Source organism: Abramis brama, assembly GCF_963993115.1.
Source record: "Abramis brama genome assembly, chromosome: 14".
NCBI lineage: Eukaryota > Metazoa > Chordata > Actinopteri > Cypriniformes > Leuciscidae > Abramis > Abramis brama.
The window spans coordinates 18255351-18317056 of record NC_139976.1 but is presented as its reverse complement, the minus strand read 5'-3'; the positions used below and the strand labels follow the sequence as shown (position 1 = coordinate 18317056).

General features: G+C 38.3%; 1 protein-coding gene across 1 annotated transcript; it reads left to right on the top strand.

Annotated features, from left to right (window-relative positions):
• The first annotated feature begins 1026 nt into the window (after positions 1-1026).
• Positions 1027-31355, top strand: shisa9a (shisa family member 9a). The gene is made up of 4 exons (XM_084134847.1): positions 1027-1669; positions 2911-3017; positions 25597-25722; positions 29844-31355. Exons 1-4 carry the CDS (start codon positions 1158-1160, stop codon positions 30245-30247), a joined length of 1149 nt encoding a protein of 382 aa, XP_083990973.1. The 5' UTR covers positions 1027-1157; the 3' UTR covers positions 30248-31355.
• Positions 31356-61706: the final 30351 nt, after the last annotated feature.

The window sequence follows — 61706 nt, the reverse complement described above, 5'->3', positions numbered from 1 at the left end:
GTGAGTGCTGAATATAAAGGGTGAGACTGATGAGGGAGTGCAGGTGATGCTGATGATTGATGATGATGAGAGAGTGAGTGCAGGTGTGCGCCACGGAGGATTCTGGGGAGTGTAGTGAACACACACAGGTGAAGGCAGATGAACGTGACAGTTGCATTATACATGTTGTCACTTCTTCTTGAGTCTCTCCATCATTGTCCGACTCCAGTTTAAACATAAAAGGCAGAAGAGTTTCTGACACAGGAGCTCTTGAAGCTCCGCCCTCTTAGCCGGGAGCAGCAGCTCATTTGCATTTAAAGGGATACAGCGTTTTTACTGACCCTCAAAAAGGGACAACTTTAACATGCTGTAAAAAAATTATCTGTGGGGTATTTTGAGTTAACACTTTTACATACACACTCTGGGGACAACAGAGACTTATTTTACATATTGTAAAAAGGGGCGTTATACCACCCCTTTAAATTAGATGTTAAAGGCACTGACGCATCTCTCAAAGGGTTGCGCAGACCCATGCATTGCGCAAAGAAACCACAAACCTTTAGCATTTAAATTGTCTTTTTTCATATGCATAGTCTAGTAACTTGCATGTAATGGAATTGATTTACGAGCTGCATAGGCTACTTAGCCTATGTTGCGATTTTATTATTATTATTTTTAGGCTGGAGCCTTCAGAAGTTATTTTACGCACCTGATAAGAACGTAGCTATAATATTTTACAAGTTGCATATAGAAACTCAAGTCAGACGGCAACTTTTCATTGTGATTCTTTACTACAAGAACACTTTTTCGTGTCCAATCCCTCCCATGTCTCCTCCTTCCCTTTACGCACTGTCTCTCCCACTCTCAGCGCGCGCGCTCCACAGTTCTGCCTCAGCTCTCCTGTCATCATCACAAACAAAGACAGCCTTCAGGGTAGTTGGCGCAGTGCTTTCAGGGGGCTAAAAGTACTTGAGAATCAGAAGAACAATTGGGATAGCGATCAGCAGCTGTCAGAGTGGACTTTAGAAGAAAAAAAACTGCAGTTTAAATTTACCTTTTTGAAAATGCAAACCTCTCCGAATGGCTTTGTTCACTCATGTGGATTTATGCCCTGCTGTCAGTGAGTCGTTTCTCTGTCTCAATTTGTCCTTCCAAGGAAGCCCCCAGGAGACTACAGGATGAAATGGACAGTCTTGCTGTTAGAATACTTCTTTGTGAAAGTTCTGGTGCTGCTGTGCAGCGCGGACGGGGAAGCGCAGCAGCTCGAGGGCTTTATAATGCTCTCAGGATCCAATGGGTCCCGGGATGAGGAGAGCGTTTCTGAACCTCCACATACTGAAGACAAATGTCGGGGTTACTATGATGTCATGGGACAGTGGGATCCGCCGTTCGTTTGTCAAACAGGCAATTATTTATTTTGTTGCGGCACTTGTGGCTTCCGATTTTGCTGCGCTTTTAAACACTCTCGATTGGATCAGAGCACATGTAAAAATTACGATACACCAGTATGGTTAACAGGACAGACACCGTATAAGAAAACCATAGACCCTAGACACGATCCAACCAAGGATAAAACAAACTTGATTGTATATATAATATGTGGAGTAGTGGCAATCATGGCACTTGTCGGGATATTTACCAAACTTGGACTAGAAAAGGCTCACAGACCTCACAGAGAGAGCATGTCTCGGTAGGTAACTGATAGTCATGTTGGCTTGACTAAGTAAATTATTATTCATATTAGTGTATGGTAAAAGCTGTGTGTGTCCCAGTTGTGCCAGTCTGCACTGCTTTTAATGTGTTCCCTCCCCATGTAAACAGAGCTAGACCGATGTCTTTGACTTTCCATCGTATCTCGCTGCTTTTTCAGAGTGTGGTGACATTCGCGTTACATTTTTGTCTAGTTAAGAGATGTTCTCTTTTAAAATTGCGCATCTCTCTGTTTTTGAACAAACGATCCATTGTGAGTGACTGCTAGGGGCCATTCACACATGGTGCATTCAAAAACAACTATAAACTGAATGAAGCAAATCGCAGGTGACCTTTTTTTTTTGGCCATAATTTATATTTATTTTGTTATACATAATTTAGATGGGATAAGTTACAAAAAAGAAAACCGGGAGAAAGAGGGAAAGCGCTCATAGAGTGAGACAGTAAAAAATGTCGGTCTGATGCATGTGTACATTGACCAAAAATTAGGCTAAAAGCTAATAAAAAAAAACGCACTCTGTGTGAATGGCATCTATAGGCTGAAAATTGTTTACTCCATCCAAGAATGGGTAAAAAAAAAAAAATCTCCAGGCAAGTAATTTCCTCACTAACTCAATATTTTGCAGCTTTTGTGCCAAAAATGTTGGTTGCCATAGCTCTGCATTTACTGTTGTGCCTATCCTGCCCATGCATATTCATGCCTAATTAGAGCAAAAACAATCCTGTGAATGTTCATTATGGTTTCTAAATTCATGGATTTGTGTTATGCAAGCTCTCTTTTAAAAGGCTTTCTTGAATCACAGATCTCAAGAGATTCACATGAAAGCATGGTTAGCTTGCACATGTAAACCAAGAGAACTGAACAAACCGTTTTAGATATTACATCATATTGCATAACGTTTGGTTGTCAGTTTTTACCATTTAGTTACTCAGCTTGGATGGTGGAGGTGTAAATCTCTTGTTCCTACTGATATAGTGGGTCAAAACCTCTGATGAGAGCTGCACAGCCCACAGTGTGCAGGTTGCTGAAAGAGCGGCTCACAGAAAAACCTGTACTCTTTGAATCAGCACTCTGGACATCGGCACCAATAGCACTCAGTCTACCGACATTATATCACTGAATGCCGTTCAGCTGTGCTCTGATATCGAAATACAGAATGATTACACAATGCAAGGCAATTCAATGCATACTAAGCTAACAAATTGCTTGTTCTTCAACAGAGCTGTTGCAAGCGTCATGCAAGGCGCCCGTCAGGGTCAGCATGAGGAGGCCATCGGAATGCACACACAGCATTATGACACTGTGCAAGCGAGAGCAAACAACATGCGTAAGTTGATTGTAACCTACTTCCTCTCTTTCCCCACGAGCTCAGCATAAACTATGCGCTACATTTATGCTCCTGAAACAGTCTAAAAGCATGGTTTCTCCTGGCTCGAGTGCTCAGTATACCTCTACGCAATATAATGCACTTGTGTACTGAATTACATATAAATGATACATATATAACACATATTAAGTATTCAAAGTTTTGCTTGTGGTGCAAAACTTTGTTGGTTCTGCACCACTTTCTTATTCTATACTAAGCATATATAAAGATATATTTATATATATGTGTGTGTGTGTGTGTATAAGAGAAAAGGAGATGCTTAGAGCACTATGCTTTTGTGAAATAAGCCTATTTACTTCAACTATAACGTGGGCTGCCGCTGCAGTTGTGTGCATGGCTTTGTTTAATGCCGGGATCGAAAGAATGGCTCCATTATAAATGTTTAAACTCTCATTTGTTCTGTTCCTGGAGTGATTACATCACCCACTCTGTGGTTATCTACTCCCTAAATATATCTGTGTTGAAATAATACAAAATACAGTGAGAGTATTAAAGCCCCCTTAAGAGGGATCCATTTTGGTTGACACCGGAAGTGAGTCAGTAGCTGGAAATCTAATTGTAAAGATAATGTCAATCTTTCTTCACTGCCATGCTTATTTTCATGCTTCGATATCTGCATAAGAAAGTTTTGAAAGCTTAAATGTCTTTATGCTTTTTTTTTTTCTTTTTTTTTCTTTTCTTTTTTTTTTTTTTACAAAAACAAAGACTAAGAGCAATAATATATAGACTATGTTAGAAAAAATGGTTCTAAGAGCACTCGATTTGTGGGATTTTGGGGTTTTTTAACAGTAGCACAACCTTTTTTGGTGCTAAATAAACTTTTTTATGGGTGCATAAAGAATCATCCTTTGTATGTGATATACAGAACCCCAATGGTGCTGTGAAAGAGCCTTTTCATACGAGTCTGAATGGTTTTTCTTGCTTTATTTTTTATTTATCCACCTGCTCTGCACCTGTATAGACTCTTACATTTTTTAAATAAGAAAAGAAAATAGTAACCCAATACATTTTTAGCAGTATGTGGATGATGTTTCTTATTCACATGCAGACAACCATTACATATGGAAAGTCCCACCAAATAACGAACAAGCTTTACTCACAGATTTGACCTTGAAATCAATGTTAGTTCTGTCATCAATAGACAAAAAAGTCATTAAAAGAGTTGTTTTTACTCACCTCTTATTCACAGATCATGATCATTATTCTTGCAGTACTGGCTTGTAATCCATAAACCTGAGTGTAATTATCTGGACTGCTTTTAACCTCTGAACCGAGCGATTTAAAACACCGTCCCCCGGGTTACTCCGTATGAGTTAATGATTTGAACCGAAATCAGAAGAACAGACACCGCATAAGCAAGTAATTCCAGCGACCTAAATATGAGAGATTTCTGAATTCTCTGGATGACCCCTTAAGATCTTGTAATTAAAACATAGAGATGTGTTTTAAAGCTTAAAGATTCTTTAAAGATGTGGTTGTTTTAATTAATTATCAAAGAGTGTAGATAAGAATAAAGGCTAAGATTCCTGATAAAAGTTTTTGATGCTGAATGCCAACAGCCCCTTAACAGATTTTGTTACCAGTCTTGCACAATAGAAGTTCATACACTCTTAAATGGCAGATATGAGACTGTTTCTTTCAACATGAGTCAACAGAAAGGCTCTGTGAGTGCTGGACGTTAATTGCTGTTATTATTTTAAATATGTAAAGCTAGTTAGATTAAAGACGGGATCCCCCCCCCCCCCCCCCCCCCCCAATTTATTTTCTTGTGGTAATCAGATTTGCTCATGCACGTATGGACATATGGACTGAAATTATTTTTTCACATAAACCGATCCAGTATTCTTCATATTCCTCCTCTGAGAAGCTCACAACCCAGATGCTCACCCATCGTGTGCTGAATGATTAAGTCTAGTTACCTCGGTGAAAGTGCAAAATTACTAGACCTTTTTCCCGAAATGATGGAGGATTCTGGAGGATATAGTACTGTGCTCCATTACCATCACAGCTTGGCATTACGAGAGTAACCGTGGTTTTAGGAAGAAAGAGAAAGAAAGAAGTCTTGAATACAGAATGCTTTATTTTTTGGTCATTGCATGAAAATAATCAAGACTTAAGCCCAGTGTGATTTCAATCATAGTACAGTATAGAATGTTAAATTCTGCATGTCAGTGACCTGAATTGAGGAACAAAAGCATTTCCTCCCACCGTGTACTGAGCAACTGAACCTTGCAGATGAAGTGGAGCTTTTTCCAGAGCCACAGCTCAAACTAATTACCTTAATGGGATTTCCCAAAAGAAACAGCAGAAATCTATTACGCTGTATTTATTTCGAGCTGTGCGCTAATGCAAACACCTGAACAAAGATCTGCTTACAATAATGCAGGTGCAGATGACACATCTGTATGTTCTGTATGGACTTAAAGGATAAGTGAGAAATAAAACCTGTCTGTTTTCCTTACCAAACTCGCTATGATTTAATACAAAAACTAAATGGAGAGAATAGAATGGATTTCTCACCTATTACATTCTTCATCCATGTGATTATTCTTCCCGTTGGCACTACTTGCAATCTATATCTGCAATAGACTTCAGCAGATGATTTTGAAAAACTAACACAATACAAGACGAAGGCGTCGGCAAACACAATAGAATATGTAAAAACATTAAAAAGTACCATTGTAAAAAGCTGTAATATTAAAATAAAAACACCTGTGAAAGGTTATCCCATTTGTGACCCTGAACCACAAAACCAGTCACATGCTGAATAACTGAATAATCATCTGAAAACTGAATACATAAGCTTTCCACTGATGTATGGTTTGTTAGGATAGGACAATATTTGGCCGAGATACAACTATCTGAAAATCTGGAATCTCAGGGTGCAAAAAATCGAAACATTGAGAAAATCGCCTTTTGTTGTTAAATTTATATTCGCGATTGAGCTGCATCCACTCACAAAAATATGATTATATATTTACGGTAGGAAATTTACAAAATATCTTTATGGAACATGATCTTTACTTAATATCCTAATGATTTTTGGCATAAAAGAAAAATCGATAATTTTGACCCATATAATGTATTGTTGGCTATTGCCACCAATATAACCGTGCGACTTGTGACTGGTTTTGTGATCCAGGGTCACATTTCTTTGGGAATTGAAATCTCGTTAGTTTCACAACTACAAGCTGTGCAATGTTGTGGCATCATTGATTCCTACTGTGAGTGACGACACGCTGACCGTTCCAAGATGGCGGGCGTGCCTACGTGTCTGGAGTGGTCGAATGAGGAATCTACTAATAGGATCATACGTCGACATGGTCGACATATGCGTTTTAGAAAGTTAAAATGACATTGTATCCTTTTAAGTAAAGTTGTGGCTATCTCATAACATCTTGACACAAGTGCTTGTCAATGCGGCTGTGTTGTTTTTGCAGTCTCCGGTATTTTGTTGTTTTTGTTCCGTCTCTAATATTTTTTTTATCAGTTTAAATGTTAAATATTAGTCACTCAAACCCATTTGTCTAAACTTCGGTCACACACATCTGCCAAATTTGTGTTTGTAGTACTAAACCAAATCCTCCTCCAAAGCGCAATGGGTTGTGGGCAATATTAGCCGTTAGAGTGTGCATGGATCCACACTTCGAAAATCTACCGAAAGAGTAGGCCATCCAGGGATGTTTGGCATACTCTTTTCAAAATACTACACTTTGGCTAATCAGATTGGAATTATCTAATTATTAAGATTGATAGTTTGCACATTGGTAAGCAGGGATACTTTAAGCTTAAGTGAAAGTGACATGACGTGTAGCCATATGGTGTCCCATGCTCGGATGGGTGAAATGCAGAGCACACATTCTTAGCACACGACTACTGAACAAACACCCACTGTGAACACACACCCGGAGCAGTGGGCAGCCATTTTTGCTGTGGCGCCTGGGGAGCGATTGGGGGTTAGGTACCTTACTCAAGGGCACCTCAGTTGTGGTTATTAGAGTGGAAGAGAGCGCTTTTCACTCACTTTCCCCACCTACATTTCCTGCCAGTACTGAGACTCGAACCCGTGACCTTCGGGTTATAAGTCAGATTCTCTAACAGGCCACAACTGCCCCCGTAAGTCATTGACTCACTCAGTCAAGTGATTCGTACAAAGTCCCTAATTCATTCAGTAATGAAACAACTGAATGCCTTTATGAGTGAATCACTGAATTCGTTCAAAAACACTGGCTGTATCCGAAAGCTTAAAAATGCTGCTTTCGTAGGATGCATTGCAAAGTAGGATGGCATCAAAGCACGTCTGAATCCAATGCTAGCTTCACTTCCTGTCTCCTGAGATACCTTCATCTGATCGATTTTTGAAGGCAGCATAGATGTATCCTTTGCTGCCTTTGATATCCCACAATCCTGTGCTTTCCATTCTGTGACAGTTGAGCTAAGAAATAAAGATGGCATCTGAAAGTTGCGGTTGGTGGTCAGTTTGTGTGTAAATGTAAGTCTTTGACCAACGTCTTCCACTTCTGATATCATTTCTAGCAAGAAATTACTATTGCAGTAATTAAATATTTGCTTAGTTTTCACCAAAGCTCGCTCTATTTTGTTATTGATCATTAAACCATTACACTGCTTTAGAAGTCTGTCTGAAATCAGTTTCTGGACACAGCCAGTCATTCATTCGGGAATGGATCACCACTAAAATGTTGTTCGGAGACAGTTTTATTTTAGATTTCAAGACAAGATGATGAATTGTGATCTGCATGCAAAAATATCCGTTTTGTAAGCTAGTCCTGTTTTATAACCATAAGATGCGAGACAAATCACAAAGAGAGATTCTAACTGTGTTAAGATCTTAATCTCTGGCATTTCTGGAGTGCTCATGTAGTGCTTTCTGCAGTTTTTTTCCAGCGGCAATACAATAAATTCATTGATAATATAATTAATAATATAAATTACAATTACAGCGCAAGCCATTTTCCCTGGACGTTGGCTATGTGTAAGAGGAGAGCGTGTGTACTCGTTGTGTACCCTCCCCACACACACACACACAACCCCCCCACCACCACCACCACCTGAGGCACCATCCCATCCCATTTACTGGGCCACGGCTCACAGTCCTTGAGGCAAGCAGCATATTTCTGTTGGCTCAGCGACCGTAGCCACCATTGCTGCCATGTTACAATGGCAGAAGCCCCCCACCGGGATTGCATTCAGGTCAGCATGGTCTCCCCACACTCAGAGAACTCCACCGAGGAGAACTGGCTCTGATTTCACACCCAGAGGACAGGCTGGCAGCCTATTTCTTCCAGCACATTGGGGGAAGAGGGACATGTGGCCATCTGATGTGCGTCACTGAAATGGGGCTCGCACAGGTCTGTTACTTGATGCCAGCGCTAATTTTACTTCGCATGCAGAACCCCGGTGCCCATTGTCACAAGGAAATTCAATCTTTGATGCTCCAATCCTAGTAAAATGACAAAAAAAAGAATAAATGTGAGGTTTGATTCTTTTTTTGCAAGAGAAATTGCAAAAGGAAAATTAATTCTCCTGATATGGCAGAACTCCTAAATGGTTTTATTATTAAAATGGAAGACGGTTACTAAATCTTTGCCAGACACACCACTGCCAGTCTGTAGAGTAAGGTCACATTAGTGAAATGTTGTGGGCAGAAAAGGCCCATTGTCAATAGTGAAGTGATATACAAAGCACAGCTTACACATAAGTCACTTTCAAATCATGCAGTTTTCTTTTGGTCAACACGGTGAATGCGTGGCAAACTTGAACTCATTGCAAAATCTGTGCAGGGAAATCTTTCCGTTTCACGCAAAATTTCCTATTGTGTGGGTGTCTACTGAAATGACTGGATTTTGCAGCAAAAATGCATTGAACTATGGTGAATGTGACCGTACATTATTGTTGTTGCCGATGTCAGTTCCAGTCATAACACATTTCACACTACTGGACTTGGATCGCAGACCTGCCAAATATCTCTCGGCATCAGCGCTTCCCTCAGACCGTGACTTTGATAACTCAAACATAGCAATCATGCACTATTTTGCCTCGGATTTGGGGTTTTTGTCAGCAATCTTCATCAACTGTCAGAGAGTGGAAAAACAGAGCTAAAATTGTGTAGTATGTGGTTGGCATAAGGTCTAAATGGAAAGCATTGCTCACAATACTGCATTTAGGAATGATTATAAATGTTACAGTAAATGTAGATTGCTTCTTTTGAGCTTTATACTGTCTCGTACATAAATGGGTCAATGATGTAATGTTCATCTCTTATCCTATTTAAACTTTTTAAATACATTACAAATGCATCTCACACAAACAGTGATTTAAATACACCTCTTCTATGATCAGCATATATATTTAAGTTTTGGTGGTAGTGGGGGTGGTTCACTGCTTATTACTATTTAAAACTTTTGACTAAAATTATGTGGTGCTACCAACATGTAAAAACATGAAGGTTGTAAAAATGTCATGTGTTGTGACTCCCCAAAAAAGCTACACGACTTTTAAAATCTGAACAGATTTTAAAACACTAGACATCATATACTTGGCAACTTTGTAAATGGTTACAGAGAAAACTGGGTATCAACACTAAATGACTAAGGTTCACAGACTACCAGACTTTCAAGTCGTTCTGAACACAACAAGCTAGGAGATGCGTGAACAATGAAAACAATTCTTCCTTCTTTTTCAAAGATTTTACCTTTTCTTTTCCTGCCGTGGGCATTCTAATTTGTTATTGACCTAAGTGTTCAGTATTGCAATAGATCTTAAAACTCAATAAACAAGTATTGTGTATCACACCAAGAGCCTTACAGTTACTTATCAGTTACTTAGTGGCTTATGAGCACCTCAAGAATTTGATTTGCTGATCCTGAATGCTTTTGTGCAGGGATGATTTAAAGAAGCAAAGACGGATGGACGGGAAGAAAAGCTGTCTGAATGCTATTGATCTACTCGCTAGTCAAGCAAAGCAGGGAAGCTGAAGAAAACATCTTTTCTTTTTCACTTTACTGCACCATACCCATTGTCGAGATGTCCATCTGCCTAGAAAAAAAATACAGTCCTGTTTCAAACTGATAGCTGCCACCATCCAAGACAGATAACACACACATGGAAGATGTTGAAATGACACCAAAGAGAATCGAATTCCGCTGTTACGGAACATTTTTAATCAAAATCCAACATTGGCTGACAGCACAATGAGAACAAGCACCATTGGAAGGGGTTTTCCCCTGTTAGCACCTACTGAATCACATCAATCCCAGACTGCCTTTGTTACCTATAGATGTCATTCATGTATGCATTGATTTGAATTATTCCTTGTGGCTCTCCTCTCCCTACGCGACTGAGTGTGTCTGTTGTCATGGTGGACACGCTCATGCTTGCACAAAAACACACAGCTCCCAATCCTTAGATCAACACACCACTGCCCGAAAACAATGCATAATTCATTTCATGTAGCATGCAGAAGTGAGGGAAAATGACAGATTAATGTATTTTCTGCAGAACACTTAGCACCTCCAGACTGTTTATCATTTGACATGACAGAAACAGGAATCATTTCCGTCCTCTGTCTGTTCAACTTCAACTTTAAGTGGACAGCCAGCTTTCTTTATCATGGTTGAGGCCCTAATGAATAATAATGAGCTCCCCAAGAGGGCGAAAGGATATCCAAATGCAGTTTTACAGACAAGATTAAGTTAGATTCAATTGAATGTGCTGTTTAATGCAGTGATTGTGGATGAGTGCCACTCCATCAAACACCACAGTGAAAATGAGAATGTGTTTATGATTAAATTCTCCTTCATTAAGTGAAATCCCAGACAGCAGGGGCAGGACTCAGGTTAGAATGTATAATGAGCAACAGAGACAGACTTACAATGTTATTCTGATTTTATAGTGATGGCAAATTTCCCCCCAAAGCAATGACTGGCATTAATTGTAAAACAGGTGTGACGGTGGATGGATCTGATGATCGGCGGTTTGAATCAGTGCTGTTAATAGGTTCCTGTGTGTGTGTGTGAGAGTGAGTGAGTGAGAGAGAGAGAGAGAGAGAGACATTGACTTTTAAAGGTCTTTTTTTAACAAAAAAATTTTTAAAAACATGAACTTTTCACATTAACAATGTTTCCAGGAGAAAGAGAAAAAAAAAAAAAAAAAATTTAAAAAAACTTAAATATACATTTCCAAGCAGCCATCATCAACATCACAAATGCATTGATTTATTCCCATTTATATTTAAACATTTCAATATCTTTGACCAGTTTATAAAAAGTAGATTCAATTTTAATGTGAGATTTTAAGAAACCTTTTAACCACATCAGTTGATCCATCACCACTCAAAAGCTTTTTCCGTGACAACCATATGGCCAGTTTTGCCTGCCCAAATTAAAAATTAATTAAAACATGAACTTCCCTTCTATTATGACTATATTTTGGTCCATAAATGAAAAGGTGTAAAAACTTCCCTCTGAGTATTACACCACTCTTCAATCTATAAAAAAGTGGTTGAAGCCTTTCTCATTCTAAAAACAAATGAAAAATGGTTTCCTGCTCTCCACATAAAGGACAACCCCTCCCTGCCTGTGGGTTAAAATGTGCTCTGTATCTGTTCGTAGCTATAATCCCGTGTACAATTCTCCACTGAAGATCTCCAGATCTCTTCTCAAGAGGTGGTTTGTACACGGACCGCCAGCTACCTTTAGGGGAAGCGCCCAGCCCAAACATCTCCTGCCATTTTGACTCTTTGACACTCTCTAGTGTTTTAAGGTGCCATATTTTAACACAGAGAGTATAAAAGTGTCGATCGAGAGAGAGAAAGAGAGAGAGAGAGAGAGAGAGAGATCGCAGACCCACAGCCATCTCAGGAGCATAATGCATTAAACAAAGATCATTATAGCGGTATTATTATTCATTCAATCAATATAACTCAGTGGCTCTCAACTGGTTTCGCTTCAGGACCCAGATTTTAAATTGGGCACAGAGTGGCCACCCAACACCAAAGTATTAAAACTGTGCATAAGTAAATAAATAATTTCCCTTCAAATCAATTATTGTGTAGTTAATATATTAGTAGAGTAATGTAGTATAATGTAGTTAGAAATTAATAATAAAAATGCTGAAAGAAAAAGATCAGTTTCCACAAAAATATTTAGCAGCACTGTCTTCAGCCTGGAACACACCAAGCCGACGGTCGGCCGTCGGGCAGTTTCCGTGCGTCGGCCGACTAAATCTTCTCAGTGTGTTCCGCACCGTCGGCTGAAATTGGTCCTCGTCGGCTTTGTAACGGCCGATTCGACATGTTGAATCGGCGTCGGGCCGTCGGTGAAAGAGGGAACTCTGATTGGCTGTTCAGCTTAGTGAATGAGTCAGTGCACGAGAATAATAGCAAAACAGCGAGCAAAGTCAAAACGGTACAGATAGAAGGCTGTTCTAATGTTACGTCATCTTACCTGAGTGTTCCTTGGCGAATATTTCAATATTAACACGAGAGGAGTGGAATAAAGAGTGTTTAGCAGGATTGATATTCAAAACGGTAGGCTAAGCACGCACTGCTTTGTTTACGGTTTGTGTATCTGCAGCCGCAGCGTCGGTTTCCCTTTTTGAATAACGAATATAGACGAATATATCTGCAGAAATAGACAGTTGTCTCATTTACACGCAGGCGCAGAACGCGCATTCTAGCTGACAGTCGGCTGTAGTTCTCTCGGTGTGTTCAAGTGCAGCTTTTTACCCCGACGCGAGGCGACAACACAGTCGGCTTTCATCAGCGCTAGTTCGTCGGCGTCGGCTTGGTGTGTTCCAGGCTTTCAACATTGATAATAATCGTAAAAACGTTTCTTGAGCACCAAATCAGCATATTAGAATGATTTCTCAAGGATCATGTGACACTGAACACTGGAGTAATGATGCTGAAAATTCAGCTTTGCATCACAGGAATAAATTGCATTTTAAAATAGAAATGAGTTATTTTAAACAATAATCATATTTCACAATATTACTGTTTTGGGTGGCACGTTGGCTCAGTGGGTAGTTCCGGCTGAGCCAGGAGGCCTTTCTGTGTGGAGTTTGCATGTTCTCAGTGTCAGCGAGCTTTTTGCTCCAGGTACTACAGACGTGCAGGATATTGAAATTGGAATTGGAAAAACAAAAACTGCCCATAGTTATGAGTGAGAGTATGAATATCTGTGTCTGGTGTGTGAGCCATAGAAAGGATAAGAGGTATGGAGAATGGATTAATATTACTGTTTTCACTGTATTTTTTGATTAAATGCAGCCTTGGTGAGCATAAGGGACTTCCTATAATAGGAAATCTAACAATTATGTTAAAAAAACAAACAAAAAACCAGCAGAAGTGTAATTTATCCTTGAACCCACAGTTACCTAAGATTATCTTCGTCAATAGTTTTTCTTTACATAGGTTTTGTTCTTGTTTTTCGAGGATGAGAGCATGTCAGGCAACCTTTTGGCATCTGTTTCATTTGGCTGCTGCTTTTACCAGGTGACAAATTAATTTGCATGAAAATCCTGTACAGAGTTTGATTGTATATGCACGGCCTTTGACATTAGGAACAATAGATATATCAAGCATTTTCTTTTCCTTTTTAAAAGCCTATTTATTTTTGCTGTCCTAAGTATGCACAATTGTAGGTTGATGAATTAAATGTTTCTTTCAGAACAGACCTGCGATCAGGGTCGAGTCTCTATCCGCTATTGGTTAGGATATCCCCTCAGTTGTTGTGCTTGTTTCCTGTCCTACTTCTTTTTGAAAATACCAAAAGGGAATAAAGAATATGACAAGAAATGAATGAGAGCATGTCGAACACGTGCTGTATCCAGTTTTTGGGTTGTGACCCACCAGTTAAGAACCACTGGCCTAACTAATAGCAGGAAAGTTAAAGTTGACACGACGCAGAAGTTGCAATAGTCTTTTCTTTCATATTGTGCTGTACACAAAAGTTTGGGTCTGTAAGATTTTTTGATGTTTTTGAAAGAAGTCTTTATTCTCACCCAGGCTGCATTTATTTAATAAAAAATACAGCAAAAACAGTAATATTGTGAAATTACAATTTAAAATACTTGTTTTCTGTTTTAATATATTTTAAAATGTAATTTATTCCTGTGATGATAAAACTGAATTTTCAGCATCATAATTCCAGTCTTCACTGTCACATGATCCTACAGAAATCATTCTAAATATGCTTATTTTCTGCTCAAGAAAAAAATTCTGATTATTATCAATGTTGGAAAAATAAAAATTCAAAAGAACAGCATTTATCTGAAATAGAAGTATTATGTAACATTATGCAATACCGTTCAAAAGTATGTTTGTTTTTTTAAAGAAAGTAATACTTTTGTTCCACAAGGATGTATTAAATGGATCAAAAATGACAGTAAAGACATTTGTAATGTTACAAAAGATTTCTCATGTGACACTGAGGACTGGAGTAATGGTGCTGAAAATTCACCAGAATAAATTACATTTTAAAATATATTAAAATAGAACACAGTTATTTTAAATTGTAATATTTCAAATTAATAGAGTTTTTACTGTAGTTTTTACTGAGTTTTTTTGGATCAAATAAATGTAGCCTTGGTGAGCAGAAGAAACTTATTTTAAAAACATTGAAAAATCGTACTGATCCCAAACTTTTGAACGGCAGTGTATATCTGAGTGAAACGGCTTTCCAAAAAATAAAAAAATGTAGGTCATGTCATGGTTACAAAGCCACATGTTGTTTCCAATACAATGACATCACCATGGCATATCCACAAAATGGTTTACTTTTATATATCCAATTAACAGATGTTTTTTTGCAAAGCTTTCTCTGCTGCAACATTGCAAGTGTGTTTCGCTGTAATCCTGCCATGATGTATGATATTTATAAGCTTCTCATCTCTTGAACTCTCATGTTCTCATGCTCTCCATTGGCAAAAGAGCTTCAAACTTTGCTAAAAGGGATATTGAGGTTCCATATGAGATTACCTTTTACATGGATTGTTCACCCTTGGAAGAACTGCGTGCCTTGGCATTAGTCATTTTCATTTAACGGCACGAGATCCATTGCCTTGCAGCACCGTTTCACCAATACTGCTGCTGTCACCCTGTTTCATATCCTGGAATGATCCTTCTATTGGAAAATAATGCCAAATGAGAGAATGAGAGAATAAGAGAGGAGGCCTGGAAGAGGCTGTGTAGATCACTAGAGCTCTTTGGACTTTGTGAAAATGTGATCTCGACAATATATTTGATATAAATAAATTCAATTGCACAGCTCCCAAAGTTCCATACACTGACGTATACGCCCATTTGGAAAGAGTAGCAACTATCTGAGGTAGTTTGAGTGATGAATTTACAATTGCAGGACATTTAAACCAGCTATTCAATGAGTAAAATGCATGAAGAAACCTAGTTTAAATACTCCCTTTTCAGACTTTATTTATGTACTGTTTTACAATAACATATTATTATTTTAACGTATTTTAACTCGCACACTCCCGGAGGACCCCGGTTTGAAAACCTCTGCACTAAACCAATGAAAGTCTTTTTTTTTTTTAACTAAAAGGTTTAAAGAAAAGGTTTTAGGTTTCATTTTAGGTTTCATTTCCTTTTCATTTGAATATCTGACAAGCAGTTCTTAATTTCATGCTTATTCTGTTTTATATTACAGAGTATTCACTGCTAAAGATCATGCTTTATTCATCACAAATAAAATTGCCATTCATTGTTTTCTCAAACACCTGAAGACAAAAGCCAAATTGTGATTTAATTAGCAATAGCCTTATATGACCCCACTGTCCACATCCTCAGTCGTACACACAGTCTGCAACAAAAGCCACAAAACAATGGTGTCCCAGAGAGGGCAATGAGTGTCTCACGGGCGCTGATACTTGACATCTGGCAATCACTGTGTGCTTCCCTCTTCCTGCCATGGCTGCACTTTGCTAATGTCAAGAGCAAGTGGGAGACACGCAGAGAATAGTCCTCTCTGATTTGCAGAAGATATCACTTGCGAGCTCAGATGCCCTTCTGCCATCTCCATCCCAGAGGGATGTGCAGCTCCCGAAATACCCTCCTGCATCTTTAATGAGAAACTGAAAAGGTATCTTATAGTCATATTGTTGACTTGTTCTCAGTCTATGTGCTTTGTGATAACCTTGACATATTTAACCTCAAACACCCTGAGGAGTCTGGGGATTTTCAGACAGATGCTATTGCAGCGGATGGTTAGAAGTGGATGACACAGATAAATCGTAGTAAATGTATAGTAATAAATGGGGTATCAAAACAGATGGCGCAGGTTTGATTGACAGACATATGGTAAAGCAGATGCAAACACATTTTTCTCCACCTGCTAAAATCTCAAAATGATCTCTTTGTTGTACTGTAGGTTTCACTTTGGTCTAGCGATGTAAACAAGATCCTAGGGGTTACTTTAAAAATTCCTTTATTCCTTTACTCCCTAAAAAGCCCTGAATTGCAGTACTTTTTATGGAAAGCAATGAGTTACGTCACTTTTGCATTACTTTTTCTCATCTGGGCTGGGCAACAAAAGTTTGATTTTGCCCTTTCACTCCAAAAGTGCAAATGAAAAAGGAAATGCAAATTCACTCCTGTACAGTAGAGGGTGCTGCTCAAACAAACCTTTCATCTGTGCTGCCATTCTGGACTCTCAATACTTGAGATCAGGAATTGGATAATTGTTATAAAATTAAAAAAATTATTCCACTTATCAATTCCTGTGTGTTGCATTCAAGTGCAAGAAGACGCAAAAGAGATCTAAATTCAGCACTCGCACACTGTTTTCTGTGCTAGACATATCCAGAACAGTGCACAAAAAAGCCGCTTCTCATATAGTGCACAAATACACACAGAATTAAGTCAAAATATCCTCGTAAACGCAGTCGGTTTTGTCTTAAGTGAGCGTAAACAGTTAAGAACGCGTGTAATAGTATATTGTATACTTGCATTGGGTCTTAAAGTGACAGCAGCCTGCAACTAACCCTCAACCAAATCCTAATCCTACCCTAACCCTATAGTAAGTACATGTAGTTTCTTAATATTACTCAGTGCTTAAATGTATAATTACACTGTAACAATGACACCTTAAAATAAAGTTTAACCAAAGAAAACTATGCTGTGTTATTTTACATTTAATAACAATTTATGAACTTTGTTCAGTATTTGTTTGTGCTATTGCTATTGTTTTTTTGTTTTTTTTGTTAGTTTTTTTTGTATTACTGACTGTACTTGTCTTTAATAATGTTTGAAATTGATATAAGTCTAGGTTATTAGTTAGTTGTTCTCTAGGCTGCTGGTTTTTTCCATGGTATTCAGCTGCAAAGACAAAGAATAAATATGTTTGATATCTAAATATATGACTTATTTTTTTTTTACCATTTTGGAATCGCTAAAATTCAAATGATAACCAAAAACCTATTTGCTTTTCTTTAATCAAAACAAACTCAAAATTACACTTGTTCAGGTTATCTGGAAACAAAAGCACAAGAAACAGAACAACACATTTTAGAAGATAGCTACACTCCAGTTATCTGTATGTATATTTACAATAAAACAAAATATGTTATACAACACCACCCTGCCTCTTTTCATTTTCATATTAATAGCCACACAAATGTGGTTCAGGCAGTGGCGTAGGTTTGATTTTGAAATTGGTGGGGACGGGGACATCAATATAAATATATTTTAAATTTTGATCGAAATTATTGCTAAGGATATATCAGTGTCACTGGATATTGGTAGGGACACGTCCCTAGCGTCCCTACTACATTCTACGCCCCTGGGTTCAGGCAACAGGTACATTGGCTATCTTCACTGCAATATATGAAACATATTAATACTCTATGTGGTTCAGGCGATGTGTGCATATATACCCTGATTATCTTCACTGTTGTCACGGTTATCTGGACTCACTCATCTTTAGTTTCACTTTAATGTACTTTCAGTTTGTTGTCATCAGTCACGTTTCTTTGTCTTTGTTTCCCACCACTCATCTGTTCCCATGGACACTAATCTTCCACCACAGCTGCACATCATTTAGTTCGTTACCTCTGTGTATTTAGTTCCTCTGTGTTCAGTCTTTAGTTGTCGGTTATTGTTTGTGTGTGCGTTATACACGCTGTTATATTTGCTACCTTCTAGTTTAATAAAACCTTGTTCACTGTAAAAAGTGAACAGTTGGATCAACTTTAAAAAATTACTTCAATTGGTAACACCTAAAGAAATTAAGTTTTCTTAACTTAAATTATCACATTTTATCGTGAAAAACATGATAATTTAAGTTGAGAAAACTTAATTTCTTTAGGTGTTACCAATTGAAGTAATTTTTTTAAGTTGATCCAACTGTTCACTTTTTACAGTGTTTATTAATCCTGTTGTCTGTCTTCATCATTGTGACAACTGTATGTACATGCATAATAATATGAAATATGACATAAAACACAACCCTGTCTTTTTGTTAAATATCAGTTTTAATGATCAACAATAGCCATTATAAAAGTATAAGTATAAAGTATAAAGAAGCTATACAATAGAAAATAAAGACAAGCAAACAATTCAGGCAAAAGATTCAGTACAAAGTCAACGCTATAGTACAACGGTACAGTTATGATGGTTTTCTTCTCCACCATTGACGCTTTATAGTTGGTCCAAGATGCTTTTTATGATACCTGGCTGTTTCAAGTCCGCACAAGTCACCTCTCCATGCATCTTTGATAAAAGAGGCAGAGATTGAACACACCCGGGGTTTGAACTGTACTTGGCTAGATGTGAACTTTGAATTGAAACCGTACTTGGGCAGCGACTGATGACATTTCACAAGTCCACAAGAACACAAGTACAGAAAAGAATGCATATTGAAAAACGGCTATGAACTACGACAAAGAAAACTGAACTAGGAACAGTGCAAAACCAACTCAAGCAAAACACTGACACAGATCAGACGTGACACCTTCAGAGTTTATAGGTTTATCGGATGGATGGATGGATAGATAGATCTTTTAATAACATTATCAAAGCTTTAGTTGGACAAGTCTAATGTTTTTAAACATTACTAGTATGTACTCATTCAAATGTAATGTTCCTATAATATATGCAAAATGATCAGATAGAGAAAACACTCCCTTAATGTTTTTCTAATGTTCACATAACCAAGAAAAAAAAGTTGGATGTTTTGAACATTTAGAAATAACATTTTCATACTTAATGGGAAGTTAGCAAAACGTTCTTAGAGCATATTTTTGTAAGCTAGGTCTTTATCCATGCACACACAAACCTCAAATCAAAGTGAAAGGGCGTTATAGTCCATCCATCATGTGTCTAACAAGGACAGATGGATCTCTCAAATCAAATTGGTGACATTTTACGAATCAGTAGCTGCAGTGAACACAGGGCACATACGACGCGTTTGCTGTCCCATTCAGTTGATGGCTATCCTCTTGATTTAATTGTTTCCTGGAGAGCAGAGCAATTTTGACTTTTCTTATCAGAAATTGTGTAGCAGAAGCCGTCAAATGAAAGCGTAATGATTTTCCTTAACCATACGTCTATTATAATAGCACAGCACTGTCCAGCAGTGGCAGTTTGCTGTTTTAGACACACAGGAGGCTTCTGACCCAGATACAAGAAGGAAAACACCCATGCATAACTTAAGGTGCTACATCTTTTTCAGGCCAGTAATGTATTAACTATAGGATGCTGGAGCGAGACGGTGGCATGACAGAGTTGTTCTGCAAACCCTTGCATTCTTTCAAAAAAGACGGTGCTTTTCAAGGGGATTTAGTTGGCTGAATGATATTTGGGTTCCTTATCTGACTCAGTGGAGCATTTAGACTATCAGTGGTGTTCAGGCGGTGCCTGGATCTTTCCTTACATAATACGAGTAGTCGCATTTTAAACCTGTAATAGATTACCTTCAGAACCTTTGTCCATTACCTGGCCTTGAATGCATTTAAAAACTAAATCCAATGTTGTTTCACTCATAGCACTCCATCAAAATGATCAATTGGCCTGTTTTTATATTAGACAGATGTTTATGGAGACATATATTCATATATCTTCATCAGATATTAGCTTGTCATGCAAGAGTTAGACTGGATCACTTTTTTCAGATTAATTTTAATTAGTTAATTGCGAAACCAGTTTTTTGCTGTTTCATTCTATTATTAGGCCCTACAATAAGTTTTGGGAGCATCAGTTAGAAAGAATGGCTTGAATATGATAGACAAATTGCATAATTTTCCATCAAAAGTGTATCTGTTAATGCAAAACTGTGTTACTGTATTATTAATTGATTTATAACTGAGTTATAATATTTTAAGATTTAAAAAATGTGCATATATTTTTATCAGAGTGTCTATTTAAACCAAGTGCAAATAGCCCACCTTGTTGCGTCAGCTTTTAACACAAATCCATCTTTTTCCAGTCTCATTATTCTCCCTTTTCCCATCGCATATCAGCTCAAAGAGGCGATTGTTTTAAATAAAAATGAAGAAAATATTCGTGGAAATAAAATGTCAAACGGTGTGGGAATAAAGTGTTTATCAGGTAGGGTTAGAGGGTGGGTAGGGGAGGCCTTTGGTAACAAGGCAAATTAATGTCCCAGTAAGACTGCATTCATTTATGATTTTAATAAATATAATCTTATGATTTTAATAAATATAATCACTGAAAGTTGTTATTATTGCATACTGTTTTATACTGCCACTATTTGCACAAAGAATAAATAGCATCTAACTACTATTTACACTTTGTGCAAAGAAAATACTGCCATTTTTACTTAGTGTAAATAGCATCTATCTTAGTGTTATTAGTTATCCTTCATATTTGTGGTGGGTTTGAAAAATCTGAACTAAAAAATTCTTATCATTGAATCCTGTATAAATTTTTTCACAATCAGATTTCACACTCTTCTCATTTTGAGTGCCTGGCAGTTTCTCATTTTTAATTAACACTCTTTCTCATATCAGCTCAGTGGATCTGAAATATATCGTGCTACATCTTTTGTCTGACTTTCAGGCAGTTTGAAATGAAACAATACTCTGACATTTGTAGGTTGTTGGTAATGACTCTGTGTGGATTTCTGTGGCGCTCTCTCATGAGAGCGGCATCCTGCATGTCTAATGAGCACTAGTGAGCAAATAAACATATGGAGTGGATAATGAGGACATCAGTGTTTATAACACCAAGCAGTCCAATCTCACACTCTCTAAGAGTTGGCACATTTACGGATGTTTAACATGGTTTACACTGTATATTTTATTATTTACCTTTTGATCATCATTCGCCCATTTATTTGATCATGTTACATACAGTATATCTTTCTCCTCTTGTCATGTGTCATACAGTGTGGAGTGGCTGTGCACAGAAGTCAAGAAAACAAATTTTTATGATCAAGTGACCTCATTTTTAAAGGAAGAAAATGCTCTGCCACTCTCATTTAGTGCCCATTTAAAGCACAATAGCGGATCATGATAGAAGCAAACAGCTTTCATACACACACACTGCTTCTCTATCGCTCATATGCAGCAGTTTCACAGGATTGTGCTCTCTTCTCACATTCAAAATGAATTGTGACCTAACTTTTTCAGAGCAGCTTATACTTCTGTCCGGCTGCTGCTATCTGTCTGTTTGAACGGGTGTTGTTAATAGTGCCAAATAGAACTGGTCAAGTTAATCAAGTCAGTAAAATAGTAATCAAATTTGTCCCTGCACAAAGAGTATAGCAGTGGTTATAAGTTTACATATACCTTGAAAACTGTTTATAATTTTAAGAGGGATCATAAAAATAGCATGTTGTTTTTTAACTAGTAAAAAATTGCTAGAAATTTGAAGAGTATTATTTTACAATAAATTACCGTAGCCAGATATATGCCAGTTTAAGAAATGTAATTGTTTACCAAGTAATTGTTTTTAAGTCACTATAATGGTGATTAGTGTTGATGTATATTCATATTCAAATTTCTGATCTAGCCAAGTCAGAAGTGTGACAAATGAAAACATTTGTTAAAACGAATGTATATATATATAGTCTTTCATTACCTCCTAACAACAACAAAAAAAAAACTCTGTAATCAACTCGGCTGTCACCACTCTTAAAAATCTGTGATTATGTGATCTCTCTTCACATTTGCTGAAAACAGCAACTGCTGTAAGCTGTCGTCTCACTGAATATTTTCCTTAGGATATAGTTTTACAGTTCATTTCATTAAGTATCATCCTTCTCTCAAAGCTTATATACAAAGATAGCTCAAAGCTTATATATATATATATATATATATATAGATATATAGATGACATCAAAAGCTGTCCCACACACAGCTGTTAGCGAAGTGTCACTTAAAGTAGAATAAAATACAACAGATATGCCACTGTTACCGTTAAACTTTGACTGACAAACATACTAAGGTCTGTATTATAGGGATGATCCGCTGTGGGCTGTTATGGGCCGTTTTACATCCTCGTTTTTAAACCTGGTCCATCGTAGCAGATCACACTGCAGTCCACTAATACCAAAGTTGGATGTGATCCCAGCAAAACCTCGAAAACTTTTTCTCCTCAGTGTCAGATAACAATTGCTAATTAATGGGCTTGTTAATGTTTCCTTGTTCGGCGGGCTAGTGGAGATGGGGTATTTAACAACACAAGAACAAACACCGAAGGTCCATCAATTGCAAACACTGAGCTTGCTTAGCATGTGGGTGGTGGAACCCATACAAGAGGCTGGCTGCTTGCACTGCAAACAGAGCATGAACGCGTGTGTTGCCATGACGAGAGCGATAGCACAAGGAGAAGATGGTGTAAAGGCAATTTGCAACCAAACACTTGGGAGGAAGTTCTCCCAGTGGAAATGAGTCAGCTTCTTACACAAAACAAAACAAACACTAAGATACCCAGGAAATTGAATAGAACCAAGCATGGGATCACTCCCACTTACTGCTACTTCTGTCAAATTTTCAAAAGAGTAGGCCGAAAAATCTGTGGTGTACAAAATGAACAGCATGTATACTTAACAGGAACGTTTTGGCCCAAGAAAACGACAAATGTCCTTTAAAAAAGAGGTGTTTATCTCTCCATTTTTATTATTATTATATATTCGCTTTGATTGACTTCATGGAGTTTATTTTTCTTATTGATCTCGCCAACCTTGAGACACACTTGGTGTGCTACGGCTCTCTACTCACGTCATTATGTGCTCAGCTCGCCACTTACAGTTTGCCTGAGGTCACAGATCTGAGGACACTCATCTCACTTAATAATGTCTTGCTGACCTTTGCCCTTTGCCTGTTAAAGGTTAAATCCCAATAGCAGCAGTGATTCATTGGGACTTTGGCAGAACACTTACAAAACATTTATTGTACACAAATACCAAAGGATTTAAAGGGCATGTAAAATCGCTCCCCTAACTGAAGAATTGAAGTCACTTACTGTATATTCACCAAAGCTACATTTGATCAAAACTACAGTAAATTCAGTAATATTCTGAAATAGTATTACAACTTAAAATAACTGTTTTCTATTGTAATAAATTTAAAATGTAATTTATTCATGTGACGGCAAATTCCTTGATGACAAAGCTTAATTTTGAGTTGCCATTACTCCAGTCTTCAGTGTCACATGTGTTGGGGTAACGCAAGTTATGTAATCAGATAAAAAATTTCAAGTAACTAGTAAATAAATGCTTTGCTTTTAAATTCACAACAAAATATCTGAGTTACCTCCTGTCCCCATGTTGAGAGAAATCGAGATTTAGTGCAGAGGCGTTGTGTGCGCTGTGTAAACATGATGGTTATTGTAGTTCTAAAGTAAATGTGAGCTTGCATTTACTCATCTCATTTGCACAAAAACAGATTCAATATTCCTCAAAATGAATAAAAACAGTGAAATGTAAATTCAGAATATTACTCAAACTGGCAGTAATTAAATATGCTAAATAACACAAATATACTTTATGTATTTAATCTCACTTTATTAACCAATGTCTTCGCTGCTGACCTTCGATGATCCAATTCAGCCATATTAATAGGAATAGGAATAATATTAATATTAATATTAATGCCTATGCCATATTGATCAATGTGATATGGCACTAAAACTTAAAACTTCTTACATCAAGGTTTATCAAAATAAAACTGAACACTTCAATATTGCATTTGACACAGTCTCAGTTAAGCTCCTCAAAAAGGGCATAAGTGAACCAACATCCTTCAAAATGGTCTCTTCAATATTATGGATACATAAAATAATGTGAACTCTAATTAAAGCCTAAAAAGTCAAAGCCCACTTGCACTGGACATGCTGGTTTTGGCCTCATCAGCAGCCATGTCCTCATCTCAAATTTAAAACACTTGCGAACCAGCAGCTACCAAATAATACACTCACATTCGTGTAAAGTAGACTTGTTGACAAGTTTGGATGAGTAAGGGCAAAACACACAGAATATAGTACCTACAATGCCCTGTTGATGGCGATATTGCTTCTTTTGTAACAGAAAAAAAATGCTGCAGAAAAAGTTAGGTGCCATGCAAAATGTTATGCATAATTACATTACTCATTACAAATGTATTGGAGTAAAGAGTACATACTTATTCAAAAATGTAGAGAGTAAAAGTTGCTAATATCCTTGATACGCAGTCAAAGTACAAAGTAACCAAAATGATGCTCAAGTAACTAATGACATTTACTCAAATACTTTACCACTGGTGCACTCAAAGTGTTCAGTATCCGTTTCCCTGAGTCATCCAATTTTGAACATTACATAAAAGGATGTAACGATGCACTTCTATTAGCAAATAAATAATATTTTCCACGCGCTTCGGCAAAACAAAGGAAAATAATCTGTTATTATTTGACAAAAACATTAGAGAAAAGAAGCGTACTAAGTGCTAATGGGTGTACAGTATAGTCTATAGTGTTTTTCAGAAGCTCTGTTGAGCAGTAATCTGTGTGATGTCTGGTGTGGTATGACTCACTGCGTGGCGTTCAGTACAGACGTGTGTCAGCAACCCTGCTGCAGGGCTAAGTGATTAATTAGTCACAACAGGAGCTCTGCGCTGACAACTCTGCCACGCAGGTTACACCTCTTTGATCGTCATTCACCGCTGACAATTCATCTCTATGAACAGGAGGAAGTCAAGGGAGGAAATCAATGAGAGCGGTTGTATATACATACCATCACTTATTCTTTGACTGTCACATCACAGGAGGCAGATTGGACCGGGTTGTGACACTAGCCGCACACACACACATCGCACAGCTCATTATCAGATCCATTCAGTTGGATTCTTCTTTCATCTGCCTGCGACCTACTGTATGTACAAAAAGTTTTAGAGGCTTTAGGTGTCTGTTTCTTTTTTGTTATTGGTGGCAATCCCAAGTGACACTAGTCAGCAGTAAGCAAGACATATTATTAGGGATGACTAAAAAAAATCTGTAAATTAAGACAAAATAATGATGCAACCCTTTAACAATGTTTTGTTTTGTTTGCAGAAGGCGGCCAGATAAACAACATGATGCAAACGCACCAGTATCCAGCCCTCAACCAGCTGTCCCATGTCTATGAGCAACAGCAATTGGCAAAAGAGCTCAACAAATACGCCTCACTGAAGGCCGTGGGTAAGGATCATTATTAGCATGTCAGTGTTATACTCTCATGTGGATCTTTCCTGTACAAAACTCATAAATTATTCCTCTTATTGAACATAGCATTTACCGCAGAATATTTTAGAAATGATTAATGTTTTCCAGAATAAGAGGCTTTGAGAGCTGTTTTATCACTGGATCTGTATTGAAAGAGAGTCACTGAACCTCATTACAGGAGTTTTCAAATAATATACACGTGTGTGTGTGTGTATATATATATATATATATATATTGCATACATACATGAAATGGCAAAGCTTATTTTCTGCAGATATTACTCCAGTCTTCAGTGTCACATGATCCTTCAGAAATCATTCTAATATGCTGATTTGTTCCTCAAGAAACATTTCTTATTATTATCAATGTTGAAAACAGTTGTGCTGCTAATTTTTTTAAATAGTCTATTCTATTTCATCATTAAAATCTATTTTCACATTCACTTCACATTCAAAGTTGTAGATGAGTGTATATACGGAAATTAAAATAAACATAACTGGGAAAACTGAAACTAAACTACAATAAATTTGCATGACTTCAAAACTAAATCAAATAAAATATGTTATAATATGAAATGGCATATTAGAAAACTTGAAATCTTTACAACCACCTTGCATTAAATGTGAAAATGCCTCTACATAGTAATAGCACTAGACTGAAATTCTAAAGGTGTTACAACTTTTTAAAATGTCTTTACATTTAAATACATTTAAAATAAAAACTAAATACAATATATAACCAAACTAAAACCAACAATGATAGTGCACACTAAACTGAAGACAAATACAACAACATTTAAAATGTAAGACTATTATAACCGTGTTGAATTGAAAAAATTGTCTGCTAAACGCATACATGTAATGCCATGGTTTAACTGTAGTATGTTGCTACTATTGTTTCTCCAACTAATCACCTGAGAATTCCTCAATCAATGTGGTGACGCCTAAAGAGAGTCTCACTGATGCATATCATTTATACAGTGAAGTCACTTCAAGCTTCCTCCCTACCAGACAGCTAAATGTTCTGATTTCACCTTATCATGGATGATGTATACTATGAGATCATCGAGCAGAGAAAAACTGACCCTCTGGCATCATGGTTATTTTTTCTTATTTAATTGCCTTCTCCATGAAAATTCCCAAAGGTGCAGAATTGTTAGAGCTGATAAGTCCCAATTCTACAAATCAATACTTCTCTCTTAGTCCCTAAATACATCTCTAAGGTCACAGAATTGGATTTCCAAAAGTGGAGCTTCTAATAAAGGCCTGCACTAGAATATCCTCCCACCAAAACCCTTTGAGATCTGATGACACTAACTCCATGCGTGGAGTCACTGAGTTTCGAGCCGATTGATATTTGAACTCTGTCTGGGGGCACTAGTTACAAAACCACGATTCATCTTGATTATGGCTCTTGAGGATGTGCACTGTTGAGCGCTGTAATTGATTCACTCGTCTGTTGTGATGATCCATGTATCTGAAACAGGGAGCAGTGCAACTGTGAAAAAATGTCCACCACGCGTAACGTCTCCGTCTTCTCCCACAGGGGCAGACGAGCAATAAATAAGATTTATCATCACACCGCAGACCAAACTCGTTTTAAGCGTGAAAAGTTGATCTTCAAGGTCGTCAAAGCAGCCGACCATCAAAAGCAGATTGAGGAAGTCACACTAGGATGCCCGGTACTCTAAGAGTAATGATCCCCTTACAAACATGAATCACCTAAAGGACACATAACCCAGAGGAACGCGACAGGCAGTACTTACACTGACCACAGATTGAAAACATGAACTGTTTGCGTGTTAAACTCTTGGATTCAGATGCTAATGTTTCTGCAGGAAAGGTTGAACACTAACTTTACTATTGCACTGTGTACCAACTGTAATGGCTATTTTTGACTGGATGATTATGTCCAATATGTTGTTGTCATAAAATGGAAATTCCCCCTATCTATTTTCTAAATGCATGTTATTGATCTTATTGATCAATATAAGAGTGCACCATTCATCCATGCATGTTATTTATTTATTTATTTATTTATTTAAATTTGAGCTCATAGTTCATCGTCAAAATGTCATTGATCATCGATCTTCCATTGAAATGACAGACTTCTCTCTGGTGATGTATGCCGGAAATTTCCAATCATTTAGGGTACGTTTACACGACAACGATATGCTTAAAACGGAGACAAATAACAAAAACGGCATGACAAATCAGAAAACACAACGAAAAATCTGAAACACAACGACAAGTCAGACAAAACGTAAAAGGTAGGTATATGTGGCGAATGGAATACTGACTGCTGATTGGATGAGACATCTGTCAATCAAGACATGCAGAAAGTACAGCAAACTGCGGCAGGAGAAAGTCGAATCAATTTTTTATTGATTTTTCATAGATAGGATCACATACTGTACAATTACCCAAAGGTTTCTTCACAATAAACAGAACAAAAATTGACCCTCTGAATCCCCCAACGGTCCCCCAGGTCCAAGACCTTGTAATAAAATTGCAATAAAAAAGAAATTACCTGAATAAAAATTAGATACATAAATACAAAACACAGATACAGACTGCAATATGAGAAACTTAGGATAAGTATAATAACACAGATCATCAGAGGTTTACAAGTTCAATTTGTCCCCCAAATTAAATTATTCCATCTTAAAGCTTTCCTGTCAGTTCATCTGCAGCAGGTTGAGCAGGTTGCTCAAGGGTTGAGGCTCTAGCTTAATTTATTCTAGCCGTTGAAAGTTCTAACATTACTATATCATGAAACTGAAATAGCCAGTGTCGCACAGATAAATTATTGGGAGGGAGCCATCTTTGCGCAATTATCTTTTTGGCAGATGTTAGACCTGTCAGCCAGATCTTTCTTTGTAGCTCAGTGAAACCTAAATTGGAATCATCATTTAGAAGGAGCACAGATGGTTGCACTGGTATATCTTTCATCATATCATATCAGACAGTACTGATGTAATCTTTTCCCAAAACTCACAAACCTTCTCACATTTCCACACCATATGCATGAATGTTCCCACTTGTTGGTAGGGGCAAAAATTACAGTTATGATTTGGAGATGGTTTTTAGTGAGGGAACGTTTCGTTGGTGTCCAGTACAATATATGACTAAATTTGGTCTCCTTTCCCCAAATTGTGTTCAGTGGTAATTGTTTTTGCTTAATTTCAAGAGGGCGAGGATAGACAGCTGACACTACTCTTCTTTGAGAGGGATTAAAGAAGCAACTGTGAACTGGGTGTGCTTCAAGAGCTGTTCCTCACAGAACCGAAATTTTCTTCAGATAGAAGAGCGTTATGTACCCAGTCCAAAAAAACATTACTTGAAATTATGCTACAAAAATTGCCTATCACAGGGAGCTATTGAGGAAAAAGTAGAATAGATGCTATTACTCCTAAATTCAAATTTTATATTGGACTGTTTTGGCACAACAAAACGAACATTATGTTCAATTGCTGTTGTTTCTGTAGAAAAGGTGGCACACTGTGTACCAACTCTAATGGCTATTCTTGGTTGAAAGGTTATAGCATAAATGTTGAAAATGTTATACAGATGTTAAAGAGGTCATGGCATAAATAATATATCATTAATATAGATGAAAGGGTCATATCATATTTTTTATTATTTATATTTTTATTAAACTTTTTTTTTTAAATGTTCTTGTTTTATAACAAAATCATAATTAAAATAAAAATATGTAATATTTTTAAATAAATATATATAAAAAATTAAGTATGACCCCTTTAAATCTTGAATTTATTTGAAAATTAAAATGGTGATGTTCATCTGAGTGAAATGTATTATCAAAAAATAAATAAAAAAATGTCAGGGACTTGGTTCTATCCATCGGTTGTTGATATGATGGAGGCAGATCTGAATGTGAGCTTGAGGTCTATTGTAAGAAAGGGGCGGGGTTTAAGCAGGCAGACTTGGGGCCTGTTTACACGACAACGTTTTCAACTAAAAACGTATAGCTTTTAGTTTCTCATTATATGAAACTTTTATGTATGACAACTTCACACAATTGCAATCTCCCTTGAGCTGAACTAACCTCACTCTTCCTCTCTATGTTTTCATCAGCGGCCAAAGCCAATGGTGATTTCCTCAACAAGCAACACCGTCACTTGGTCGAGTTGGCGGCTAAGGGAAGCCTGCCGCTTCATTCAGTCAGAATGGAGCATGTGGAGCCCACAGCTTCTTATGTCACTGAGGTCCCGTGCCTCAAGCAAAATGGACAGAAGCCCAAAAGCATTAAAGCCAACGTGGCCCATCCCGCGATGGCCTACAGCTCCAATACAATCGCAAACCCCGGCATGATGAGGAGCTGGGAGAACGCAGAGACTGCGGGTCGCCGCAAAACCTACGGCCCTAGGAAGGTGTGCACGATGGAGCGAGTTAATGAGCTTCACACTGCCCGCAGTCATCATTACCTACCAACGCAACCCTACTTTGTAACCAACAGTAAGACTGAGGTGACTGTGTAAGAGGCTGAAAATGCTTCAAAGCAAGTGGCAGAGAGCCAAAAGTGATTACTGTCATGAAAGGACTCTCCACACTGCCCCTAGTGGACTGGAGGCACAACAGGGGTGAGCACGTTACGCTCTCACGATAACATCCACTGACTGTGAGGCCAGGGACACTTGGAAATGTTCACCACAATTTATATCCACTGTAACAATGATGTGTTTGTGTTCTGTCAATGGCAAGGTAAAAGGAAACAGATGTAAAGAATTGGCACACGAAAAGATTCAGATCAATAGCAATAAGATCTAATAAATGTGTACGGAAAGAATGGCTTTGGAGAGATAAGACATTACAGAAATGAAACATACCGGATTATCGATCCCAGATATTAAAGGGCTGGCGTGGAGTATGAAACACAGAGTGATGCTCTTATCTGAAATAATATACTGAAAATTTGTTGGGTGCGATATTGATTTGATGATAGTGGCATGAAGACATTAGGCTTGAGGCTGTGCCTTTTGTTTTCTCATTATAAAACACCTCGGTCAAGCAACTAAACAAATGATGCTTGAAATATGGAGTCAGAAGAGTATTAGCAGCGATGGTCACGTTACTGAAAATATATCATAATGCGGAGGTAGCATTGCCATGCCATGAGCAACACTGTTAAAAAAACATGGAGGCTTGGACACAACTTGTGTTTTTGGAAATATGTGTTTGGTCTCCTTTTTGCGTTACATTCGGCATTACTTTTTTATGTGTACTCTCAAATGCATACGAGCATGTTGAAATATTTGTCAAAATGTCATCAGTAGGTGTATCTGCTGCCACATGTAAGGTTGTTTTGCACTTTTACAAATGTGTCGTACAGAAGGTGCATTTTATTTCATTTTTTCCCCCCAAACAGATACAACTATAAAAGTATATTTATACCATTGCCAATATATTTATGCAGATTATACAGTACATTGTGCCAAGAAGTAGCTGGTTGAAGTTGTTGTGTTCAGCATTATTTATTTAAATATAATGATTTATTTTGTTTTATTCAATAGTATGTTCAAGACAGAATGTTTCTAATGGAGTGGTAATTGTGGAGATGAAAACAAAATAAAGCTTTTTCTTTCCTCATTCTCTTCATCCTTATTTTCCCCTTCCATCGCTGTCTTTGATGCTAACAGGATGTTGCATTGTGAGGTTTTTGTAAACAGGTCGATGAACTTTGTTGTATACAATTGAGTTAATTCAGTAATTCTCCTCCAATCATCTCCTCTGATTGCAGGAGAACCAGATCATGTGGAATAACTCTAGTCTAAGACGGATCCTGTCAGCCTCACTGCCTGGTGAAATCTCTTTCTCCTCCATGCTTCTCAGTTATTCTGTTGTATGTTGTGTGCATGAGCAGTGAGCAGTGTCGTAACTGCTTGTTTGTGCATCGTGAAATCTTACTTTTGCAAATTCACGGTATTTTTATTTTATTTTATTATTTTCCTTTCTTCCATCACTCACTAAATCTACAATAAAAAAGAAGCATGAGAATAAATAAAGTATAGACTATAACTCTGCACTGTAAAGCCTTTAAATATTCCATAGCACACACTCTCCCGCCAAATTCGGAGGTCCATCAAAGGCTGTTGTGGTGTTTTGTTAGAAACAGCCAGGGAACAGGCAGCAAGTCTTTCATCTGCTGCAATACCGAGGAAGTCCCAGATGAGGAGCAGGGAAGGAAAGGGCTCTGATTGATTTGATTCAGGCACTTTGAGCAAGAATAAGTCAGCTAATCCAATCCTCAGCTGCACACATTCACCTCTGAACAGGTGCCTGGAAACAGCCAGCGATTGAATGAGCCCGTTTCTGTGGGGGCCTTGTTGAGCTGCCAGAAATCAAAGTTCTGCTCGGCGAATTAAGATCGAGGGTGCAAGTGACCTAGTTAACCGAATCAGTACCGGCCTGTTCAGTATACAGACACATTGTATCTGGAGAGCGGGTGGTCGATTGCATTTGTTTGTTGAGGTCCCAGGCTGAGCATTGCATTTTACTATGGCTTCAATGTCTATATGAACTTGAGAGATAAAACAAAAGATATTATTCTACAGAAAAACTATTATATTTGGCTTATCTGGCTCTCTATATAGGATGTACAGTATCGTCATGTATGCCAAGTTCCATTATATATTATCAACACCAGTGTGATTAATATACATTTTTAAAATTTCAAATTATATATGCAAAAAGTGATATATTTATCTTAATTCATTTAGCAGATGCTTTTATCCAAGTGACTTATAAAGAGAATTGTTAAGCATATGTGCTGCAATACAAAACTGTTCAGAAAAGTACGAGCCAGAACAGAAAGAGTGGAACAACAATGTCTAGATAACAGGGCAATATAATTCTGTGGATGAAATTTATTCAAATGCGTTCTTTATCAATGAATGATTCATTGCTAAATCAGTTGATGCATGAATATTAGTTATGTCAGTTCGTTTCACATATGCACATAAGCACAAGAATTGACTAGGACCAAAAATCACAGCATATTCACAAATATGAAGCACTTACTGACTCACTGCATTTTATACTCCAGTCAGAAATTTCCAAATTATGCGCACAACCTAATTTCAATTATGGGGGAAATGAGGTTGAGAAATGGCATTGACTGTGATTAATGGACTGAGCCTGAGATAAGTCTGATTGTTATGAGGTTATGATTAATTTGAAGTTAGAAAATTATATTGTGGACTGAGAAACTAATCAGATTCAAGGGCTTATCTTTTTCTTTTCATGTTTCAGTATTGCTACTTGTTCTTATCTATGAGTGTAAAATGCAATTCATTTTGTTTACAGTGAGTTTACATTAGGATATGTACCACATGGCAGATACGCTGTCTTTAAAACAGTAATGTAAATACTATTTTTGTGTAGTGTATTTGTATACATATGACATTTAATAAAGATACACTAAACTGATCTCATTGGTGAAGGTTAATTTAATTGTACTTTGATTTATTAATTATTTACTTATGATTGTCTACTGTTAAATTCACACTTAATGATTTTTTTATTTATTTGTACAGGTGTGCAATGTTAAGCTTGTATTATTCATCTCTCTTGTTCACTTTGGACCAATGAGGATGTTTATTTTAAAAAGCTTTTGTTTGTATGAACTACTGCAAAAAAATAAATTAAAAAATAACAGTTCATCAATATTGTTAAAAAGTTAAATGTTCTCCTAAGCTGTTATTTAATGAAGTATGCAAAGCAGTACTCACAAAGTGAATGTTCATTTTAGAAATGTTTAGGGCTAACCCTTGAATAAACTGAGAAAACATAAATGTTTATGTAATCCATATGACCTGACATTGCATCTGAGTGACTGAAAGATGTTGCTTCTGTTACAGGGCTGCATCTGAATTAAAATGCAGTTTTGGTTGACCTACGTGCCGCTCTTTACATTTAAGTTTTCTGTCTTTCTCTGTTTCATGTGTAGACAGACAGACAAACAGACAGACAGACCAGACAGATTAGACAGATGCAATCTGTCATCTCGGACAATGATCTCTAATGGGTATTTCTTCAGAGACTGCGTGCACTGCTGCGGTTGATTCTGTACATTAAAGCCTGAAAATTTGATTCTGCCGTCCTCGTAGTTTTTCTGGTTCATGGAGATGATGGGCCATTGCACCCACCAGTCCTCTGCTTGGTCTAAGGGCATAATTACTGAAAGCCCTACGAACACATTGAGTCTGCAGATCTAGCGCCTGTCACATGGTGAGTCACTGCAATGAGATTCAATTTCTCAACCCTCATCCACAACTGACATGAATATTTATGTATGAGGTACACTTTTATCTCCCACTGTTTCCCCCTGAGTGTTCGCCCCTGTAACACTAACTTCCTGTCTGAGACAAATGACTGATCCTGGGATTGGTCATGTGGAACATAAAAAACTTTCAAAGCACTGCTTCTCTTTATGTGAGAGAATAAACCAGTGCAGGGTACACAAGAGACTCACCAATGAGATGAGCTCAGATCTTTGATTCTGAGAATGTGAGCATTTCCATCATGTCTTTGGCCTCAGTTTGTGTCAAAGGGCTGCAAATGGCTGCCCAGACTGACTGACTCCTGAGAAGCAGATCACATAGGACGCACAGGAGAAGTCTGATTCGTGAACAAACCATTAAGAACGTGAGTGAACAGGGTCGTTGGAAAGATTTCACTTTGAAAAAAAAAAATGTATTCATGAAACAGATATTGCTTCCACTGTAAACATGCGTCAATTTGATTTGTATCTCTCAAATGAATCAGTTGAACGGTTCACAAAACTGTTTTGAACTATATATTCATGAATGGGACTGAATCAATGTGAGCAGTTCTAGAGTCAACAACTCACTCTCTGTGTCTGATTCCAATACTTTGAGAATATGTACGGATTTTTTATGAAACTTATGTTTTAAAGTCCTTTAGGTATGCACTATGCAGGCGTGAGGTATGCATGCATCCATAATGTTGCCATTTTTCTATTTTTAATCAAATAAAATAGCATTTTATAGCATTTTCACTTGAGCATTACAAAAACAATACTAAAATTCATCCTAGGAAGAAAATCGAATTATACCAGCAATATGTGCTGCTACATATTGTATGGCGTTGAACATTTTTGCCAGGATGTCAGGGGACCACATGATGATGCTGAATCAGTTCACAGAAATTAGTCAGTCTTCCCATCACTAGTTCTTCAGATGTCTTTTAAAAGCAAAAAACAAAGCATTCTTTTCCATTCCACTGCACTCTGTCTAACATTCTGTTTTTGAAAAGCGTCCTATGTGAACGGCCCTTTAAAGTATACCTCAGAAGAAGCTCAGAACACGGAGATTCAGATTGATACATAAACCATGATGGGTCGTAAGACAGGTCATCACCGGAGGGACTTGAGCTGTAATAATATTCATAGCGGTCCTTTAGTCTACCGCAGTAATTAAGACCTGAGTGGCAGTTTTGGAAATTCTAATAATACCCTTTGTTACTGTCAGGTTTTCTTTAGCTTCATTTGTGCTCCTGAATAATGTTATGATGAAATTATGACAGGTGAGCGCTCGGCGGAAATGAAGCTCGCATGGGCCATTTTAATGCCTTTAGATCCAACAATTAGGTTTTCATAAAGCCCATTCTCATTTTATGCCCATAAAGAATGTTCAGAGGAAGAGGAATTTTCTCATCAGTGATAAATTATGAGTCTTGCACAGCATATTCAGAAAGAAAAGCTGGGTCAAGTAAGACGCCACAACCGCCTTTTAATAAGCCCCCGCTCGGCGGTCCATTTCAGCAAGGAATATTTCCTCCTCGCAATCAGGAGTAATTTACTGCTTATACTGCAGGTTTAATGTGAAGTCGACAGTCTGGCGGTGGTCACAAATTTTGGAAAAACTGTGAGAACTAGACCCCCAAAGCCTTGATGAAACCCAGCCGTTGCCATGGCAACAGAACTTGAGCCGCCTGCTTACAAATCTCTTTGTATGTTTCCACAGCAACGACTGTAGATAGGTGGAGAGGGGGTGGCGATATGGAGGAGTGAGTGGGAGGGAGTGCTGCGTCCATTGTTTATGCTCTGGAATTCACTAGAGCGATCATACTCAGCAGTTTCAACTTAAGTGTCCAAACACCAAGAGTGATCTCCCAAGACAAAGTTGGAGTGCAAACTAAATTTCAAACTCTTTTTTTGGAACCTAGAGAGATAACAAACTATGCATATTCATCTAAACATCAGACAAGCCCTCTTTTAACACCACTTAACAACATTCATTACTAAATGAGAGTCAATTTCGCTTTTATGATATGCAAAATTGTTTCTGACATGAACTAAGATATTTCTGTTTTGAAGCCTGTAAAAAAATCACGTGGCTTGTAAATCAGTTTGTTCAAGCAGGGCTCTTAAGATTGAAGGATTCTATTCTTGTTACTTACCAGATTTTAACCCAAATCACTGGATGTTGGCTATGAGCATCTGTTAACCATAGCAGAACAGAACAAAGCAGAGCTAAAAACCACTGCAGTACAAGCCCTATCATGCTGTATGACACAGGAGGTAGGCTATATCAATAATTACACTAAATTGATGTTATGGTGTTTCTCATTATGAGAGAACAGCAAGTACACAAACAGCGCACACTTCAGCTGAGAACACACGAGCTTCGCTCCACACTCAGGGACAATAAAGCTTCATCCCACTGAGAGATGCTGCTTATCTCAGAAAACAATTAGAATGGCAGGCATCAAGCAAACCGCAAAGAGACTCAGGTACACACACACAAGCGCAAACGCATAAACATACTCATCGGCACAATACATCTTCCTATTCATGCGAGCCAGGCAGGATCCTATCTCAGTGTAAGCTGTGGAAAGATCTAATAATGGAACATGAATATAATAGCAGAAGATCATTTCAGCTATACAGGTACAGCTATACTCGTACACATCTAAATTCAGACGACAGTTAAATATTTCTGGGGCTCATTTTTTTAAATTATTTTATTCCTACATTTATTTTGAGCACTCATAACAACCTGAAGCAGTACTGTGTCTTCAAATCCAGAAGTTTTCCTGTGGGCAATAAAAGTTTTATAATTACTTTTGGTGCAAAACAGGCCTATTTAGGACTGATAAGTCGTTTAATTTGTTATTCAAGTGATTGAGCATAATAAAGCCGCCAAAAAGCATCAACTTCAAACAATTTCATATGAAGAAGAAGAGTGCTAATTCTTTCTGCAGGTTTCATTGCTACACCATTAGTTGGCGACAAGTGACTGTTATGAGCGAGTCACTGAATCATTCATTTAACCAATTTGTGTGTTTCTCAGAAGTGTTTCTCCAACAGTGTTTCTCAGAAGAACAACATGAAGAACAACATGATTAATTCATTCAAACAATTCATTCAAACACACTGATTCATTCAATAATGAAACAAGGTCTGCATCTGAAATTGCATACTTCCTACTACATAGTAGGCGAAAAACAGTATGTGACAAAATAAGTATGTCCGAATTCACAGTACTCATAAAAGAGTAAGCAAAAAGTACCAGAATGAACTACTTCTTCTGGCAAGATTCTGAAGTGTGTGTACGATGGACACTTTACTATCCCATGAGGCCACAGAAGAGGATTTATGAATGGCAGTGAAGTGACATAACTGATGCTGGTAGGTCACATGATAATGACAACATGTAGAATGTAGTATGTCCAGATTACATTCATACACACATTCATAGAACATAGAACATACTTTTTTAGCTGTCGTGAAGTAATTACTTATTTAAAATAAGTACCTGCTCAAGAGAATATGTGATTTCGGATGCAGCAAAGCTTTTATGGGTGAGTCATTGAATCATTCACTCAATCAGTTTGTTCAAAAACAGTGTTTCATGCAAGAACAAAACAGCTACTGTATGTTCCTCAGAAATGTACAATGGTTAATTCATCTAATGTATTCAACTGATTCATTCAAACATACTGATTCATTCAGGAATGCAATATTTCTGTGGGCGAGTCATTGAATCATTAACCAATTTGTTCTAAAACACTGATTCAAGCCAGAACAGTTCCTAAGGAACTAATGTTCCTTTGGAATGCACAACAGTTGATTCAGTTTTGTTTGGAACTTTTTTCACTGGAAGAGCAAAAGTAGTCAAAGTAATGGTAATGTTATGTCTAAAATGCAATTGACTCGATATTAACTTCTTGTTTATTGAACTGTTATATAAAAGCAAAATTACATTTGTGAATTGTTTTTAAACAACGCACTCGTGAATATAACGTCAGCAATCTTGCTAGTGTGTTATTGCTCAATTAAACCAACAATATTCACCAATAGACAGAAGTGCCTGTTAACTACTTTATGTACTGATTGTTAAAGGTAATTCCCACGCATATCACCGAACCTGAGTTTCAAAGGCTTCTCATATTTCTTTCTCCATCAGCAATTTCTTGCATTGTTTACTGTGTTCAAAAGAATATGGATTGCACTAGATTTGCTGATGGCTGTGGGAAGCACTGACTCCATCAAGCCACTGAAAGATTCATCAGTTTCCTCATCATGCTCAGCCACAACAATCATCCATCAGTAAGCTCACCCCTCCAATTATAGACAAACTTTATACGTGCAACTTAATGTCTAAGTAGCTTTTATTTAGGACAGCTAATAACATTTAATTAACTTGGGAATGAACACATTGCGTATGGTCCATGGTGGTGTGATATCATAATTGAAATGTGAAACTTTCTTAATATAGTTTTAAACAAAATTAACTAAAAGAGTTCTTCATTCTCAAAATCAAATACAAATAACATACAGAGGAGATGCATACACAGTATAATGGAGCCATTTCTTGTTGTGTAAACGTTTCTCCTGTTTCATGCAAATTTTCACACCTCGGGCATGAGCCAACCTGGCCATACTGGTTGTGCCCTTGTGTTTGGCCCTTGGCCAGCATTAACAGATGGCTGAATGGGTGACAAAGCTGCTGGAACCCTATTCAATGAGATGTGAATGTGATTGTGCCCATTTGTGAGGGCGCTGTAAGACAAACGAGCTGTTTACCACATGAAATTATGAACATTACAAGTTTTCTGTGATCTTTTCAAGTGATCAGCATGTGTAAAAACACAGAACACGTACAATACACAAGAGTTTGGAATTAGTTTCATTGCTATTCTGTCTCCACAACATCACACACCTGCATTTGTCACACTTTATAGTATATGGCATGCATGCAGACTGGAGATGTGCAGGTGTTGCCATATACAGTGAGGGCTCTCCACACCAATCAGATCTGACCAAGGGTGAAGCATCTCCATAAAGCTTCACAAGAGCACACTCAAATGCTCATTTCCGACAGCTGGAGTAATTCTCGCAAAAATTCTCCAAAAAGAAAAAAGAAAGAAAAAAAAGAACTATGGAACGTGGTTATGAAACAAGTCGCTATGAAACAACATTATATGGCTACTAATACAGCATACATACAACATAACAAGAACTAAAGATATACATGCAGATCATTATTAAAGCCTTTCAAATCAGGGCTATTATAATGGTGAAATGCAAAAGAACCTCTTCAGGGAACAGGCTATGCAGTCGCATATGATGCATCTAAGCTTTCCAGAGAATGACTGCAATTTCACATATCAGCATAAATGTTGTCTGCTGATAATGTTCTGGAGCTGAAATGAAATGCATTTGTAGATGAATAGATCTGACCTAATTACACACAAAGCCATTTTTATATCTCTAACATGATTGAGGCACAGTAGTTTATAGGACTTTAGTGTTTGATGCAGCCCCATGCTGTATATAAAACTATACAGAGTATGACAAATGTTACGGAAAAAAAAGAGAGATTTTATTTCCACATATTTGGAATATTTATCTACATTTACCAGACACTTTTTTTTTGTTGTTGTTGTTGCTTTATTGCCTTTTTACAGTTTCAATATCTGCCTGTGCAAAATGTTAATATTTAAACAAATTTAAGTTGCAAACCAATAAAATGGGGTTCAGATTCATTCACGAAGCTATGAAAAGAATATTTAAAAGGGATAGTTTCCCCAAAAATGAAAATCTGTTATTTACTCGCTGTCATGTTGTTCCAAACCCATATGACCTTCTCATCAAGTAATTACCGAAGCTTTCAAGCTTTAAAAAAGTCAGAAAGGCACCTAAAAATTATCATAAAAGTGATACACATAACTTGTACACTATAATTTAAGTCTTTTGAAGTCATAAAATAGATTTGTATGAGGAACAGACCAAACTTTAAGTTATTCACTCATTATCTTTCCCTCTAGGGGCTGTTAAATGCGGCAACTGGATCATTAACTTGGTGCGTTAAACTCGTAAAATAATCATGAAGACTGGCTTTGTTAACTGGATCAACTGGTTAACTGACTAAAAAGAACAATTCGTTCGAGCATCAGGCATCGCTACTTTTGTCTGAACATGAACAAGATTTTCAGTGACGAGATTGTGCGAAGTGGTTAGAAAGTAGGCCTACCCTCATTTTGTCAAACTCTAGCATGAAAGAATACAAAGATATTTACATGAGTTGTAACTCGTGGCGAGAGACTGCTGGTAACACTTTACTGTACAATAAGGTTCATCAGTTAACATTAGTTAATGTATTAACTAACACATGGGCGTCGGAAGAAAAAAAAAAGTGGGTGGGTCCTCCCCCAGTAAAATTTTTTACTGGAGTAAATACCATTTCATGTAGGCTATTCTATCATTGGTCTTAAAAAGTGGGTGGGTCTTGTCCCACCCATATACAATGGTTCCGACGCCCATGAACTAACATGAACTAACCATGAGCAATACATTTGTTACTGTATCTGTAAATCTTCGTTAATGTTATAAAAATAAAGCTATTCATTGTTTGTTCATGTTACTTCACAGTGCATTAACTAATGTTAACAATATTTTAATAAAGTATTAGTAAATGTTGAAATTAACATTAACAAAGATTAATACATGTTGTATAAGTGCAGTTCATTATAAGTTCATTATAACTAATGTAGTTAACTAATGTTAACTAATGAACCTTACTGTAAAGTGTTACCTTAACATTTACTAATACATTATTAAAATCAAAGGTTGTTTTGGTCAACATTAGTTACTGCACTATGAACATGAACAAACAATGAACAGCTGTATTTTTATTAACTAACATTAACAAAGATGAACTAATACAGTAACAAATGTATTGATCATTGTTAGTTCATGATAGTTAATACACTAACTAATGCTAACTAATGAACTTTATTGTAAAGTGTTACCGAAAAATAACTCTTTCTTACTGGGTACAGTACTACTCAGAGCATGAAGTCATTAGGAACTCACATCCTCATTAGAGACTCCAGTACATATGAGCACGAACCACACACAACGTTACGTGTGACACGAACATGACTTTATTAACTAGACTTAACACTTAGACTAATCTAACATGTTCACAAACACAAACACATGCACACAGTTTAGCAATGGAAAGAAAGCTGAAGCAAAATACAGGAAAGCAAGAAGTTAAAGCATTGTTTGACATTCAGCAGATCTACAGCCTTGAGCAAACCATCAGTTTCTTAGTTCTGACGCACCCTTCTTTAATAGGGGTAGGGATACTATGTATCAACTAATGAGACTTTGATACTTGCATGTCTCGCCCATTTGAATAAAACTGACCTGATGCAATTTGTTAAGGCTCTAGTTGATCTCTGCTGAAGTTGTCTTGATGAGAGAGAACCAGTTTGAGTCAGGATTATTGATGAGTGGGAAAGACAAGGGCAGCAGCATGGCGCAAACTTAGGGGTCCTTAGAAGACTTCTAACTTCTATCTTCAATTTCTCAGAATCACCAAAGGGGAAGAAGGGAATGGGAGCCTGATCTTGTGATCAATGATCTTTTAAAGGATGAAGATGGGAGGCGAGTGAGCCAATAAGGAGTTGTTCCTTTGGAGGGAAAGATATAGCAAAATGTAATGTAACAAAGGAAATTAAGTGTGTGTTCACACTTGGCGGGTTTGGTTAGATTAAAATTAACTTTGGTGTGATTGCTCTGTTAGTGCATTTCATTTGAATAAGTGTGAACGCTGCGATCTGAACTCTGGTGCGCACCAAACAAGTGAAATTGAGACCCCTGAAAAGACACCTGAACTTTGGCACAGTTTGAATGAAATATGAACGCAACATGGACCAAAGACATGGACCCTAAAAATGACAGAATGCTCAAGAATACCTGTTTTTTCTCGTCATGGTCGCGATGTTGCCTATCACAGTTCGGTACAGGCATCAGAACTGCGTGTCCTCACAGCAGATATTCTTTTTTGTGTGTGATGGAGAGATTCCTGCTGCTGTTTTGACTCCTTTACACATTTTATAAGCTCTTCATGAGTTGTCAGCTTCGATCATATTCCATCATATGTACGCACAAACAGTGAGTGCATTTAGCCCAGCATACAGCATTGTTTTGGATGTTCGACAAGATCCGTAGCAAAATATACGCCATGAAAGCCTTTTTTTTTTAACCTTTTTTTACATTCGGAGTTAAAAATGACAGTGGGAATGCTAAGCAAACCAGGACTAAATGTATCATTTTCTTTTTGATACATATTTCGATACTCGCTTGTTTCATTTGCTCCGGATTAATATTGTTGGTGTTACAGGGCTTGAATTTCAGCGTGGGATTGCGAGTATTGTGCATATTTTTACTCATTCCCATTGATTTGGTGCTCACACCCAAAGTGTGCGCACATAAAGCCGCCTCTCAGTACTAAATTGAGTTATTTTTCTCTGCTTATTGTGCTTAAACAGTCAAATACACACAAAATAATGTCAAAATGCTGGTCTTGGGGAGTATTCACATAAACAGCTATGTTTTAAGTGAACGTAAACAGTTGAGAAAGAAAACGCATGTGTAACAGAATAATGGATCTGTGTGTCAGGTCTTAAAGTGACAGCAGCCTAATATACCTACTGCCAAATTATAAGATAATATTAATAATATCTATATGGCAGATTTTCCCCATGGTTTCAATGTCAAAGTTGTGGCCAGTGAAAATACTGAGTGGCTAGTAACTTTGGAAAACCACTAGCCACAGTGGCTGGTGAGCAAAAAAGTTAATGTCAAGCCCTGCACAAAACAATGTAAAAGAACATATGATTACTTATGAAAATTGGGTACATGATTGTACAAGTGATTATATAGAGAGGTTAGGATGGACTGTATAGAAAAAGGATGCATTGAATTTAGATTGAAATTCTATGTTCTTCTGAGTTGTAAACCAGTCTTATCTGTGTTACCACGGTAACCAGAGACCTGGTGTTAGCTGCATTTAGGGTGTTAGTTGCTCTTCTGGGGCAGTGCCTTGGAACTCCATCTCATGCTCATCGGGTCAGGGGTTTTGTGGACTATTTCTTAAATTGAACAAATAGTTGTGCTTCTAATCTGTCTCAGGTCGCTAATTTATTATTATTCAAAATGTATTTTTCTGCTCCAGAGAAGAAAGTAAGTCATACAGTTTTGGAATGACTAGAGGTTAATTGACAGTATTTTCTGACGCAAATGCTCAAGCATACCTGTTTTTTCTCGTCATGGTAACTGTCGATGTTGCCTATCACAGTTCGGTACAGGTCGCTAATTTATTATTATTCAAAATGTCTTTTTCTGCTCCAGAGAAGAAAGAAAGTCATACAGTTTTGGAATGACTAGAGGTTAATTGACAGTATTTTTTGACGCAAATGCTCGTTTTGGGTGAACTTGTGTTCCACTAAGGCATTTTGCAAAAAACAAATGTACTTTTTGATCATGAAAAAATAACATTTCCTACATGAGCATGTGGTGTTTTTCTGTGTATTCTAGACAGTCCCTGCTGTCATTTGATTTTCACTTTCATTTGAGTTCCCTTTTGAGAACGGTTCACTAGTATTCTCTAAAGGGAAAACTCCTTTTCTCGAGAATATTGAAGCCTTTATTTTAAAACGCAGTGTAGCTGCACATTGGCTGCTAATTGGCTGGGCTGCGGGAACTGCACGAACCTATGGCGAAGCAGTGAGGACATGCAAACCTATCAGTGCGCTTCCCGCCTTGTGCGCTCCAAAACCCGCCAAAATGGGCGTGGCTGCTGACTATATAAGCGACCCATTTCGCAGATCAGAATCAGATTTAATCTCCTTCAGCGATGCTCACCTCTTTGCTGATTTTCTCCTGCGCAAAGCCTTCTCGCCGTCGACGAGCCCAGCAGCGGAACGCAGCGATCTGCAGCAGCAGTTCAGCGGATGGCGGAGACTGTCCCCTGAGACAGTGGGGAATGCGCATTCTGAACTACCTGTGGGGTTGGCTCGTTCTGGCCCAATCGGAGGCCGAGTTACAAACCCACAGATCCTGGCTCCTCAGCCATCTAGAGTGCCTTGGGCTCAGGATCAACTTCTCCAAGAGTGTACTGTCCCCCAGCCAGCGTATAACCTTCCTGGGAACAGTTATCGACTCTGTTCAGACAGCTAGCTGCTTCATTCAAGTCGGGCTCTTACCTGGCCCCTCAGAATGTTTCTAAGGGCACTGGGCCTTATGGCCTCCGCATCCTCAGTACTCCAACTAGGCCTACTGCATATGCGTCCCCTTCAGCTCTGGCTGAAGCCCAAAGTCCTGGCTCATGCGTGGCGGTTCGGCCACCTACGCATCAGGGTAAACCACGGCTGTATCAAAGCCCTGGCCCCTTGGAAAGACACCAGCTGGTACCAGTCTGGTGTAAGCATGGGTCTAGTCTCGAGGAAGAAGGTGATTTCCACTGACACCTCCAAATTAGGTTGGGGGGCTCTGTACGAGGGCAGGCCAACCTCCGGCCTCTGGTCGAGCTCGGAGAAGTGCCTACATATCAACTGCCTTGAAATGAGAGCAGTCTTTCTAGCCCTAAAAACCTTCCTCCCGAACCTGGCGGGACATCACGTCTTGGTCAGGACGGACAACATGGCAGTGGTGTGATATATAAATCACCAGGGTGGTCTCAGGTTGAACAACCTGTTGCCACCATGGCCAAACAGCTCCTTTTATGGGCACACGCCAACCTGCGTTCGCTAAGAGCAGCGCATGTACAGATATGCTATCTCGAGACAATGTCCCTCCCGGGGAATGGTCTCTCCATCCTCAGATGGTTCATTTAATTTGGAGTGTCTTCGGGAGGGCAGAGGTACACCTCTTCGCCTCAGAAGACAACTCTCACTGCCCAACATTCTTTTCAAAGAACAGGGATGCGTTGCCCACGAATGGCCCAGCCGTCCTCTTTACGCATTCCCTCCGGTCTCGATGCTCCCTCAGGTCAAGTGTGCAGTCCTCCTAATAGCCCCTCTCTGGTGGACCCAAGCATGGTTCCCTGAGTTGACGCAGCTGTTAGAGACAGCTCCCTGGCCTATACCGCTGAGGAAGGACCTCCTCACGCAGACGAACAGGACAGTCTGGTGCTTTAAAATAAAGGCTTCAATATTCTCTAGAAAATGAGTTTTCCCCATAGCGTCTAGCAGACGCGATACTCGTTCCCGTTACTCTCAGGGAACCGAGGTTATGTCAGTAACCGAGTACGTTTTTCCTCATAAAATGAAGGATCCGTGAAAAGAGAATTACCCTCAGGCGTTGTAGTGCAGCACTTTAAAGGAGTAAGGGGAGGCTGCAGACCTGGAGCCGGTAGATATACGCCCCAAGCAGTTTTACGCCCCTGCTGTTCCTGATGCGTCCAGTAGGGGGAGGCTGTACAGTGACACGAATTGAGGTATATTAAATAATCCGCTAAAGTTATTGTTGTTTAGCAATGATGCAACATTTATTATTTATAAACGATTAGCTTGATGGAGCTAGGTAGATATCAATTCATTTCTATATATCAATGGATGGGTCTATAATTTATTTCGAGAGACAAAAAGTTCTGGACGGTCAGGTTGATGTTCTGTCTGGTTTAAATTTATAAGTTATAGCTTACCACGTGTAAGTTTAGCTGCCCCTAGTCTTCTCTACTCACTTTCAAAATTAATTTTCTTTTGAATTTTCTTTTGTTGCCTGTCTTTATCTTGCCTCTTCTGGTAAGACTCCTTTACTCCTTTCTGGATTGAGTTGTTTCTTATAAAATGAGATGATCTAACTATCTCATTTATATCTAAATATAATTTTTCTTAAAATAGCTTACTGATCTGGATTAAAATGTAGGCTGTGTGCACTTAATGTGGGATTTATCATACTTGCCAAGTAACTTGCATGATGCATCCCATAAAGGTGAGTGTTTGCTTTAGCTATGAATCTTTCTCTCTCTCTCTCTCTCTCTCTCTCTCTCTCTCTCTCTCTCTCTCGATAAATATATATAATCTTATAAACTTTTATAAACTATAAACACCCATCTCTTTTTTTAACTGCATTCCAAACCAATAGCTTCTCTAGTAAATAAATGACTTACAGAGACATACACGGAACATGTTTTTAATGTCATTTTCAATTTTCTCTGCACAGTCCATCATCAGTGGCCAAAACAAATCAAAGTGTCTTGACACTTTTCCCAAAAGTGTTCCACCAACAAGTGCCTGTGCCATTGTACTTTGAAGATCAGGAGCAAACTGATGCAATCCACACTCATCTGACATAAATTCTGGGCAGCACACACACACACACACTGTGACAAGATCAAATTCACCATGGATGTCCTTTTTACATTTTTTTTTAAGTTTAGTTTTTTTTAATGAAATACCCACAGATATGAAATGCAAATTAAAAAGGCAGTTTGTGTTCTCGTAACACTTTCTTTTATGTGGTCTGTGACTCATAGGGGTCAGTGATTCTGCAGGGTCTCCAATAAGTATTATAGTTTATCTCAGTTGCTTTGGTGCTGGTGCATTTCTCAGATCACACCTGAAATCACATCATCTTGCACTTGTGCACATCATAAAAGCAATTTCTCATTTTATACAAATTGCAAATGCTTCGGTACATTCATGCAATTGATAATGTACAACTGTCTGCTGTTTCCTACATTATCAACTCTTTATGTCATGTTGATCAAAATATAGGCCTATTATACTAGTTCCTTGCATAAGTCATTAAATGCAAAATGGTTGACTAGTCATAAACTGTTAAGCATGTTTTCAATACATTTCTATTACACTTTATTTTGTAAATGTGTCCTGAATTGATGAATTGCGGAGGTGTATTTAGAATTTCACTAATGAAGGAAAAAATGAATTGATATAATGAATAATGATGAAATGTACCAAAGCAACTGTGATAAAAAATTAAGGATTCAGGAATTTTATACAAAATTTAACAGTGAGTCCTGCTGCTTGTGAATTTGACAAGATCAAATTCACCAGGGATGTCCTTTTTACATTTTTTTTTATATTTAATTTAATTTTTATTTTTTATCAGTGAGCAGAAGCACTTTGACAGGAGGATAGAAAAACAGTTAAAGCAGAGTGGCAAGCCATAAGGGAGTCATCTACAGGAGTCATCATAATTCATAAATGGTGTTGATAAATAATGTTTTTGTGAACAAAAATATTGTCTCTTTCTTATAAATGGCCCTTGGAATTTTAGAAAAGGGATAAATTGTGTTTGTCTTCATAAAATGCTATGTACACTGTTTTGTAGCTGTATGATGACTAAGTGAATAGTACAGCAGATATTTCGAGAATCCATATGATTACACAGTGCTGTATGTCTAATGGGCTAAATATGTTTAATATCTAATTGTAACTTTATATAAATTCACAACAACATATTTCACTCAGTCTCCTGTAAAAACATACAGTGAATATTCTATTATTATTAATTATTATTATTATTATTACTATTTATTCAATATTAATATATTCAATATTCAATGAACTATTCTACAGTAGGTCATATATCATTACTTGTCATCTGATCCAACTATGTGTGTTATTTTTTAATTCATGAAAACAAATAGTCTTCTGTATAGGCTGAGTGAAGCCCAACCTAATATCTACAGATATTTTAATCCATAGTGCAGTGCAGATTTATACTAAAACGTTTAATATTTAAATTAACAAAAACCACAAATTCGGGCAAAATCTATGAACGGGACGGTTATTATTGTGTAAGTTTTGAGCGTCGATTTAATGGTGTTATTTCGCAGCATATCCCCCTACTGGACGCATCAGGAACAGCAGGGGCGTAAAACTGCTAGGGGCGTAGATCTACCGGCTCCAGGTCTGCAGCCTCCCCATATAGGCTTTAAAGTAATTGCCTGAGAAAGGAAACATTTTGTGAGTTTTTTTTTTTTGCTCTGGATCCTCATCTACATGGAGTTAAATTGAATGTATGATATCATGTATGATGTGAATGTATGACAGAGGGTCGTCTGTCTGGTTCCACAAGAAGTGGAAACTCATAAACTTGCTTTAATCTCACACTGAGTGTATCCTAAAATGGTGGACGTGTCTGCGTTTGCAACCACAAGGCAAATCTTCACAGTGACTAGAAAAATGAAACAGATAGACGCAAACTTTCAGAAAAAGTGACTTACCCGCACCTGTTCCACAGTGCATTTATAAATGATTAATTGCTCATAAATATTTACTGTATGTGTAAAGGGGATATGCAGCCTTTGTCTGTATGGATTTAAATGAATGCATTTTCTTTTATATTTAGATCACCTTTGTATTTCCATTGTCAAAGTTGACAGTGATGTCAGCATGCTGTTTGAATGATGCAATTGTATGAAATCAGTCCTAGATTTTGAACAGTTTCTCATTTGTAGCATCCAGATCACCCAACACACCGATACGGAGCATATTGATTATATTAAGATTTCAATCTGAATATTGATCCAAAGACAGGTTGGAACCCAACATATTGTAGCTCTTCACCTGATAAGATGTTGCATTAAAAAAATGGAGCCAAAAATTAAAACATTTTAAAAAGCCAGTTGAAAAAAAAAAATTTAAATAAAAAAGATAAGATGATTTATGACCCAAAATGGCCCATAGTTGGGTTAATGGCCTAATCAAATGTCCTATCTGTTAATTTATTCAAAAATACATTAAAATGCAATTGAATATGATGAGCATCTTTTTTAATCTTTTTATTAAAATACATTTTGATATTTTTGGGTGCAAAAAGTATCAATAGTCATGTGCTACCAGATCCACATGACTACAGATAATTTATGATATGAAAAACAAAAAACAGGACCCTTGCAGTCCCTTATGACTTTGTGTCAAGGTCAACAAATCTTTTACCTTTTTAAAAACATAATGATATTTACAGTATAAATTCACCACATAATGTGCATAGCTAGGATACCAAAAAGTTTATGAGTTTTAGTAGAAGAAAATGCTTTCTAATATTTTTTTATTGTTGACGTCAAAGGGATATATACTGTACAGTAGTTCCAATCAAACTCTGCAGTATTTATCTGTCATTCGACGCTAGCCAAGTTAGGTGACAGATGCCAACATGGACAGCTTTTGTGACATGCTCTCATCCTATGCACAATAATAGACAAAAATGGCCCATTCTACATAAAATACAGAATCTGTCAGGAAGTGCATGCTAATCATACTAATATTAATCTACTATATTATATATTAAGTGCCTGTCATCGCCAAGATAAAGCTATAACAATTATGAATTGGGTAACGCTTTAGAATACTGTTCCATCATTAATGAATAACTACACAATAACAAATTAGTAACGCGATATTAACATTCTAGTAACTTCATTTCATTTCATTTTCATTTCATTTTATTAAGGATAACCCCTTGAGATGGAACATCTCATTTTCGAGGGGGTCCTCAAAATAACATCAAACAATTACACACAATTACAAACTCACACACAATTACAAACTCAACACAAACTCACGTAACTACTATTAACTAACAAGTAACTCTGATTAACAAATTACTAAGTAATAGCGCTCAGTTGAATGAGGTAGTTCACTATTAGCTAATCAACTACTATTTTTCATACCTCCCAGATAACTACTAAGAACATCTATATACAGGTTCATTATTAATGTTAATAATGCAAAATGTATTAATTCTAAAGTGAAGATCATGGTAACCCAATGACTCAAGTGTTACTACAGTACTTCCTTCTAAAGGAATTACTAATTATTTGGAACAGTATTCTAAAGTGAAAAGCATAATAACTCTAGTAATGACTGAAATCGTTGTTAGCTTTTGATTTTTTTGTAAGGTTTTGGATAATTCATGTAGTAACACTTGACTCATTACTATTCAAAATCTCAAAAGCTTACAATGACTTCAGCCATTACTAGAGAGTTATGATGATTTTCACTTTAGAATGTAATTAGTAATTCCTTTGGAAGGATTTGGTAATACTTAAGTCATATAGTGGGTTAACTCAGAGTTAATTATACATTATGCATTGTTAAAATTAATTATAAACCTGTATATGCTAGTTCTTAGTAGTCCTGAAACAAAAGTTGTTGATTAGCTAATAGTGAACTACTTCATTCAACTGAGGTATTACTACTAAATTATTACTTACTAATTTGTTAATCAGAGTTTCTTGTTAGTGATTAGTAGTTAGTAGAATGTTAATATTGCGTCACTCATTTGTTCCTGTGTAGTTATTCATTAATTTCATTAATAGCGGAACAGTATTGTAAAGTGTTATCATGAATTGTAAGCTTGTCAATGTGTCAGTCCTGCACCTGTAAAATTTGGACTGAATTAATCTGAAGTTTGATGGTGGATCAAAGCTGTGACATAATAGAGATAGTGGACAACAGGATTCCTAAGAGGGCATATCACAGACAAATAAGCAAGATTCAATGACAGCACATACCGTAGGAGAAACAACCAGAGCTGATCCAAACTGACCATGAGGAGCTCTGAGATGCATACATGTAAACAATCCAGGCCCCTCTGGCCTTGGGCTGGTGAATGCAATTTATCCCTGTCTCTCTTTATAATGTCATTTGCAACAAGGTACTTCTTTAGATACTAGCTTGGGGGGGCAAAAACCAAAGCTCCTTATCAGTAAATCGAGAATTGTTTTGGATCCAGCCCCTTTTACTGTGTTGCTCCAGGTTAAAATTTAATCTCGAATAAGCACTGCAGAAATCTTTTGGCAGATATGAAGAATGCGAAAGTAACACATGGAAGCAACTGAGCGTTGTTGTGCACTCTTCATATACGTATCCCCCCAGAGACCACAGCCCAGATTCATTAGACCACTGAGATGTTCCAGTGCTCAGCACATCCTTAGGTTTTCATGTTACATAAATCAGTGTGCAGAACCATGTTTTTCACTTTGATCTTTTTAGCTGTCAAGGGAGAAAAAGCAAATATACAAGATAAGCAAGTAGCAAGACATAATAGGATAAGCTCAGAAATCATTGCTTGACACCAATAGAAAAATCCAAAATTGTTACTGCAAAGCTAAACAGTCGATTAGCACCACAGGAACGATTCGAACTGACATAGTGCCAGATCAATTTACTGATCGTTGTACACATTCAGTGCAGATATAACACTTCTTCCATCACAGCGCAGGTAAGACACTTGAAAAATTAGGGAGCTCAACTCTATTTTAGATTAAACTATTTAAGACTAAAATATAATTGGTCCTAAATACCACAGACCATCTACATAGATCATTCAACAACAGTCCAATTTGTATTACAATCCTTTAATTAGAGCACCTCTGTGTTTTTTTGGGGAGGTTTTGTTATACAAATTTCATAAGAAGAAGCGAGATTTGTGTAAATGGTCTTGGGGTTTAAATAATTTTTAAAAAATCTTTTTATACATGCCTGGTACAAATATGTGGTCTTGACTTTTCTTTCATAAATAGAGCAAATACTTTTTGTGTAATTTGCCTGGACAGAATTAAAGTAAAATTTTTCCAACATTTTAACACGAGGGAAACACTGCAACATGACCATATGTTAAAGGGATAGATCACCCAAAAAACATTATTTACTCACCCTCATGTCATTTCAAACCCGTAAGACTTTCATTCACTTTAGATGAAGATCTAAACACAAATGAAGATCTTTTTGATGAAATCTGAGAAATTTCTGTCCCTCCATTGACAACTACCAGTTCGACGCTTCAAACGTTCACAAAGAGATCGTAAAACTAATCCATAAAAATTGAGCGGTTTATTCCAAAATTTTCTGAGGAGACATGATGGCTTTATATGATGAATAGATTGAATTTAGGCTTTTATTCACATTTAACATTCATCAACTCCCACATCAGTTCTGGTAAACAGAAGCTCAAGCATGTTCACTTGACGTTCGAGAACCAATGAGGTTCATTCTCGTGTTACGCACATTTGCTGATCAGTGTTTATGAATAAAAGCCTAAATTCAATCTGTCCATCATGTAAAGCAATTGTGTCTCTTCAGAAAATTTGGACTAAACCACTCAATTCATATGGATTAGTTTTATGATCTCTTAATGAACTTTTTGAAGTGTCAAAGTGCCAGCTGTCAGGGATCCACCAGATCTGCACACTCCGCCCACTCGTTCACGCTCCCCGGAATACTGATTCACCACACCTGCACCTCATCATCACCTCATCATTCACTCCCTTTATATACAACCCTTCACCTTCTGTTCTGTGGTCTTGTCATTACATGGATGCACAAGACTCACTACCTGTTACTTACCTAATCTACCAACCTGAGATACTCATCTTCAGTCTTCATTCCGATCTGCCATCTGCCTTCTCCGTTGATCATCTTCATCATCCGTTCTCCACTCCGGTTTCCACTCCACCTGCAAAGACATTCATATTCCTATTCAACTAAGTTCTATCTTCATCGCAAGTTTGCATGACCTACTCACCATTACATCTGCTGGTTCCGTGCTTCTGTTCTCAATAAACATTGTTTATTTACTCACCTGTTTAAGTCTTCTCTAAACCTGACACCAGCACTGCTGTCAATGGAGGGACATAAAGCTCATCAAAAAGCTCAATTTCATCAAAAAGATTCAGAAGATGAATGATAGTCTTATGGGTTTGGAATGACAAGAGGGTGAGATCATTAAAAAAATACAAGATAAATTAAAATACAGTGTCAAAGTATTTTTTTTACTAAGGAAAAAATAACTTCAGTGAAAACTTTTACTTTTGCAATGGTTGAGTTCAAGAATGTAGAACTAGTATTATTCTTAATTGTTGTCAAACATATGACCTCTGATGAATGCAAAGTTTGTTGTTAACCTAATCTCAGATGTGTCCTATCTTCACCTATTTTTGCTCCCAAAAAAGCCAAAAGCCATTTCCATATTTATAGTTTTGTGCTATGAATAAATCAGACAACTAATGGCCTTTGTGCATTGTAGTAAAACATGTTTTAATGAGCTTCATTAAGTTTCCTATTTGTGGTTGCGGGAAATGCCAGGAGTAATTATTTTTCATTTGTATCACAATGTGCTTTTTTGCTCTCAATACTTTTTCAGATTTGTTTTGCCATTTGTCATGCCAGAGGGCAACACTCTAACCACCTTACAATCTTGATCAAGAAGTAAAAACTTCAGAGATGTACAGTATGAGACAATTGTAAACTGCCCTCTCATCATATCCCTTCATCTATAAAAACTGCCCTCTCATCATATCCCTTCATCTATAATCACAATCTCGGCTAACAGTGACATATGTAGAACTGAAACTTAAAAAGAAAAAAAACTAGGCACTATATGGAAGTGGAGCTGCACACGAAGTACATCGCTCAACCATGAAGAAAATGATGTATTCATTTGCTGCGCCTCACGGGTCATTATTTTTAAAGTCTACATAACAGTATGTGCAAAATCATTGGAACAGAAATGATCGAATTACGTCTGTATCTGCGTTAAGGAGACTGACGGATTATACTGGGTGAACATGTAGAGGAAAGAGGCAGTGGGAGGCAGGCAGATGGTGAGGACACACCTTTTGTACTGGCAGTAATATGGGAAGTGGTGCTGCGTATTGTTGGAAAAGAGAAAGTCTTAGTGGATTTTGTGGAGCAGACAGGCCCAGGCTTCACAAGAAGCACAACTTCCCCCCTCCTCACTTCCACATTGAAAAGCTCAAATGGGGAGCTGAGAGTCTTAAAGAAAGGGAGAGAGAATAGAGTAAAAAAAATAAAAAAATAAAAAGACAGACAGACAGACAGAGATGAGAGGTAGTACAAAAAAAAGGTAAGCTGGATGATAGTGTGGGGAAAAAAATCACATTTTACACTAATTGTAGACCGTAATGATTACTTGCAACCAAAATTACATACCGGAGCTTTCCAGAAAAGTGAAGGGCTGATACAATGGAAAACTTTTCTAAACTTATTTAAAAAAAAAAAAAAAAAAAAAAAAGCACTGTCTGGCTTTAGGAGCACAGAATATAATTTTCAGTTATTCATTTAATATATAAGAAGTTAATATTGAGTTGCTTACAGTGCTGTTTAAAAGTAAGATATTTCAATGTTTTTGAAAGAAGTCTCTAATACTCCCCAAGGCTGTATTTATTTGATCAAACATACAGTAAAAACAGTAATATTGTGAAATATTATTACACTTTAAAAGAATTTTAGTGTCACATGATTCTTATGATTCTCTCATTGATTTGGTGCTCAGGAAACATTTCTTTATATTATCAGTGTTCAAAAACAGATGTGTTGCTTGGCGCATGGAGAAGATGAAGGAGGGAGGAGCCAAGGTGGAGCCATTATAGGTTTCCTGGGGGTTGACCGATGGAGGCAGAGCTAGCGACCCCAGCGAAGTCTTGAGGATGACAGGGCAGGGTGACATCGTAGACCCGGAAGTCCAAGGCAATGCCGCTGGCTTGAGGGACCGAGGTAAGGATGGGGGCCTGACAGAGTGGGGTGAGGCCCATGGTGGTGAAGTGGCCCAAGGCGGAGCCGAGGTGCTATGAGGCACCAATGAAGCATGAGATTCCAGGGGACTGGACGGAGCCAGCAGTGGGTACAGAGACAATGGGGTGGGAAGACAGCAGGGAGGTACAAGGTCACCCATCTGGTTAGGAGTGTATTCAGGGCAGGAACAAAGGTAGGAGCAGGCTCTGTGTAGAAACAAATGCACAAATGAGCACTCCTCAATGGGCTCATTTATAGACTGTCTCACCAATGCTGCCTCTTTGATGGACCTGGCGATCGGCTCCGGGCTTGGGATGGATGCGGCGACCGACTTTAGCTCCAGGGCGGACTGCGGCTGGCACTGGCTCCGGGTCCGTGGTGGGCATGGGTTTCATCCTAAGGTCCACAGTGGAGGATCTCTGTTTGTTCAGGGCACTCCGAGCTGGAAAGATGTGTCCTATCTAGAGCGGGCAGAGAGATGGCTAATGGAGGAGGTACTGGTGCTGGGGAGTCGAAGTTAATGTTGTCTTCCTCAACAACTACCGTGTTGAGGGAGGATCCATGTGCCCATTAGGTGTACAGGGACCCTCCTCCAATAGCAACTCCTGTCTCAAGATGTTGTCCATCCCACTCCAGAGGAAGTATTTGAAGGCTGCATCATTCCACTGTGCCTCGTGGTACAGCTCCAATTTCCTGAATCAGCAGAGTGGACTGTTTTATTATTAAAAAAACTATTTTAGTGTTTCTCAATCATGGTCATTATGTTTAAAAAAATGACAATGACACTTTTGTCTGTAACTGACAAAGTTGAAGAAACCTCAAAAAAGGTCAGTCCCTCACAATGTCGCAGTGTCCACATGGCTCAGTGCTTCCACCCTCAGTGTCTGTGTCCTTCCAGGTCAGCTGTTCTGCTCCATTAGGTGGACATATAATGGTGGTCATTCCAGACACATAATTACTTCAAGCCACAAATGGAACATTCCAGGTGAAAGTGGAATGACATGGTTTCATTTACCAATCTAATATGCTGCTTCAGTCAACTAGATGTTTGAAAATCATGATGGATGTGGTTTATGGAATAAAAGTTTGTTATAAATAAATAAAAAATCAGCCCACCCAGTCGTGACCTTGGCCCACTCTGAGCAACCACCCACCAACAGAACTTGTTTGTCATGAATATTAAAATAGTAATCACCATCAGTTGGTCATATATTAAAGTTAAACAAACCATGTAACTCTGGAAAGAAATATGGAGATTTTTTTACACATTACTTTTAGTAATATCGGAGTAAATGAACAGAGGAGAAGAGCTCTCAACATTATTCCATAATGCACAAAAGGAAACTACCCAAACTGAGCAATTTCATGATCACTGAGGTGTTTTTTCGTTTTTGTTTCTTTTTAAAGTAGGAACAGAGCAGAATAATCTTCCTGAAACTATTCTGTTCTCTCTGGAAATCCATCTGAAGAAAGCAAAACATCAAAGCTAGCAATTACACTGAAATGAAAATTATTTGCAATGATCATCATCATAATAGGCACAAATATCAGTCCACGTAAATAATGGTTTGCATTACTGTCTACTGCCATTCATGACTGTGTTTTGAAACTCACTGTACAGCTCTCTAACAGCTCAATAGTTTTACTGAAGTAAATATATATTGACCTTTCTGTGACTGCTGATGCCATACTTGTTTGCTACAGTGAATGCAGGCTACAAAATGCACAAAACTCTGACGGTCACCAAACGGTCAGCTTCCTACTGTATGTTATTGTAATAATTTTCTCCAGAGTAAATGGTACTTGAAAGCTGCAGTGCAAAACAAATTACTGCCATACACAGTGCAGAGTGTAATGGTGTGCAAGTGAATCTCGGGAGTCCATCAGTGATTTGTGCTGGAAAACATACAGTATTGTTGCCACTGTTAATATTTTTCTCCAGTATTCCTTCTTTTTCCACATACCCCCTCAGATTTTGAGACAAATGCAACTTGTCCTAAACACTGTGGCAGGAATCACATTTATTCACATGTAAATTTGGTCAGTCCAATCAAATCCACAGATTTGTGTTGAAAGTGTTTTAGCATTTTAGCATGTTTTATCTCAGGGCACCAAGTGTCTCAGAACAACCACTAATGTCCCATCGAAAAATTTAGAAAATTCGTAGAAATGTGCAAAATTTGTGTGACTTGCAGTTTGATATTTTTCTCTCTCCTGTTTTCCCACAGTCTGTGCTACATATTCGCATCTTCACACATACACCACCACAGTTGCGAAGTGGGGAAGATCAAGAACAGATCAATGTTATGGACCTGTCTCAAATGGCACACTTGATGTTGACTTGTAGCTCATTTGCAGCTGTGATGTACCCTTTTGCAAAGCCTGCAGGGGTATGATGGCATTTTTTTGACAGTTGATTTGATGGCTGCACATCCATGATGCAAATCTCCAATTCCACCATTTCCCAAAGGTGCTCTATTGGATTGAGATCTAGTGACTATTGAGGCCATTTGAGTTTCACGAGTTCACACTTATATACTGTATAATTAGATAGGGTAAAGGTTATGCGAATTTGTCGTGCTGTCCTGGGAGAGGGCTCGGGCATTGGAATTTGGCCCGAACCCGAGTACTCCCCCCGGTTGTTTAATTTTTAATGTTTAATTTTACAATCTATAGCTTCGGTTACATACTAGTATATGAAACATATAAGTTAAAAGACATTAAAGGTGACATATTATGCCCCTTTTCACAAGATGTAATTTAAATCTATGGTGTCCCCAGATGTGTCTGTGAAATTCAGCTCAAAATACCCCCCCAGATCATTTATTATAGCGTGTAAAATTTGCCCCTTTTTGGGTGTGAGCAAAAACGTGCAGTTTTTGTGTGTGTCCCTTTAAATGCAAATGAGCTGCTGCTCCCCGCACCTTTCAGAGGACGGCCGATCCTTAACACGAGCTTCGGATACTCCGGCAATAACAGAACACGCGAATCTCAATCATCCAAAATCTCAGGAATAACCAGTAGAGGAGTGCAGCCTTACGGAGTGACTCAAGAAGAGGTTGCAACTTTTAGACTGCACCTGGACGTTCCTGAATGGTTAGTGGATACATTTATGTAGCTAGTTGTTGTGGAGATACATTGATTCATCTCATCGACTTGCATGTACCGTCATGTTTAACTTTTACATAAGTTGACACGGTTTCCTGAGGTCTTTATAAGACAGCTGTTAAATTTTTTGGTCAAATAGTGTTCTGTGCTTATCTGTGCAGCCAACGACAGAACAGTTTGCATGCTTTGCTTGAAACTTTTGCCATTGCATTAGAACTGGTTACACTTGTTGCTTGCGAAAACCCAATGGCGACGCCGTGGGTGGAAATGTGCAGATTAAGGGGCGGTAATATTATAATAAGATCGGAATCTGATCGGCTTATTTTTGACATGCTTGCAGAGAAAGGCTTACCAAAACAAAGTTACTGGGTTGTCACTTTTCACATTTTCTGGGTTGGTAGAAGACCCGATTGTAGCACTTAAACACGGAAAAAGTCCGATTTTCATGATATGTCCCCTTTAATGGTCATTATAACGTAGTTCAAACAACTTATATAATAAATTGATTTTGTCTGATTTGTAACCCATAAAAGGTGCTTTGAACAGATTGCTTGGGTCCTAAGGTGGGACTCATCTCTATGGTGGGACTCATCTCTTCACCACAAAGGTATCGAAAGGTTAAGCCTTGCTGGACAGAGAAGGAGAAAACATGGACGCTCGACTGGCAGGGCTCTCGCAGTGTCCGATAGGAAATCAAGACTCACGGCATCGGACGGGTAAGCTAGCCGGACGAAGAAGGAGAAAACATGGACACTCGACCGGGATTCTCTCGCAGCATCGGACGGGAGATCAAGACCCACGGCATCAGACGGGTAAGCCTCGCCGGACGGAGAAAGAGAAAACATGGACGCTCGACCAGGAGGGCTCACGCAGCGTCCGATGGGAGATCAAGACTCACGGAATCGGACGGGAAAGTCTCGCCAGACAGAGGAGGAGAAAACATTGACGCTAGGCCGGGAGGGTTCTCGCAGCGTCCGACGGAGAAAGAAAAAAAACTAGCTGATGAGGGTTTGGTGGGCTTTTTTGATGTGGAACCAGTTGGAAAACTTGGAAAGCATCTGAAGACCATCTACTGAGAGCTTGGATCTGCTGCTGGGAGAGGATGCTAAGGTTGCTGCCCCGATGCGGAAAGAGTGACTGGAGAATGTTTTTTTTTAGCTTTGTCTGTCATGCTTGTTTAATCAAATAGGAATTTTTTTCACTATCGAGTACTGATAAGTCTAAGATGATGGGATGACCTTTTGGGTCGAATTTGGAAGTGACTGCGAGTTCCAAGCATCTAAGAAAACCAAAAAGGCTTAAATAAACAGATTTGAGCCGCCCTACAGGGGAGGCCCGCACTACCTCAGACGGGAGCAGCTCACAGCGCCGGGCGGATGGGCCCTACCGGCCAATGAACAGGGAAAATGAGACACAAATCGCCTGACAGGGAAGGCCCATGTGGCCTCTGACGGGAGCAGCTCACAGCGTCGGGCAAGAGGGCCCTACTGGACGATGGCGGGGTGAACGACATTTGAAGCGCCCGGGTGAGACAGCTTTTGCACCATCCGACTGGAGTTCAATACTCACGGTGTCGGACAGGTAAGCCTCACCGAACAGAGAAAGACATAGTTGCTCAACCGGGAGAGCTCTCACACCATCCAATGGGAGTTCAACACTCACGGCACCGGATGGGTAAGCCTCGCCGGTAGTTGGCTGGGGACTGTTGCACATGGGCAAGCTCCTGCGGGGGTGGAGGAGATAACGCTGCTGCGGCAGTGAAAGCCAGCTGGACGGAGAAACAGAGATCCTGCGGAAGTGGAGGGGACAACACTGCTGCAGTGGTAAAAGCCAGTTGGACGGCGAAACTGAGATCCTGTGGGAGCAGAGGGGACATCACTGCTGCGGCAGTGGAGAACAAGTTAGCCAGCGAAACTGAGCTCATGTGGGAGCAGAGGGGTCATCACTGCTGCGGCAGTGGAGAACAAGTTAGCCAGAGAAACTGAGCTCATGTGGGAGCAGAGGGGTCATCACTGCTGCGGCAGTGGAGAACAAGTTAGCCAGAGAAACTGAGATCCTGTGGGAGCAGAGGGGTCATCACTGCTGCGGCAGTGGAGAACAAGTTAGCCAGAGAAACTGAGAACCTGTGGGAGCAGAGGGGTCATCACTGCTGCGGCAGTGGAGAACAAGTTAGCCAGAGAAACTGAGATCCTGTGGGAGCAGAGGGGTCATCACTGCTGTGGCAGTGGAGAACAAGTTAGCCAGAGAAACTGAGCTCATGTGGGAGCAGAGGGGACATCACTGCTGTGGCAGTGGAGAACAAGTTAGCCAGAGAAACTGAGCTCCTGTGGGAGCAGGGAGATAACCCTGCTACGGCAGTGAAATCAAGTTGGACGGAGAAATAGGACTACTGCGGGAGCGGAAGAGAAAACACTGCTGTGGCAGTGAAAGAATGAAGTGGGCCCCTGCGGAAGCGGGTGGGAAGACACTGCTGCGCAGTGAAGTAGAAGAGCTTGCTCCACTAGCGGAGGCAACCTAAAACTAGGGGAAGGCGAGAGGGGCGGGCATTGTTGAACAGGGTGCGGCGCCGGGGAAAGCCGCGGTGTGTGGCTGAGTGGAGGGAGAAGGAGAGTGGGGCCTGGCAGGTGCAGAATCTGGGGCTTGCTGAAGGCCTGTTGCCACGGCCTGACACTCGTCTTCTAGTGTGTGAATCACTGTCTAGGAAGGTGAACGCGGCCAGAAATATCCTATCGATTTTTCCTTGTACAGTGAGGCCTGGAAATGAACTCTATCATACCCAAAGAATTCATTGGACGTGGCTGGACCCATGGTTTTATCCTGGCCGATTGGAATCCAGAGCTCAGCAAAAACTGTTCGGGGCTGAGAGATCGATTTTTAAATGTTTTGTAAATATTCTTTGATGAGAAAAAGCCTAAAGCGCTTTATAAGCATATATTTTTGCCTATGACCCATCGGTTTGATACGGTGGTTGGATACTGTAATTGCTGTTTCATGATTATTCAACATCAAACAACGAAGTACCATCTGATTTAGATGATCGTTTGTTCCATTATCTGTTGCTGGTTTGAGTGGCACATGCATATTCATTTAGTGAATTTCAAAAGAGACTCGCTTATGGTAAAAGTCAAAGAGCTTGGCATAATAAAACTAAAAATGTGCACCTTGAATTTATTCAATTGTGTTCAACAATCACTAAAGGATCCCTAAACTGCGTAGGAACTGCGTAGGAACCCTCAACATAGGGTTATTTTTTGATCAGTTATGTCTATGGGTCATTGCATTACTTATTCTGTTCGTTTTATGAGATACAGATGAAGTGGAATGGTAAGATTACATTTATTTGAATACGAGTGAGCTCATTTATTTGAATGAGTGAGAGAAAAGTAGTGAAGCTGTGGGTTTAAGTTACTTCAAAACAGAAATATGTACACAATATCTTTCAGTTCCTAAGCGATTTTGTTGATAAATCGCAGGACAGCGATGGCAATAAGTTCAGCGCTCCTAAATGATTCTGAGTGCGACTTTGTGTGCGAGCTGTACATGGTGTGCGAGCTACTGTGTGTGTGTTTAAGCTACAAGGAAGCAACGTGTTAGTTTAGAACAGCAAATAACTTGTACAGAAAACTGTTTAAAGTGCCCCATTATGGTTTTTCAAATATTCCCTTTCATGCAGTGTGTGTAATATAGCTGTTTGTAAATGTAAACGTTCTGCAAAGTTGTAAAGTCGAAAATGCACAATAAATAAAGTTATTGTCTTCCAAAAGAAAGAATCGCCAATACGAGTCGTTTTTTATTCGAATCCTACTGCTTTATAGTTCTACGTCACTAGGAGATACATTTGCATAATGCCCGCCTATGTTGTACGTTGTCCACCCGCGAACAACTTGACCAGCCCACAACGACTGCTTCTCAAATCTCTGAGATCAACGCGGGATTCGCAAAATACTTGCTATAGAAAGATGGGTCAGTACCCAGTTAATTTGGACCAGCTTGCTCCTCAGAATC

What these genes read in the sequence shown, in the direction of transcription:
- shisa9a (XM_084134847.1), top strand. Translation starts at nt 1,158, where the DNA reads ATGAAATGGACAGTCTTGCTGTTAGAATACTTCTTTGTGAAAGTTCTG. An exon ending in CACAGAGAGAGCATGTCTCG is followed by an intron (nt 1,670 to 2,910) that starts GTAGGTAACTGA and finishes GTTCTTCAACAG; the next exon opens with AGCTGTTGCAAGCGTCATGC. An exon ending in CGCCTCACTGAAGGCCGTGG is followed by an intron (nt 25,723 to 29,843) that starts GTAAGGATCATT and finishes TGTTTTCATCAG; the next exon opens with CGGCCAAAGCCAATGGTGAT.